This window comes from Rhinichthys klamathensis, unplaced genomic scaffold (genome assembly GCF_029890125.1).
Source record: "Rhinichthys klamathensis goyatoka isolate OS25496 unplaced genomic scaffold, OSU_Roscu_1.1 h1tg001290l_1, whole genome shotgun sequence".
NCBI classification, from domain to species: domain Eukaryota; kingdom Metazoa; phylum Chordata; class Actinopteri; order Cypriniformes; family Leuciscidae; genus Rhinichthys; species Rhinichthys klamathensis.
Window position 1 is genome coordinate 22,501 of NW_026607417.1, and position 57,250 is coordinate 79,750.

Below are 57,250 nucleotides of genomic sequence, written 5' to 3' on the forward strand. Positions count from 1 at the left end.
AGGGAGGCCTCGACGGGACGAGACTCGGGAAGGGAGGCCTCGACGGGACGACACTCTGGAAGGGAGGCCTCGACGGGACGACACTCTGGAAGGGAGGTCTCGACGGGACGAGACTCGGGAAGGGAGGCCTCGACGGGACGAGACTCTGGAAGGGCGGCCTCGACGGGACGAAACTCTGGAAGGGAGGCCTCTACGGGACGAGACTCTGGAAGGGCGGCCTCGACGGGACGAGACTCGGGAAGGGCGGCCTCGACGGGACGAAACTCTGGAAGGGACGCCTTGACGGGACGAGACTCTGGAAAGGAGGCCTCTACGGGACGAGACTCTGGAAGGGCGGCCTCGACGGGACGAGACTCTGGAAAGGAGGCCTCTACGGGACGACACTCTGGAAGGGCGGCCTCAACGGGACGAGACTCGGGAAGGGAGGCCTCGACGGGACGAGACTCTGGAAGGAAGGCCTTGACGGGACGAGACTCTGGAAGAGCGGCCTCGACGGGACGAGACTCTGGAAGGGCGGCCTCGACGGGACGAGACTCTGGAAGGGCGGCCTCGACGGGACGAGACTCTGGAAGGGCGGCCTCGACGGGACGAGACTCTGGAAGGGAGGCCTCGACGGGGCGAGACTCTGGAAGGGAGGCCTCTACGGGACGAGACTCTGGAAGGGAGGCCTTGACGGGACGGAAGGGCGGCCTCGACGGGACGAGACTCTGGAAGGGAGGCCTCGACGGGACGACACTCTGGAAGGGCGGCCTCGACGGGACGAGACTCGGGAAGGGAGGCCTCGACGGGACGACACTCTGGAAGGGCGGCCTCGACGGGACGAGACTCTGGAAAGGCGGCCTCGACGGGACGAGACTCGGGAAGGGAGGCCTCGACGGGACGAGACTCTGGAAGGGAGGCCTCGACGGGACGAGACTCGGAAAGGGAGGCCTCGACGGGACGAGACTCTGGAAGGGAGGCCTTGACGGGACGAGACTCTGGAAGGGAGGCCTCTACGGGACGAGACTCTGGAAGGGAGGCCTTGACAGGACGGAAGGGCGGCCTCGACGGGACGAGACTCTGGAAGGGAGGCCTCGACGGGACGAGACTCTGGAAGGGAGGCCTCTACGGGACGAGACTCTGGAAGGGAGGCCTCGACGGGACGAGACGTGACCATTGAAAATGGTAATACCTGGAGATCCATATTTAGTTTTGATTGGTTATTCTGTTACGAATGGTGGTGCTAAGAAATACGCACGATGAGGAATAACTTTGGAATGAAGACTTTACTGAATAAACACATTGGAACTAGGAGAAACTCTAGAGGAAAACACAACCAAACATCAACGAGAACCGACAAAGACTGAGGGAGAACACAGGGAATATATACATGGGACAGACAAAGGACCTTAACAAGATAATTAACTACTCACAGCTGAACCAAATGAACTAATGATGACGGTGATGACGGAAACAAGGAGTGGCGGGAAACTGAACAAAATGAACATAGAAGGAAGTCCAAAAACAAACAGACATGTAACAAGAATAGAATAGAATAGAATAGAATAGAATAGAAAATAGAAAAAAATAGAATAATAGAATAGAATAATAGAAATAGAATTGAATCGAATTGAATAGATTAGAATAGAAACAAACAGCCAAACGGCCTCGACGGGACGAGACTCTGGAAGGGAGGCCTCGACGGGACGAGACTCGGGAAGGAAGGCCTCGACGGGACGAAACTCTGGAAGGGAGGCCTCGACGGGACGAGACTCTGGAAGGGAGGCCTCTACGGGACGAGACTCTGGAAGGGAGGCCTCGACGGGACGAGACTCTGGAAGGGAGGCCTCGACGGGACGACACTCGGGAAGGGAGGCCTCGACGGGACGACACTCTGGAAGGGCGGCCTCGACGGGATGAGACTCTGGAAGGGTGGCCTCGACGGGACGAGACTCGGGTAGGGAGGCCTCGACGGGACGAGACTCGGGAAGGGAGGCCTTGACGGGACGAGACTCTGGAAAGGAGGCCTCTACGGGACGAGACTCTGGAAGGGCGGCCTCGATGGGACGACACTCTGGAAGGGCGGCCTCGACGGGACGAGACTCTGGAAGGGCGGCCTCGACGGGACAAGACTTGGGAAGGGAGGCCTCGACGGGACGAGACTCTGGAAGGGAGGCCTTGACGGGACGAGACTCTGGAAGAGCGGCCTCGACGGGACGAGACTCTGGAAGGGCGGCCTCGACGGGACGAGACTCTGGAAGGGCGGCCTCGACGGGACGAGACTCTGGAAGGGAGGCCTCTACGGGACGAGACTCGGGAAGGGAGGCCTTGACGGGACGAGACTCTGGAAGGGAGGCCTCTACGGGACGAGACTCTGGAAGGGTGGCCTTGACGGGACGGAAGGGCGGCCTCGACGGGACGAGACTCTGGAAGGGAGGCCTCGACGGGACGACACTCTGGAAGGGCGGCCTCGACGGGACGACACTCTGGAAGGGTGGCCTCGACGGGACGACACTCTGAAAGGGCGGCCTCGACGGGGCGAGACTCTGGAAGGGCGGCCTCTACGGGACGAGACTCTGGAAGGGCGGCCTCTACGGGACGAGACTCTGGAAGGCAGGCCTTGACGGGACGGAAGGGCGGCCTCGACGGGACGAGACTCTGGAAGGGAGGCCTCGACGGGACGACACTCTGGAAGGGCGACCTCGACGGGACGACACTCTGGAAGGGCGGCCTCGACGGGACGAGACTCTGGAAGGGAGGCCTCTACGGGACGAGACTCTGGAAGGGAGGCCTTGACGGGACGGAAGGGCGGCCTTCACGGGACGAGACTCTGGAAGGGCGGCCTCGACGGGACGAGACTCTGGAAGGGCGGCCTCGACGGGACGAGACTCTGGAAGGGAGGCCTCGACGGGGCGAGACTCTGGAAGGGAGGCCTCTACGGGACGAGACTCTGGAAGGGAGGCCTTGACGGGACGGAAGGGCGGCCTCGACGGGACGAGACTCTGGAAGGGAGGCCTCGACGGGACGACACTCTGGAAGGGCGGCCTCGACGGGACGAGACTCGGGAAGGGAGGCCTCGACGGGACGACACTCTGGAAGGGCGGCCTCGACGGGACGAGACTCTGGAAAGGCGGCCTCGACGGGACGAGACTCGGGAAGGGAGGCCTCGACGGGACGAGACTCTGGAAGGGAGGCCTCGACGGGACGAGACTCGGAAAGGGAGGCCTCGACGGGACGAGACTCTGGAAGGGAGGCCTTGACGGGACGAGACTCTGGAAGGGAGGCCTCTACGGGACGAGACTCTGGAAGGGAGGCCTTGACAGGACGGAAGGGCGGCCTCGACGGGACGAGACTCTGGAAGGGAGGCCTCGACGGGACGAGACTCTGGAAGGGAGGCCTCTACGGGACGAGACTCTGGAAGGGAGGCCTCGACGGGACGAGACGTGACCATTGAAAATGGTAATACCTGGAGATCCATATTTAGTTTTGATTGGTTATTCTGTTACGAATGGTGGTGCTAAGAAATACGCACGATGAGGAATAACTTTGGAATGAAGACTTTACTGAATAAACACATTGGAACTAGGAGAAACTCTAGAGGAAAACACAACCAAACATCAACGAGAACCGACAAAGACTGAGGGAGAACACAGGGAATATATACATGGGACAGACAAAGGACCTTAACAAGATAATTAACTACTCACAGCTGAACCAAATGAACTAATGATGACGGTGATGACGGAAACAAGGAGTGGCGGGAAACTGAACAAAATGAACATAGAAGGAAGTCCAAAAACAAACAGACATGTAACAAGAATAGAATAGAATAGAATAGAAAATAGAAAAAAATAGAATAATAGAATAGAATAATAGAAATAGAATTGAATCGAATTGAATAGATTAGAATAGAAACAAACAGAAATAGAATAGAATAATAGAAACAGATTTGAATAGAATTGAATAGATTAGAAGAATAGAAACAAACAGAAATAGAAAAGAATAGAATAAAAAACAGAAAAAGAATAGAATAGAAACAGAAATATAATCGAAACAGAAGTAGAATAGAATATAATAGAATAGAGGAGGCGACAGAGACTTTGTCACTTTGACAGCTCAATGACTGCTGCTTATTTACGCCTGAGGTGATGATTGACAGGACTGAATGATAGGCTCCTCCCCAACCTACGTTTATGATTTTACCGTGACATTTCCATACAGTATGTGGCTTAAATAACCAGATCCATTAAACACCTGCTGAAGTGCTTTGCCTGATCGGATCTGTCTCGAATGCATTTCAGACGCATTCAAACCTGTTTTTTTTTCTGTCAGGGTCAGTTTTTTTTATCCAATCAGTGATAATGTATTAAACGACCGAATGTAAATCGACCCGATGTCGAGCACTTGCAAATCACTCTTAGAAAACTGGCAGCCCATTAAACTCTTAATATTCTGCCTGAAGGTACACATTCACATTCAATGTCACCTCTTCAGCACTGCGAGCAGACGAGATTATGCCTGTCCTGTTTTATGGAGACAGCACTAATACATAATTACAGACTATTGTCATTATGACAGAGAGAAAAGGGAAACATATAATCTGCATATTGTTCCAGAAGGAGCCGCCGTCTGACCCTCGTGAGTCCAGGATCTGAATCAGGCCGTTTAGAAGAGAGGAAATAAACGCCTGTCAGACGACAAACGATCAACAAGAGTTTGACTTTTCTGAGTTTTTTCATCTACTGATCCATCCATATTAAACGACAGCATGTCATTCTCGTCTAATTGTTATGAAGTTTCTCTCAGCCGAAGACAGCGCTATCGTTCTCCATTATGGAAACTAGGTCAGGGAGATCGAGATCTGGTCTTGGGAATGGAGAGGGGCGGTGGGGTGGACGAGGGCTTTGGGGCAGTAATTATTTTTATCTTCATTAAGTTCTACCTCAAGGTTGTAACAGAGCCTTTGACATCTGCAGTCTCAGTTCAATCCCTTAGCCCGAGTTCTGCTGCCATCTCTCTCTCTTCTGCTGCCAAACATCGTCTCAGTCAGGAGGAAAAGAGTTTGGAGGGAAACAGAGAGAAATGATTGTCAAGGACGTGCAGTTACACACACACACTCACACTCACACACACACACACACACACACTTCATTTACGCCCTTGGAGCGACAGGCCCTGCATACATGCTTGTGAGTTGTTACGTTTACATTTAATCATTTAGTAGACGCTTTTATCCAAAGTGACTTACACGTGAGGAGAACAATAGAAGCAGTGAAACCAACAACAACAGGGAAACAATATGCAAGCGCTGTGACGAGTTAGCTAGACTATTGCAGGACACTTAGCAAGGTTTTTTTAAATAGATATATAGAATAGTAAATATTAGTATTAATGGCTCAAATGTTGAGGAAAAAGAAGCGTCTTCATCAGTTTCTCTAAGGACTCAGCAGCTCAGGTTGAGTTCGGCAGGTCGTTCCTCCGTGACCGATACCGTCGGATCCTCCGGCGGGAGTGAGAGGATGTGTGTGTCATCAGTGGAGCGGTGATGGGAAAAGCCATGTTTCTGAATGACAGATCCCTGTGATGACATGTAGGTGTGGAAGAGAAGCGGTCCCAGCACTGAGCCCTGAGGCACTCCAGTAGACAGATGTTGGGTCTTCGGCTACGTTCGGCTAAGTCCAAATCAGATTGTTTTGCATATCCGATTGAAATTGCTCAGAATTAGCAAATGTGAACAGTTACATCCATATGTGGTTTGAAATCCTATTTAAATCGCATTTCTGGAAATCCGTTTGAGTCTGAATGCTCTGATCGGATTTTGCGTGGTTTATGTGACTTTCTCACGCCACGTAAAACGCAAATGTCAGATGTTGTTGTAGGAAATATGCGTAAAGTCGCTGCCGAAACAATGCTGTGTTGTTGCAAATATAACAGGGATGTGTTTTGAAACCGGTGGAGACGACAGCGCGGGAAAAAGCCGCTCATCCCAGCCTCCGGTTCTGCCGCGACGCATAGTCCAGCGCGCGGATACACATTTCCATGTTGTAAAATGTAAATAAGACAACGTCTCTATTGCAAACTCCTCCATGTTGTTTTTGGCGTATTCCTACCAACGCAACGCCATTGCCATAGAAACCAATGCAGATATTCGGGAAACCGAAAGAGCGTCATGAACACAATTTTATATTGGTTAAACACCACTCGTTCAAGTAGTAATGAATATTGATTATATTAATATTAAGTAATTAATTAACATGGTTTTGTCATTTAATTATGAAATTGCAATTCAGTGTTAATGAATTGTTTACTGATATTACTGTTACTGTGTCTTCCAGATATTATTATTAGCAATTTGCAATGTAAAAACAAAATTAACCTGCAATACAAACTCAAAGTATAGATCTTAGCAGGTTCAGCCGATATGCAGTAACCAAGCAACACAAAACTGTGGCAAAAATGAATTAATAAACAGGTTTGACATGGTTGCTGAGGGCAACCGAACATGTTTAGCCTTGATTTCACGAGTCTGAGAAGATAAAGAGTCTGAGGAAAGGTTAAATGGGTATTTGTAGACAGGTGTGGAAGCATTAATTCACTGTCCTGAACTGTGGCTCCGGTTCTGAAGGGTCAAAGCAGAGTTTATCCTCATATCCCGAACAGAAAACCTTTCAGGAGGACGTTTTTATCTGTCTTTTTCTTTTTACATCAATGACATTGTAGAATATGTCATGTTCAGTACAGTTTCAATCAACAGCATAAATGTGGATGATCACATGTAAATATAAGATCCAAAGCTCTTTAAAACATCGTTTTCACAATTTCATTGTTTTTGGGATTAAATTGTCAAAGTTGTAAAATTAGATATAACTTTACTTTTTTCATATTTGAATCATGTTAACACACATATTGTTGACTTGCGGATGAACTGTTGGATCAGTGAATGTTGACACATTATAGGATCATTTGATGGATTTAGTTTTGATTCAATTTGTTTTAATTCATTTTTATTTTTAAGAAAATGTTATGAATGAAGAAGCTCATAAACATCCTATAAGTAAGTTAACGTGGATCTGCTGACTGATAGGACATACTGTTCTACACAAGGACAGAATGGGTGAATTATAAATGTATAAATGTGACTGATGACATCAAGCTTCTTTATTGGCAACATCGATGTTCAATGAAGAATCTGTAGCATCCACAGAACTGACGGATCTTTATAGTGGGAAAGCTTGTTTAGATTATTAAAATGTTCTTCACATTAAGACAAATGGAAATATCTGAAAGATCTAATCATTCTAGATAGATAGATAGATAGATAGATAGATAGATAGATAGATAGATAGATAGATAGATAGATAGATAGATAGATAGATAGATAGATAGATAGATAGATAGATAGATAGATAGATAGATAGATAGATAGATAGATAGATAGATAGATAGATAGATGACTGTAATATACACAGGAGAAGAGAGAGACTCGCGCCATCTAGTGGCCACTGAAGACACTGCAGTTTAACTCCACAGATGAATATAGAATATGCTTTAACTTGCATGTAATTGCAGGATAATAACATGAAGGAAGTGAGAAAATTCATTGTGTGTCTGAGTCTGGAAGGGATATTTGCTTTAAATTACCCTAAACGTTTGATTATATAAGGAAAATATCTGATTTAAAAAAAACAACATTTTAAATATGGGGGAAGAATTAAAAACTAAACTTGGTTAAGGTATTTATCTGACAAAATTATTTGTTGTCAAAAAAGGCAAACAACAGATACAGGTTTTATTTTTACTATGCAAAAACAAAAAGCTGAGAGGAAAAAGCAAACATTGCATTCAACATAATCAGTTATTAATATTTTTTTTATCTCTCTTGTTTTTGCATGTTTTTTTCATGTTTAATTGCATTATTATCCGACTCTAAGCACAACTACACAATATGACTATTTAATCTTTAATACTATTTGAATGAAGGGTGAAGATGCCAGTTTTCATGACTTTTGCCCCTGCTGTGTGTGTGTGTGTGTGTGTGTGTGTGTGTTTCCACTTTATTATTGAAGCTCACTCTGGTCAAACACACACTGATGGAAGTGACGAACGGTCACTGGCTCTGGTTTCCTCTCATCACAGAAGGTACGAGCCGATTGAGAGCCGCTGACACACATCTACTGATGACACACACCTGATGTGCACGAGCCGATGATGACACTCATCTGATAATGACACACACCTGATGTGCACGAGCCGATGATGACACACATCTGTCCGCATCTGGAGCGGTGAGCGTGAAGGTCAGGAGGTCAGAAGCTCCTGCGCAGGAATCGATACATGATTAGAGCCTCAATCCCGAGCCACAGGACGGCCAGCGATGCTTCATGAAGATAAAGAAGCTTCTCCATCGACCTTATGGTTATAAATGTTCCCCGATAGTATAAACCAACCAGCCATTCTTCATAGTTTTATTCCCATATGACAGGACATCATTTCAGAGTCACAAAGAATACACTGTATTCATGTAAAAATGGCAGATTTGAGGATGTTGTGATGAAGCAAAGACTCGTCCTCAGAGGGTTATGATGATGATGAAGATGATGATGATGATGATGATGACGGCTCCGTCCTGATCAAACACGGACTGTTCTACGTTCTAGTCAATTTGTTAACATATAAAAACATATTACATATATTTCAGCATATATTGACAGTCTTTAGGATGTATATATGTACATAACATATACAATAGTGTTCAGAAGTGACGCCCGGCCTGGGGAACGGACATCTTCACCCTTTATTTAAATATTATTATAAATCTGTTAAAGATTTTGTAGTCATATTGCGTAGTTGTGCTTGGTGTTGATTGTTTAATTTGTCATAAAAATGCAATAAAACATCATGTGCAACATCATGGCCAGGCTGTCATACAGAGAAATTATGAACACATGCAAAAAGAAGAGAGAACCAGCAAAATATTAATAACTGATTGTGTTGTGGTCAATGCTTTTTCCTCTCAGCTTTTTGTTTTTCTATGCATTTTTTTTTTTTGCACAGTAAAATAAAACTGTAGTTTGTGTTTCTTGGCAAGTAATTTTATCAGATAAATACCTCAACCAATTTTAGTATTTAATTCTTCCCTCATATTTAAAATATTTTAAAAAATGTATTTTCCTCATATTTAGAGCTTTTAATTATTTAACTTGTAGGGTCATTGTAAACTTACATCTCCTCTGTACGGCACGTTTGGACACGACTGTATGTCTATAATAAAGCATATAAGTATAAATGCATAAGCAACTTACACAGCACAGTTTTTGTAGGTCTATGATCAATAGAAAACAAAATGTATATTAGGAACGAGAGTTACGTATGTAACTGCGGTTCTATGAGTTCTTCCTGACCGCCAGAGGCAGTGCTTCACACTGGATACTGTCTCTCGTTGCAAATGCATAGGTCGAGTTTAATACCAACATGACATCATGACTTTGCGTAAACATACACGCCACTTTCAAGTCAAGTGGCGTGTTATCTATACGCATTTTGAGCTATCCGCGTGTATGTGCACGCCGAAACGAACCGTCATCTTTTGCGTGTATGTCTACGCCGTTAAATGTCCGAGCGAAACGAAGCAAAATCTATATCTACATCTGGGGAGCGATATTTTTTTTCCTAGGATGGTAGGGGAAGACTCATAAATGGTATTAACCCCAGTGACAGGTAGGTTTAGGAACGGGGTTGGGGTAGGTCATATATTTATATATACAGTAATATAACGTTAAGTCAACGGCGTTGATAAACACGCTGAAAAGCGATTATGCGTGTTGATAGCACGCCAAAAATGGAAATACGAATTGGCGTGTCATACATACGCCATTTCATGAGATCAGTCTATTAATACAAACAATGTCCCTCGTGACCAGGATGACTCGGGGTGCTCCCCTATTTAACCCTGTGACTTCCTGCAGACAGAAAGCTCTGGCGGTCATCCAGAACTCATAGAACCGCAATTACATACGTAACTCTCGTTCTATTTCGTTCTTCCTGACCGCCAGAGGCAGTGCTTCACACTGGATGACTTATAACAGCAAGGTCACGAGGAGGTCCTACTCACCGGAAGCAGCCACATTGACCCTGTAGTATCTGGCAAAGGTATTTGTTGATGACCACGTAGCTGCTGCACATATGTCACTTAGAGGGACACCATTTAGTGCAGCCCAAGACGTTGAGATGCCTCTTGTCGAATGGCATTTCACCCCCAAAGGCACTGGATATTTGTTAGATTTGCAAGCGTGGGTGATAACCTCAACTACCCAGTGCGACAATCTCTGCTTTGAGAGGGGCTGACCTCTTTTTGGGCCCCCGTAACAGAGAAAAAGTTGGTCTGATTGCCGAAAAACTTCTGTGGCCTTCAGATAGCCGCGGAGAGCTCTTACTGGGAACAGCAGTCTGCTCCCACTTCCTTCCAGTGTGTTCGCCATCGGAGGATTAAACACTGCCAGCTCAATAGCCTGGTTTCTAAAAAGGGCAGAAAGCCTCTTGGGGAGAAACGCTGGGTTCGCCCATAACGTCACAACTGAGCCATCTGCACTCCAACGCATACAGGATGTGTTAACTGATAACGCGTGGAGTTCACAGCCATGGCCAAGAGAAGCGCTGCCTTCAGTGAGATACACTTCAGGTCGCTCTGCTCTAGAGGTCCGAACGGGGGCAATGTAAGAGACTTTAAGACTAGGCCCAGGCCCATAAGGAGACCCTAGTGGACTGAGGGGGGAGCAGTCGCTGAGCACCTCTAAGAAACTGAGTAAAGGTATGAGCACCCAATTGCTGACCATCTATTCGAACATGATGTGCTGAAATTGCAGCCACATAAACTCTTAAAGCTGCTCTATTATTTTCTAACAGTGACTGCAGAAAACGTAAAACCAGAGGAACAGGGCAGTGCTCTGGGACATCTACTTGCTCCCTGCTCCAATCAGAGAAGAGCTTCCATCGACAGGCATAAGCTATCCTGGTGGAAGGTGCTCTAGAGTTCAATATGGTGTTCTGCACCTCTTGATCGCAGACTCTAAAGAGTGGTTCAGGCCCTTCAGAGGCCAAACACAGAGCTGCAGACGGTCTGGATTTGGGTGCCAAATCTGACCCTCCAACTGCTGGAGGAGATCCCTTCTCCTGGGAAGGGTCCAAGGATCCCCGTCTAGGAGCCTGTACATCACTGGAAACCAAGGTCTCCCCGGCCAGTTTGGCGCCACTAGCAGCAGCCTGTGGTGTTCTTGAAGAACCCTGTGAACAGTCACCCAGATCAACGGTATCGGGGGAAAGGCATAGAGTAACTGATCTGGCCAGGCGTGGGCTAGAGCATCCTGCCCCAGCGGACTGGATTCCTCCGCTAGTGAGAACCAAAGACGGCAGTGGGTCGTTGTCACCGAGGCAAAGAGGTCCACCTCCGCCCTGCCAAACCGCTGCCATATCACTACCACCTCTGGGTTGAGCCTCCACTCCGACAGTGGAATTTTCTGGCGCGACAAGAAATCTGCAACCACGTTTGACACCCCTGGGATGTGCATTGCTCTGATGCTTGCAAACCGAGGGAAGGCCCAAGTCAGCAGTTCCTGTGATACCTGAAGGGGCTGGCTGGACCTTGTGCCCCCTTGATGGTTGATGTGATAAACCACTGATGTGTTGTCTGACCTGACGAGAATATGCCTCCCCTTCAAAAATGGTGCAAGGTGCTTCAGAGCCAGCAGAACTAAAACGAAGTTCCAGGATATTTATATTCTCCCCCTTTTCCCAGGGATCCCATTGTCCTCTAACTGCTCTGTGTTGCCAGACTGCCCCCCAGCCAGTAAGGGACGCATCGGTCTGGACTATCTCCATTCGAGAGGGAATAACGCCCAGAGCCACCCCCTTGGTTAGATACAATCTGCTCCTCCAAGACTTCAGGGCAAGAAGGCATCGCTGTGTTACCTTGATCACCCTGTTCTTGTGCCAACTGGGATTCAAGTGAATGAGGCATTTATATAGCGCTTTCATATGTACTACTGTACACTCAAAGCGCTTTACAATCATATCAGGGGTTCTCTCCTCAACCAGCACCAGTGTGCAGCATCCACTTGGATGATGCAACGGCAGCCACAGTACAACGGTGCCAGTGCGCTCCCCACACACCAGCTATAGTTAGAGGGAAGAGAGAGTGATAGAGCCAATTCAGTGGATGGGGATTATTAGGAGGCCATGATTGGCAGGGGCCAATGGGTGGAATGTGGCCAGGACACCGGGGTTACACCCCTACTCTTTACGAGAAGTGCCATGGGATTTTTAATGACCACAGAGAGTCAGGGCCTCGGTTTAACGTCTCATCCGAAGGACGGTGCTCTTTGTGGAGACTGTTCACCCTGTTCACCCAGACTGTTCACCCATCTTTGAAAGGGACGTAGTGAAAGGAGGCCCAATGGTATGACTGCCGCTGCCAACATACCCATGAGCCTGAGGAAGCACCTGAATGGAAGTCTGGCCTGCCTTCGAAACCGTTGGAGGAGGAGCAGTATATTGTCCACCCGCTGGGTTGATGGCGAGGCTTTCATTAAACGTGAGTCCAGAATGACACCTATGAACCCCACAGACTGACTTGGAATTAGCTGGCTCTTGCTGAAATTCACAGAAAGGCCCAGACGGGTAATATGTGACAGCAGCTGTGTGATTTCCAGCACTGCCTGCTCCTGAGAGTGGGAGCAGAGGAGCCAGTCGTCCAAGTACGGAAGCACCTGTAGCCCTGTGGCTTGGATTGGAGCCAGTGCTGCCGCCATGCACCTGGTGAAGACTCGTGGGGATAGGGAAAGGCCGAATGGGAGGACACGGAATTGATAGACCTGGTCCTGGAATGCAAAGCGGAGGAACGGCCTGTGTAGAGGAGCAATTGGAATATGGAAGTAAGCATCTTTTAAGTCTACTGTGGTGAACCAGTGCTGCTGCTTGACCGCCTGGAGAACATCGGTTATGCGTAACATACGAAATGGTAAGATCTTCAGGAACTTGTTGAGGCCGCGAAGGTCGAGTATGGGCCTTACACCTCCGTCTTTCTTTGGAATGATGAAATATATTGAGAAGAACCCACCAAGCCGTTCTGACCATTTTACTGGTTCGATGGCACCCTTCTCTAGAAGTTGTGCTATTTCTTGTTTTAAGGCAAGTGAACTGTTGGGGTCTGAGACTGCGGTCATCTTGACCCCCTTGAAAGCGGGCGGCCGCCGTCAGAACTGCAGCTTGTACCCTTGAGTTAGTGTTGCTATAACCCATGGGTCGGAAGTTGTTGTTTCCCAGTAACTGAGCTGCTGATAAGAAAAACGTCCGACGGCCGGCCGCAGACCTTCAGGACCTACGTCCATGGCCTCTAACATCCCTGGTGGGCCGTTGGCCAGGTGCTCTGCCCCTTGGGGCCTGAAATACTTGCTGTCCCCGAGCCCGGGGCTGCTGAGCAGAACGCTCTACTCGCTGAGATCGGTCAAAGCGCTGAGGCTGGCCCCTGTGAACATCACCTTGGCGTGTTAAAAAATGAGAGCGTGGTAGTTCATACCCCCTAGAAGGTTGTCGGTAATTTAAGTGAGACGGTGGAACTCTCCTCAGGTCAGCAAACTGCTGCCTGGTCTGATTCACCTGGACACAGCTGGCCCAAAGAGTTGTCCTGGAACTACTGGAAGGTCCCTTAGTGTTCTCCTACATGCCTCAGACAGAGGTGACTGTGCAAGCCAGACTTGGCGACGTGCTTGTGTAAGCGTTGATATAAGCCTTCCCAGCTCTCTTGTCATTAATGCGATTGCCTGAAGCGAGGCATCACTTCAGTTTTGGTTTAAGGGATCACTTCCTGATGATTGAAGGGACTGAGACAGGGCCAACATGAGATGGGAGAGAGAGTTGCCAATGCGACCCATTCGTGCTGCAGTGTTATATACCTGGATGAGATGATCATCTGTAATCCTGCATTGAGGCCGGGGGCAACGAACATTAGACCTCAAGACCTCCTCTGGGGAAAGAACAAAAGAGGCAATAATTGGATCAACCTTAGGCATCTGACCAAAGCCATATGTGTCTGCATCCTTCATCGCAGCCAATGCTCTGCTTGTACTTGTGGGGTGCGTAAGAGATCTAGGGTTAGCCCAGCATCTTTGCAACTCCTCGATATAATCCTTTGATGGTGGAATTGTAAGAGGAGAGGGTTGCGCAGAACCCTTGAAAAAAGCACTAGAAGTGGTTGCCACCGCAGGGGCTGTGTCAAGACTCAAGCGAGCCATTGCAGCCTGAAGAGCTTGCTTCGCCAACTCTTGCTCTGACTGTGGACCTTCTGCAGATCCATGACCAGCGTCCTGGGAGCCATCATGGGGACAATGGGATTGATGATCAGATATAACCTCCACTGCATCATTATCATAGAACTGGCTGTGAGAAGCCGCAATTGAAAGGACATCCTCCTGCACAATGGGCAACTCCATTGCGGGGGCTTCGACCGAAGATACTAGTCTCTCGCTCGGTTGCAAATTCATAAGCAAAGACTTAATCTGAGCAAACTCAGCAGTCAGCACATCCACCTTCTTACCTAAGGGGTCTACCTTGGGTCTCTTACCAGCAGAAGCACTGGTTGATTCAGTATTTCTACGCTTACTTGATGCTTTATGTGGTGGAGGTGGTGGTAGCGACTCTCCCAAAAGTCCTTCCACCATAGTTATCCTCGAAGTCCTCCTCTCCCAAGACATGACGCTGCAGTTCATGCAGGCGTCTTCAATGAGGCCCTGTGTAAGGTGTTCTAGGCCTAAACAGGAAGGGCAGCAGTCATGCCCATCATCCGTCTGGAGAATGGCCATGCACAATGTGCAAGTATGAGATAACCTTTCCATCCTGGGTTCGGAAGATATTTCGTAGGTCGAGCGGAATCACTCTGACCGTCACTGTCCTCAGCAAGCCTTGCTACGAGAATATCTACTATAGAGATACAATATATATATATATAATGTAATATATTACACAAACACCCTTATTGCAGTGTATATGTAAATATACTATAACAAATTATATACTATAATTTATTATGCGTGTATATTGTTATATATGTTTATATATAATATATGTATATATATATATTACTTATATATATCCTATTTACCCAACATGTATAAAAAGAACAAGCTTAATGTTTTTTTTTTTTTTCCAATATAAGTGTGTTACCTGAAAGAGAGCTTTGCAGAGTATTGTACTTATTGTAGCACAGATACCGATCGCTATACAGAGCGCACACACTCCTAGCGCGGTCTTGACTACTGCTGCAAGTTATTATGGCCCTTCCACCAAGCGAAAACACTCTGTCTAGCGACCAACACCATGCCAGGGAAACGAGAACGAACCCCCACATATATGTAAACAACTCACCAGCAAAGCCGTTGTTTCCCGATTGTCAGCTGTTACTTTCTTCAATGAAATTCCAAATGAATCCGCTGCAGCCTCTGGAGGACGCGCAGTCGCGAAACACCAACAAATGTTTTTTGTTGCGAAGCTGTGAAGAACGGATTCCAAAGTCTTTTCTTTTTTAATAATCTACTACCTGCAATACATGCAAGCGAGAAGATTATAGGGACAGTCTGCAGGAAGTCACGGGGTTAAATAGGGGAGCACCCCGAGTCATCCTGGTCACGAGGGACATATGCTGCGTCCCAATTCGCATACTATCCGTCCTAAATAGTATTCGAAAATAGAATTAGTACGTCCCAAATCGTAGTATGTTGAAATGAGTGTCCCAAAGAGACCCGGATGGTCTACTATATCCGGTCAGAATCCGAAGTGCAGATCGATGCGCACTCTAACGGCTGATATTGCCCACAACCCATCGCGCGCTGGACGAGGATTCGGTTAGAACTACAAACTGAAAGTGAAAAGTGTTCAAAAACTACAGACATGGAGGACGCGCGAGTCCGACGGTTATGTAGAGAGGTTTAGATACAGGGGTTTGAGTGATTAATTATCAGTATCTAACCTGACGAAAATGTATTTATTCAATGTTGTCCACATTATATTGCATCTGCAGCAGCATTGTGAACTTTTGCAAAGATACATTTAGCCATTAACTTTTAAATTAGGCTTATTATATATATTCAAATTCCAAACACATGAGGAGAGTCTCGGCATGAAAGACCCATGACTGGCAGATGAACGTGCGACAACATTTCTCTCCGAAATGGTAAGAAGTTATATTAGATTGAATGGAGGATTTTAACTGTGACGAGATGATTGACAGGGCAGTTTACGGTGACAGATGCACGCGACAGATCTGTCCGTTAAAGATGACGAAGTAGTATGTCCCAAAGCTTGCCTACTCTTTTGCTACACACTCAAAAGTATGTACTTTCTCTTCACAAAAAGAGTACATACTTTTAGGGCGTAGTATAAGTAGGCGAATTGGGACGCAGCAATTGTTTGTATTAGACTCGACCTATGAATTTGCAACGAGAGATAGTATCCAGTGTGAAGCACTGCCTCTGGCGGTCAGGAAGAACGAAATAGAATGTCATTTATGGTTCCATGTGGAAGGAAACATTGATCATTGGGAAATATCTACACATTAAAACTCATTTCAGTTTATGTGGCGTTTGTTCACCGTTATGATGATGTTCTGATGATGCGATGTGCAACGGTGGAGGTTTCAGGCTAATGAAGATGCTAGCAGATTAACATTACGGAAACTTTTTAATAGATATATAAAAAAAAATTTTTTTAAATAAACATTTTCATGTATAAATAGACACAGCAGAGTGGACATGTTCTCTTTCACACTATTAAGACTCTAAAAACGAGGAAAAGAGGAAAGAAAAGTGTACGAGTGATTCTTACCTTGCTCTGAGATGCTTTCCCGCCAAGGAAATGATGTCACTTCTAGCAAGTCATACACTTAAGATTGTACTTAAAGCACCAATGTAACAGGGTGGAGTTTGAGACAAACTCATTACACTTTTCTTTTTTTTTTTAAAGCATATAAAAATAATGAAAAGTATTTTGTCAAAGAGAAAAAGTCAGAGTACTCACTATACTCAAAATTGCAAGTTTAGAAATATAACCATAGTCATCAAAGTGAAGTTGAGAAAACATGATTGGGAACATGAGAAATTTCCTTGGGTATCCATCATTATGAATTTAGGGACTACTTTATTTCAATAATCCACTTCAGACACTCTACTGACTATGAGTAACTGTGCAACTGCATGTCATCGGCTCTCATCAGAGTATCCGTGGACCGGCAGGCTCAGGTTAGTGGAGTAAGCTGACCTGTAGTTGTAAAGTTATTACAGTCAGTAGAATATCTGTCGAGGAGCATCAGAATCAAGTGTTATCAGAGATTAACATCAGTCTACTAATACTCTAATCACTGACAGCTGACATGGAGTTGCAGTTACTCAGAGTTAGAGGATCTGACCTGTTGAAAAAGTGATACTGAATTGGTTTTAAACACCGGATGAAAACCGTGGCATGAAACTGGATTAATTTTATAATTTTAAAGGTATAGTTTCACAAGGACATAAATCCAGCAAACTGTAGAAATGAGCCTCGTTTGCGTCCAGAGACTGAGGAGAGAGCATGAGAAACTGAGCACTGAAACACACACGGGTGACAGTTTAAAATCAACACAAATTTAATGAAGCTCAGATAAAATAAAAGTGAACATTTAAAGAATTTCACACAGCTTTTAAAGTCTCATTAGCAGATGAGTGCCGTGTTTCGTCCATGTCTCTTCAGATCATCATCATCATCGCCATCATCATGTCCATCCCGCACACACACTCACAGCGATAGCAGTCACTGCGAGCAGAGCCGGGTCGCGCGCAATGCGCGGGCCCGAGTTACAGTAGCGTGAACCACAGCACGAGTACGCGAAGGTGACGTTGTTCCCGCGGAACACAGATGTTTTCGGTCGCGCGCAGTCGCTCGGGCTCGCACAGCCCTTGGAGAAGAGCAGGGTCGCGCCCCCGAAGCGGCCACGCGCAGTGAAGCACAGCTCCCGCGGCGCGCACTCGGACAGCACGTGCTTACAGGTTCTGTTGCGTGACGTCAGAGGACAGAAGTAACAGACGAGGCTTTCACAGAGGACTCCAGGCTGGAGACACACGACCAGGAACACCAGGCATGAGATGCACTGAAGACCAGCTTTAGACGGCATTCTGTCCCAGAGAGAACACACAAGTGCACCGCAGAAAACAGCTTTCAAACCAGAGCTCGTGCATGTGTGTTAAATACTTAACACACCTCCATGAACAGGTGTGAGCTGTTGCCTTCATTACCTTAATCACCTCAATTAGACACTGTCACCTGACCTGGTGGAGGCTCTCATCTCCAGAACATCTCAGTTCATCTCCAGAACATCTCAGTTCATCTCCAGAACATCTCAGTTAATCTCCAGAACATCTCAGTTCATCTCCAGAACACCTCAGTTCATCTCCAGAACATCTCAGTTCATCTCCAGAACACCTCAGTTCATCTCCAGAACATCTCAGTTCATCTCCAGAACATCTCAGTTCATCTCAGTTCATCTCCAGAACATCTCAGTTCATCTCCAGAACATCTCCAGAACATCTCAGTTCATCTCAGTTCATCTCCAGAACATCTCAGTTCATCTCAGTTCATCTCCAGAACATCTCAGTTCATCTCAGTTCATCTCCAGAACATTTGAGTTCATCTCCAGAAAATTTCAGTTCATCTCCAGAACGTTTCAGTTTATCTCCAGAACATTTCAGTTAATCTCAAGAATATCTCAACGCACAACAAAACATGATGTTTCCTTCTTGGCAAAATAAACTTTATATATATATATATATATATATATATATATATATATATATATACCTAGAGCTCTTAGGTATATATAACTTTATATATATATATATATATATATATATATATATATATATATATATATATATATATATATATATATATATATACCTAGAACTCTTAGGTCTGCGAACCTAGGCCTTCTGGTGGCTCCGAGAACTAAACTTAAGACTAGAGGAGACTGGGCTTTCTCTAGTGCTGCTCCTAGACTCTGGAACAGCCTCTCTCCAGAAATCAGAGCTGCACCAACCCTGCTTATCTTTAAAGGGAGATTAAAGACATTTTTATTTGACCTGTCGAATGCAAACTAAATGTTGAAGCAATTGCCCTATGGTTGTTTTTATTTTTAATTTACTATTTTCTGTGTACAGCACTTTGGTCAACGGAAGTTGTGTTTATGTGTGCTTTATAAATAAATTGAATTGAAATTATATATATATATATATATGGGAGTGATTATATAGCATCTGTTCTATAAGCTCTTGGAAGGGGAAGCATATTTTCTCTCGTGGATCCAGTCGCTTAAAAGAAGCAGCAATGTGCAAATATATGCAAACCCACGTGAACTAGAAGAGTTTTGCTCAAGCGTTTATTGATCATAAAACTAAAGGGTCCTAATTTTGAAAATGGAAGACAATGGACAAAATCAAGACTTCTGATAAAGGTTTATATCTTATAGCTGAAAGGGGCAAAGTGAAATTGTAGACAATTTTATCTGATGTGATGCAGTTCAAAGTGAAATAAATCTTTAAAATGTCTCTCTCAATTCGGTTAAATTTTTATTTTTGTTCAATTCAAAGTAAAATGCTGGGATTGGAATCAGCAGAACCTCCTGTGCAAGATATTAAAATTTACCCAGAACTTCTTAAAAGATATCATGTGGGAGACCGTGGGATTGGAGCACAGCTTTACATTTACTTTACCAGACCTGTAAAGATGGAACACACTGTTGTGGCAATTATAGGCCAATTATTCTACATTTTGGTGAATTGTTGGCCAGTTCCTCTCTGCTGAAACCCACGGTCAGGTTCAGTGCTGGACCTTCATGCTGGAGCTTTAAGAAGAAAGAGAACAATGTTTCAGCATACATCACATTGTACAAATATGAAAATCCCCATCTCTAGAAGACTCAGATCATCATGAGATCAGGTTTATGAAATTGGTCAGAGCAAAAGTGAGGAACATGCACTCGGTTTTTAAAATTACACGTTTAATTTTTCCAACCTTTTTTGTATAAAACGATTTACCCACACAATTTAAATGCTTAAAAGGAGATGGAGGCTGGTGCAGAAATTAGTCAATTTGTTTAACAAAGCAAATTAAAGGATATTTAAACTGATGTCTGTGGTTTAGTGTCCCACTTTTTCTGATTACACAAAGATTTGGTTTACATATATTTAATCCAGTGTATCATATGCACACACAAATCATTTCTGCGTATAAATAGCCCGAAAGATACAATGTGTGCTATAGATACAGCGCCAGAGATCGGGTTGATGTATTACATATTAGGCCTACTTATAGTTTACATACAGTAGTTTCGGGATTTGAGGGGAAACTGTCAAAACTTGAATATAAATAGTGCAAAGACAGGCTGCGGTAGTTCAACAGACAGAACAACTGATATATTACAAAATAATCTTTATTCCAAAATAATTTTCCACATAACGGTGTAGTTTGAGCATCTCACTGAACCACAGTAACATGAGGACTCAAACATGCTTTACTCGTCACAGGTTCATCAGTTCCCTGACTGTAAACCCGCTGATAATGGCAGTCCGTTCAGCTTTACTAATAAAATCGTAAAAGTATTAATACAAGCCATCATGTGCGCTCGTGTCACCCGCTCAATACGGTATGACGGCAACTTCCGGTAACCGCGACCCGCTCCTGGAGACGGTTCCCCTGTGCATGAGCTTCATTGCACAGGTCGCGAGCGCAGCACGTGTAGCTGATCTGATACTCGACGCCCATGAGTGTGTGTGTGTGGTTGGACCCGCACAGCTCCGGGGACGCGCAGCCCTGGCCGGCGAGCACGAGCACCGGACCGTAGTGACGCCAGCCGGTGAAGCAGCGCTCGCTCGGCGCGCACTCGGTGGTGATGTTCCTGCAGCGGCCTCTGGCCTGTAGGGGGCAGTAATGACACACCAGGACCCCGCCGCAGCGAACACACACGCACACACACACCACACACAGGAGAGTCTGGAAGAAGCCGGGCCTGGACGGGACACACACAAAACATGTTCAATCGATGGTTTCTTTTAGTGCATTACAATAAAAGTTAGTGAAGAACAAGGACTGGGACACTGGATGGATGTGCAACACTGTCATTTAATCAGAGGTGGACAAAGTACATTTACTTGAGTACTGTAAATAAGTACACTTTATGAGTATCTGTAGGCCTGCTTTACCTCAGTATTACTTTTGCTGGAAACTTTTTACTCCACTACATTTCTGTCCAGGTCCTTGAGTAGAAAGTAGTGACGTCAGTCAAGGGATGATTTTAGTTGGAAATGAAAGTCGGGTTGACGTCAGAACTCGACTGATGTTGGACACTGACTGATGTTTCTGACGTTAACCCGATTTTCGTTTTCAAACACAACCCGTCTGTCCAACGTTGGAGATTAATGTCAATCTGGCGTTGGATTCTGACATTTTCAACATTGGGTTTGCTCTTCTGAATGCAAATTTTGTCATTGTTTTGTAGCACACTTATAGATAACAGTAAGACTAACATATAATAAAAGCCCAAAAAACTTTAAATAGGGCACTATTTGAGGGATCAGCCATTTGTGTGTCGGAAACCATGTGGACGTTATTGAGTGCACTCGTTCAGTCACACACTCGTTCCCACTACTGGAGCTGTGCTCTAGACATACATGTGATATTGATATGAGGCAGGCATAGATCAGAGGAATACGGTACTGTAATGATTACACAAAACTATAACAATAATAAAACAATGCACTGACATTTACTTGTATTACTTATGATACTTAAGTAGGCCTACTTTTAAAAACAAGTAGCCTACTTCTGTACTTTTCCTTCAGTAAAAATCGGTCTTTACAACGGTTACTTGTAAAGGAGTAATATTTGACCAGTATCTGTACTTTCACTCAAGTGAGGAAGTTGCGCTCCTCTTCTCTCTCCTATAATGATTTCGAACAAGAACACATGTGGGCGGGCCTTGATTGTGTCTGTGGGGAATTGATTGGCTGGTTGTGGTTTGCTATTGGCTGATCTCATGTGAGTGACAGGTTAAAGCCCCGCCCTCGTCATCAAAGAAGAGAAGAGATGCTGCTGTTATTCTGATTCAAGATTATTAACACAATAATGATGTGAACCGATAAATCATTTACAATAAACACCGCAATATTCCATAAAAACAAGAAATGTCCATTTTGATCACATGGGCACTTTAAACCTCTACTGTCAGCACTGTAGCTAAAGTGTCTGAGGACAAACACCACATGGAATAAAAAACCCATTTGGCTTCTGGATCGCATTACAGCTGTAAAGAGTTTTAGTTATTCACGGCATCTTCATTTCTACAGCAGGAAGTGAATGGAAACACAGAATGTAGATGAAATGATGCATAACTCTACTAAACTGGTGAAGTTTGATGAACACAGAGAGTTTGAGAGTGATTTACCCGTGTGTCTCCATCGCTGCTGTGGATCTGATCATCAGAGCATCTCGAGCTTCTCGGAGAGTCTTTAACGAGTTTAATTAATCATCCGGAAAACAGGTGAGGTGAATTCGCCTAACAGCGGAAATTGTCTTTATTTTATAATGGCATGTTAATTTGCTGTCAAGGTCATGTTTCACCAGATTATGTGTTAGTTTTAACAGAAGTGAGTGTATGTGGTGCATAATTAAGAGGAATAATATGAACCGGTTCTGGGTTACATTCAAACTGTTTAAAATGGGATAGCAATGCGAAAATACACTGAACATACATCTAATTAAAATGAACGAGTTAACAAACTGATAACAAATAATAGTTTGTAATTCATACCTCATGTCAGGATAAATGAGCCGTTTTAACCTGAAACAATTGAACTGAACTGCAGTAAGTCAAGTGTTTAATATCAGGAATAAATGTATTATTTTCATGATAGTTTCATCTGATTTTGCATAACTTTAATCAAATATATTTATGAATTTCGACGGTCAGTGGAACAGAAGTTGGTCATAAGCTTCATGTTTGGATCTGGATCTCCACTGGTTCTGTTCCTCCTCCATCAGAAACCAGTCCATCTGAGGCTGAGATTAAGAGGATCCTCCACTATAGTCAGACTCTCAGTGATGAGCGGATCCTGATCTCGAACTGTTTGTCTGTGGCAACGAATTTATATTGAAATAATGGAAACAGGAAGTGAGTAATAACTTCTGATCTTGATGAACCTTCAGCTGTGTGTTTGCTGTAAGAGGCCGGTCACATGGATGTGACTGAGTCAGTTATAGCGCCACCAACTGGCAGCAGGAAGTGTGTCACTTTCGGAATGCTTTGAAATCACACTCTTATTTTTACCTGATTTGCTTCAAACTTCGTCAGAATAATGTGAAGACACCGCAGATGTAGACCTGTGAAAGCATTTGTGATATCTTGAATACTGTTGTCAAGGCAACGCGTCAAACTTTAATCAAATTCTTTTTGAGACTCTTATCATGCTTCAAATTGCATGAAACTCGACACACACCAGAGATGTCGGCCAGTGGACAGACATGGGCAAAGGCTCGGACACGGGCATGGAGAGGGAGCTCTGTAGCGCCACCTTTAGACAAAAGTGTTAGGTTAGTTTTACCTACAGTCACCAAACTCATGTAGTTCTCATCGAGCCGGACAACTTTCTAATTTACAGTCATTAGCTCCGACAAACGGGAAGTCAGATATTTGTGTTTGGATGTGAATTTTCTAACTACTGCCCCAAAGGGCTTCATGTGGTCCACACCTAACTCTCTCAACATGACGCCAGTATATTAGATGCTGAACTGGAAGAGTCTCATTTCTTCTAAATAATAAATTATACACCATTTATTTATTTAAAAAAAACATTTGATTCTTTTTTAGAATTAATGCATTATGTGCATGTGAATCTGGTTGCTCTGGTTGAAATAAATAAAATCAAATGTAATGCATATTATTATAGCATAGGCCTATTTTTAAACAAGGTTGAGAAAAGCCTTGTTGCTGAGAACAGTTTTCAGACATTACTTTTATTAGCGGTTGCACTTGGATATATATTTAGACATTATCAAAGAGCACTTTGTCACAGTTTAGAGTTTTCTCTTCATGCTGACAGTCGTGGCCCGACGCTTCTCTCCCTGTAGGCCTGTCCTGTGGTTAACATTTACTACTGGTGTTTGAAACCGCTAACTTACTGAAAGCGGGCAGAGAAGCGCTCTGAGGACAGACCGGTATCGTTTAGCATAGATTCGGTATAACACATACTATCCATCCATCTTCTTCCACTTATCCGGTGCCAGGTCGCGGGGGCAGCAGTCTAAGCAGAGATGCCCAGACTTCCCTCTCTCTAGACACTTCCTCCAGCTCTTCCGGGGGGACACCGAGGCGTTCCCAGGCCAGCCGGGAGACATGGTCCTTCCAGCGTGTCCTAGGTCTTCCCCGGGGTCTCCTCCCGCTGGGAAGGCATCCAGGAGGCATCCGGAACAGATGCCCGAGCCACCGCAGCTGACCCCTCTCGATGTGGAGGAGCAGCGGCTCTTCACTGAGCTCCTCCCGAGCTCCTCACCCTATCTCTAAGGGATCGCCCAGCCACCCTGCGGAGAAAGCTCATTTCGGCCGCCTGTAACCATGACCCAAAGCTCATGACCATAGGTGAGAGTAGGAACGTAGATTGACCGGTAAATCGAGAGCTTAGCCTTGCAGCTCAGCTCCTTCTTCTTCACCAGGACAGACCGGTACATCGACCGCATTACTGCAGAAGCTGCACCGATCCGTCTGTCAATCTCCCGTTCCATCCTTCCCTCACTCGTGAACAAAACTCCAAGATATTTGAACTCCTCCACTTGAGGCAGGGTCTCTCCACCAACCTGAAGTGGGCAAGCCACCCTTTTCCGACTGAGGACCATGGCCTCAGATTTGGAGGTGCTGGTTCTCATCCCGGCCGCTTTACACTCGGCTGCAAACTGTCCCAGTGCATGCTGAAGGTCCTGGTCTGAAGGGGCCAACGCGACAACATCATCCGCAGAGACTAAATCGTGTGGTCCCCAAACCGGACACCCTCCGGCCCCTGGCTGCACCTACAAATTCTGTCCATAAAAATTATGAACAGAACCACAAAGGGCAGCCCTGCCAGAGTCCAACATGCACCGGGAACAAGTCTGACTTACTGCCGGCAATGCGAACCAAGCTCCTGCTCCGGTCATACAGGGACCGGACAGCCCTTAGCAAAGGGCCCCGGACCCCACAGTCCAGGAGCACCCCGACCGCCACGCGATGCTCCAGAGGCGTGTCAGCCAAGACAGCCCCACAACATCTAGAGACTTGAGGTACTCAGGGCTGATCTCATCCACCCCCGGAGCCTTGCCACCGAGACTACCTTGTCTACCTCTTGACTACCTCGTGACTTCAGCTTGGGTGATGGACGAGTCCCCCTCTGAGCCCTCGGCCTCTGCTTCCTCAATGGACATATACTACTGTAAACTAAATGTTAATATTATTCATTTAGCGGATGCTTTTTATACTGCATGTATAGAATGATAGTTTATCACCTTGTGCATTAGCTGAACCCATGGGCAGAAATGGATATAACAAGAATTCGGAGAGCAAATAAGAAAAGATTCAGGAAAAATCATCTGTTCATAAAGACTTATTTTTATTGGCAGTGGAAAATAAGTTTCAGTATTTTATTGAAATGAAAGAAATAAATAATACTGTGATAAAAATAGTTCATAAGTACTTAGACTGTACATTATTTCTATTACAGGACCAGAAGATTTATTTAAATAAAGGACAATAAAAAGATAGTAACATGACTTTAATTGTACACAAGTGACTAAGAACGTAAAATTACAAAATCAAGAAGACTGGGATATGAGTCCAGCCTGGGCCTTTGATATCATCCAAAAATGACAATTCCTACATAAAGGCGGATGCACACGATATCAAAAAGGGTCGTTGAAAACAGGAGGAGTGGCTACAAATGTAAGGCTTGATTACAGTGGTGAGAATCACAGGGTTAGAGCAGAGAGAGAGAGAGAGAGAGAGAAGAGAGAGAGAGAGAGAGAGAGAGAGAGAGAGAGAGAGAGAGAGAGAGAGAGAGAGAGAGAGAGAGAGAGAGAGAGGAGAGAGAAAGAGAGAGAAGAGAGAAAGAGAGAGAAAAAGAGAGAGAGGCCACTGGAGGATTGGTCCGTCTGAGAAACACACACACTCAATCGTACATGTGCGCGCACGCACACACACGCACACGCACACACACACACACACACACACTCGTAAATGCACCCATACTCACTCTCATTCACTCTTACACTCACGTAAATGCACGCATACACACACTTACACTCACTCACGTAAATGCACACATACACACTTTCACTCACTCACTCAAATGCACGCATACACACACTTACACTCACTCACTCTTACACACACACACACACACACACACGTAATGCAGCACAAAGGGAATGGATAAACAGTGACTTTCAGCCAAAAAGATGCTAGAGAATCCCGGCATCAATATCTCATCTGTAGAAAGATGTTTTCAAAATAGCCCTCATAATTATTACAAAGTATGGCTTATCCACGGGTCTGATTTTGGTATCACAGGATATAAAACACGAACCGACCCCGATATTCACACAATGCCATTGACGCGGGTCACTTTCTCAGAATCAACAGGGAGACAAAAGAAGATTAAGAGTTTAGATCAAACACACAAAGTACTTTTAGCTGGAAGATTAAAAACAAAATCAATGAGTAGCCGATACGATAAAAATACTCATATAGAATGATAAAAATGAGATTATGCCTACAAACATAAATGTACATACTCTGGACTCGTGATATATAAATTACATCTAGAAGAGTTGAACTGGATTAGGACGCGTGAATTAAAAGGTGACGAGATAAAATCAAGCAGAAGTTGATATGAAACACTGAGTTAGAGAGACTGGAGGAATAAATAGAAGTATAAACCCGCAGGACTCTGGGATTATGGGTCTGGAACCGGGAAAAACCCAAAGGAATGATGTGGAACTCCAGCCTGACGGGGATCGTGCTCTTCAGCTGCGTCACCTGCGGGAGCAACGACATCATCATCATCATCATCATCATCATCAAAGCTGTGATTAAGAACAATATTGTGTTTTTTAAAAATGAATATGAACTTATTTTCTTTCCATTATTCGAGGTCTGACAACACTGCATCTTTTGTGTTATTTTGACCAGTTGTCATTTTCTGCAAATAAATGCTCTAAATGACAATATTTTTATGTGGAATTTGGAAGAAATGTTGTCAGCAGTTTATAGAATAAACCATTTTGTTAATTTTACTCAAACACATCTCTAAATAGTAAAACCAGAGAAACTGATAATTTTGCAGTGGTCTCTTAATCCTTTCCAGAGCTGTGTGTAAGGAAACCGGCTTCAGTGGGGTTCAGTGGTGTTCAGTGGGGTTCAGTGGGGTTCAGTGGTGTTCAGTGGGCTTCAGTGGTGTTCAGTGGGGTTCAGGGGTGTTCAGTGGGCTTCAGTGGTGTTCAGTGGTGTTCGTGGTGTTCAGTGGGCTTCAGTGGGCTTCAGTGGGGTTCAGTGGGGTTCAGTGGGCTGCAGTGGGGTTCAGTGGTGTTCAGTGGGGTTCAGTGGGGTTCAGTGGGGTTCAGTGGGCTGCAGTGGGGTTCAGTGGGCTTCGGTGGGGTTCAGTGGTGTTCAGTGGTGTTCAGTGGGGTTCAGTGGTGTTCAGTGGGCGTTCAGTGGTGTTCAGTGGGCTTCAGTGGTGTTCAGTGGGCTTCAGTGGTGTTCAGTGGGCTTCAGTGGTGTTCAGTGGGGTTCATTGGTGTTCAGTGAGGTTCAGTGGTGTTCAGTGGTGTTCAGTGGGGTTCAGGGGTGTTCAGTGGGCTTCAGTGGTGTTCAGGGGGCTTCAGTGGTGTTCAGTGGGCTTCAGTGGTGTTCAGTGGTGTTCAGTGGTGTTCAGGGGGCTTCAGTTGGTGTTCAGGGGGCTTCAGTGGTGTTCAGTGGGCTTCAGTGGTGTTCAGTGGGGTTTAGTGGTGTTCAGTGGGCTTCAGTGGTGTTCAGTGGTGTTCAAGGGGCTTCAGTGGTGTTCAGTGGTGTTCAGTGGGGTTCAGTGGTGTTCAGTGGGCTTCAGTGGGGTTCAGTGGGGTTCAGTGGGCTTCAGTGGGCTTCAGTGGTGTTCAGTGGGCTTCAGTGGTGTTCAGTGGTGTTCAGTGGTGTTCAGTGGGCTTCAGTGGTGTTCAGGGGGCTTCAGTGGGGTTCAGTGGTGTTCAGTGGGCTTCAGTGGGGTTCAGTGGTGTTCAGTGGGGTTCAGTGGGGTTCAGTGGGCTTCAGTGGTGTTCAGTAGGCTTCAGTGGTGTTCAGTGGTGTTTAATGGTGTTCAGTGGGGTTCAGTGGGCTTCAGTGGTGTTCAGTGGGGTTTAGTGGGCTTCAGTGGGCGTTCAGTGGGCTTCAGTGGTGTTCAGTGGGCTTCAGTGGTGTTCAGTGGGCTTCAGTGGTGTTCAGTGGGCTTCAGTGGTGTTCAGTGGTGTTCTGTGGGCTTCAGTGGTGTTCTGTGGGCTTCAGTGGTGTTCTGTGGGCTACAGTGGGCTTCAGTGGGCGTTCAGTGGTGTTCAGTGGGCTTCAGTGGGGTTCAGGGGGCTTCAGTGGGCGTTCAGTGGTGTTCAGTGGTGTTCAGTGGGGTGCAGTGGTGTTCAGTGGGCTTCAGTGGTGTTCAGTGGTCTTCAGTGGTGTTCAGTGGTGTTCAGTGGGGTTCAGGGGGCTTCAGTGGGGTTCAGTGGGCTTCAGTGGGGTTCAGGGGGGTTCAGTGGGGTTCAGTGGGGCTTCAGGGGGCTTCAGTGGGCTTCAGTGGGGTTCAGGGGGGTTAGTGGGCTTCAGTGGTGTTCAGTGGGGTTCGGTGGGCTTCAGTGGTGTTCAGTGGGGTTTAGTGGGGTTTAGTGGGCTTCAGTGGTGTTCAGTGGGCTTCAGTTGTGTTCAGTGGGCTTCAGTTGTGTTCAGTGGGCTTCAGGGGGGTTCAGTGGGCTTCAGTGGGGTTTAGTGGGGTTCAGTGGGCTTCAGTGGTGTTCAGTTGTTTTCAGTGGGGTTCAGGGGTGTTCAGTGGGCTTCGGTGGGCTTCAGGGGGGTTCGGTGGTGTTCGGTGGGCTTCAGTGGGGTTCGGTGGTGTTCAGTAGGCTTCAGTGGGGTTCAGGGGGGTTAGTGGGCTTCAGTGGGGTTCAGTGGGGTTCGGTGGGCTTCAGTGGGGTTCAGTGGTGTTCAGTGGGCTTCAGTGGTGTTCAGTGGGCTTCAGTTGTGTTCAGTGGGCTTCAGTTGTGTTCAGTGGGCTTCAGGGGGGTTAGTGGGCTTCAGTGGTGTTCAGTGGGGTTCGGTGGTGTTCGGTGGGCTTTGGTGGTGTTCAGTGGGCTTCAGCGGTGTTCAGGGGGGTTAGTGGGCTTCAGTGGGGTTCAGTGGTGTTCGTGGTGTTCGGTGGGCTTCAGTGGTGTTCAGTGGGCTTCAGTTGTGTTCAGTGGGCTTCAGTGGTGTTCAGTGGGCTTCAGTGGTGTTCAGTGGGCTTCAGTGGTGTTCAGTGGGGTTCAGTGGGCTTCAGGGGGGTTAGTGGGCTTCAGTGGTGTTCAGTGGGGTTCGGTGGTGTTCAGTGGGCTTCAGTGGTGTTCAGTGGGGTTCAGTGGGCTTCAGGGGGGTTAGTGGGCTTCAGTGGGCTTCAGTGGGCTTCAGTGGTGTTCAGTGGGGTTCGGTGGTGTTCGGTGGGCTTTGGTGGTATTCAGTGGGGTTCAGCGGGGTTCAGGGGGGTTAGTGGGCTTCAGTGGGGTTCAGTGGTGTTCGTGGTGTTCAGTGGGGTTCAGTGGGCTTCAGGGGGGTTAGTGGGCTTCAGTGGGCTTCAGTGGTGTTCAGTGGGGTTCGGTGGTGTTCGGTGGGCTTTGGTGGTATTCAGTGGGGTTCAGCTGGGTTCAGGGGGGTTAGTGGGCTTCAGTGGGGTTCAGTGGTGTTCGTGGTGTTCGGTGGGCTTCAGTGGGGTTCAGTGGTGTTCAGTGGGCTTCAGTGGTGTTCAGTGGGCTTCAGTTGTGTTCAGTGGGGTTCAGTGGGCTTCAGGGGGGTTAGTGGGCTTCAGTGGGCTTCAGTGGTGTTCGGTGGGCTTCGGTGGTGTTCAGTGGGCTTCAGTGGGGTTCAGTGGTGTTCAGTGGGCTTCAGTGGTGTTCAGTGGGCTTCAGTTGTGTTCAGTGGGGTTCAGTGGGCTTCAGGGGGGTTAGTGGGCTTCAGTGGGCTTCAGTGGTGTTCGGTGGGGTTCAGTGGTGTTCAGTGGGCTTCAGTGCGGTTCAGTGGGCTTCAGTGGTGTTCAGTGGGCTTCAGTGGTGTTCAGTGGTGTTCGGTGGGCTTCAGTGGGGTTCAGTGGGGTTCAGTGGGGTTCAGTGGGCTTCAGTGGTGTTCAGTTGTGTTCAGTGGGGTTCAGTGGTGTTCAGTGGGGTTCAGTGGGCTTCAGTGGTGTTCAGTGGGGTTCAGTGGCCTTCAGTGGGGTTCAGTGGGCTTCAGTGGTGTACAGTGGGCTTCAGTGGTGTTCAGTGGGGTTCAGTGGTGTTCAGTGGGGTTCAGTGGGCTTCAGTTGTGTTCAGTGGGGTTTAGTGGGCTTCAGGGGGGTTAGTGGGCTTCGGTGGGGTTCAGTGGTGATCAGTGGGGTTCGGTGGTGTTCGTGGTGTTCGATGGGCTTTGGTGGTGTTCAGTGGGCTTCAGTGCGGTTCAGTGGGCTTCAGGGGGCGTTCAGTGGTGTTCATTGGTGTTCATTGGGGTTCAGTGGGGTTCATTGGTGTTCAGTGGGCGTTCAGTGGGCTTCAGTGGTGTTCAGTGGGGTTCAGTGGTGTTCAGGGGTGTTCAGGGGGCGTTCAGTGGTGTTCATTGGTGTTCAGTGGGGTTCAGGGGGCGTTCAGTGGTGTTCATTGGTGTTCAGTGGGGTTCATTGGTGTTCAGTGGGCTTCAGTGGTGTTCAGTGGGCGTTCAGTGGTGTTCAGTGGGCTTCAGTGGTGTTCAGTGGGCTTCAGTGGTGTTCAGGGGGGTTCAATGGTGTTCAGGGGGGTTCAATGGGCTTCAGTGGTGTTCAGTGGGCTTCAGTGGGCTTCAGGGGGGTTCAGTGGGGTTATCTGGCCGGCTCTCGTCGAGGTGCTCTCATATGTGTTGAATACAGTTTTATAATTCAAATAAAAAACAAGGGCCCTATTTTTGTAGAGTTCTTACTGCATTCTGAATTAATCAAAGTCAGGTCACATATAATCATGGCTGATCATTATTTACATTATCGATCATTGGTGTCACTTCAGAGTATTCGTGCACATCTCTAGTAATAGTATTAGAGCTGCGCCAATAATCGGTAAAAGATCGCGGTCTGGATTCAAACACACAATCTTATTCCTAAATGTCAGCGATTATCCTGTGTCTATTAAACCTTTGACAAGTGCGATTGCGGCATCTGGATTAGTACCCGAAGACAGGAGCAGAGCATGTTTGGCCACAGCCCCGCCGAGCACGCGCTACACGCCGCTCGAGTCTGCAGCGATAGAGCTGCAACGGGGTTGGAGAGATTCCAAACACACCGGCGGGAGTTACGTTATATCCTAATAAACATAACTCATGTTTAGATATTTCTCATGAAAAACTTTATTAGCCATTTGTTAGTTGTGCTAAACTCAAGCTAAAAACTTCTGTTTTATGCCTTTTCCTTCAGCAAGAGTAACCATCGTGGGTTTCTTGTGAATGTGGCATGTTTGAACATTTTTGTTTGAGAAAAACTTAGCAAAGCTGAACTTGTGCTAAAAGCTAACGCCTTAGTTTCTACAAGAATCACCACCATGGGCTTTTCTTCTTGAGAAAATGTGGCGTGATGGTGTTCTAACCAAGAGCAAAAGGAATGTGCCTTTCAGGTGTGAATAAAGGTGTCTTCAGCAGATGCGCTAGAGCGCGATTCCCACATTCATACGTTTACCGAGTTTACCGACTGAATGGGAACATGTTTTTGTCATTGAATCAATTATTCAAAAACACTTGATTCATCCAGTAATAAAACAAGTGAAGTCTTAATGAGAGTTATTGAATCATTCACTCAAACCGATTCAAAATGATTAAAAATTTAAAAAATCAAATATTCAAATTAATTAAATATTAAATAGATTGCAGTAATTAACATGTTGTCAGATCCTCTAGTAAATCATGTTATTGTGTGCGGTGCAGAAAGCGAATGCAGCTGGAGTGAGTGTAGAGTGTGTAAAGAGTGTGTGCTGATGCTGAACAGAGTTCGGCCCATTCACAAAGCAGCATTTCCGGGCCACAAAAGCAACAACATTCATTAGTGATGGCAACTTTATTCAAATGAGCACCAACGAGACCAATGAGAGCTAACGTATGCAGACTTTAAATAATAATAAAAAGAGTTCTAGTTACTAGGGATGAAATCCGAGAGGTTTCTGAAGCACACATAGGCCACAGCGTAACTCTTTCAAGACCCAGAAAGTTAGTAAAGACTAACCGCTGCTCGCTAAACCGGGCAGCGGCTCCGGGTTCCAGAGCGCCGGCTTATGGACGGCTCCAACGAGGTCGTACTGCCTTTCTGGCCCGTGGAAGTTCAGTGACGTTGCTCCTATGGCTGGTTCAGAAACCTCTTCGATTTCACTTCATTCAAAGTATCGTGTTCCGAAGATGAGCGGAGGTCTTACTGGTGTGGAAGGTCATCTAAAGGCGCTCTCAGCAGTGTTGCTGCGTGGGACGCTCACTAATGAAAGATCTGGGCCGTGAGTACATGGTCCTCATGCTCAGATCCTGAGAGTAATGAAGGCTCACCTGGTCAGATCAGCAGGAGTATGTTCTGACTGCGGCCGAGTCCAGACGCTGAACTCCACTCACACCTGTAGCGCCACACACACGCATTAGTCACACACACACACGCCAGCATGTTAAACGCACACAAGCGCTGAGATTAGCTACACACACACGTTCAGTGTTGGGGAAAGATACTTATTACAATATTGCGTTACTTAGTTACTTTTTTTGAAAAGTAATCTGTTACATTACTTTTGCATTACTTTTAGTAATAGTAATCTGTTACATTACTTTTGCATTACTTTTCCTCACCTGGGCTTGCTTGTTTTTTAAAAAACAATAAAAAAAAATTTTTGGGCAAATGTTAAGGCCCTTTCACACCAGAAGTGAAGTTAATAATTCTCAGGCTGAAGGAAATGCATATTTACTCCTGTACAGTAGAGGTAGAGTACAGTAAAGGTAGAGTACAGTAGAGATAGAGCACAGTAGAGATAGAGTACAGTAGAGGTAGAGTACAGTAGAGGTAGAGTATAGTAGAGTACAGTAGAGATAGAGTACAGTAGAGGTAGAGTACAGTGGAGTACAGTAGAGGTAGAGCACAGTATAGACAGAGTACAGTATAGACAGAGTACAGTAGAGGCAGAGTACAGTAGAGTACAGTAAAGGTAGAGTACAGTAGAGATAGAGCACAGTAGAGGTAGAGTACAGTAGAGGTAGAGTATAGTAGAGTACAGTAGAGCACAGTAGAGATAGAGTACAGTAGAGGTAGAGCACAGTATAGACAGAGTACAGTATAGACAGAGTACAGTAGAGGCAGAGTACAGTAGAGTACAGTAAAGGCAAGGTACAGTAGAGGTAGAGTACAGTAGAGATAGAGTACAGTAGAGATAGAGTACAGTAAAGGCAGAGTACAGTAGAGGTAGAGTACAGTAGAGGTAGTGTACAGTAGAGGTAGAGTACAGTAGAGATAGAGTACAGTAGAGGTAGAGTACAGTAGAGCAGAGTAGAGGCAGAGCACAGTAGAGGCAGAGTACAGTAGAGGCAGAGTACAGTAGAGATAGAGTACAGTAGAGGTAGAGTACAGTAAAGGCAGAGTACAGTAGAAGTAGAGTAGAGTAGAGATAGAGTACAGTAGAGGTAGAGTACAGTAGAGGTAGAGTACAGCAGAGATAGAGTACAGTAGAGTTAGAGTACAGTAGAGGTAGAGTACAGTAGAGTACAGTAGAGGTAGAGTACAGTAGAGGTAGAGTACAGTAGAGGTAGAGTACAGCAGAGATAGAGTACAGTAGAGGCAGAGTACAGTAGAAGCAGAGTACAGTAGAGATAGAGTACAGTAGAGGTAGAGTACAGTAGAGATAGAGCACAGTAGAGGTAGAGTACAGTAGAGGTAGAGTACAGTAGAGGTAGAGCACAGTAGAGGTAGAGTACAGTAAAGGCAGAGTACAGTAGAGGCAGAGTACAGTAGAAGCAGAGTACAGTAGAGGTAGAGTACAGTAGAGATAGAGTACAGTAGAGATAGAGTACAGTAGAGGTAGAGTACAGTAGAGATAGAGTACAGTAGAGGTAGAGTACAGTAGAGGTAGAGTACAGCAGAGGTAGAGTACAGTAGAGGCAGAGCACAGTAGAGTACAGTAAAGGCAGAGTACAGTAGAGGTAGAGTACAGTAGAGTACAGTAAAGGCAGAGTACAGTAGAGGTAGAGCACAGTAGAGGTAGAGTACAGTAGAGTACAGTAGAGGTAGAGTACAGTAGAGGTAGAGTACAGTAGAGATAGAGTACAGTAGAGGTAGAGTACAGTAGAGTACAGTAGAGGTAGAGTACAGTAGAGGTAGAGTACAGTAGAGGTAGAGTACAGTGGAGTACAGTAGAGGTAGAGCACAGTATAGGCAGAGCACAGCAGAGGTAGAGTACAGTAGAGGTAGAGTACAGTGGAGTACAGTAGAGGTGGAGTACAGTATAGGTAGAGAACAGTAGAGGCAGAGTACAGTAGAGGTAGAGAACAGTAGAGGCAGAGTACAGTAGAGGTAGAGTACAGTATAGGTAGAGAACAGTAGAGGCAGAGTACAGAAGAGGTAGAGTACAGTAGAGGCAGAGTACAGTAGAGGTAGAGTACAGTAGAGATGCTTGTTTTTTAACAACAATAAAAAAGTTTTTGGGCAAATGTTAAGGCCCTTTCACACCAGAAGTGAAGTTAATAATTCTCAGGCTGAAGGAAATGCATATTTACTCCTGTACAGTGGAGGTAGAGTACAGTAGAGGTAGAGTACAGTAGAGGTAGAGTACAGTAGAGGTAGAGTACAGTAGAGATAGAGTACAGTAGAGATAGAGTACAATAGAGGTAGAGTACAGTAGAGGTAGAGTACAGTAGAGGTAGAGTACAGTAGAGGTAGAGTACAGTAGAGGTAGAGTACAGTAGAGGTAGAGTACAGTAGAGGTAGAGTAAGAATACAGTAGAGGTAGAGTACAGTAGAGGTAGAGTACAGTAGAGGTAGAGTACAGTAGAGATAGAGCACAGTAGAGGTAGAGTACAGTAGAGGTAGAGTACAGTAGAGTACAGTAGAGGTAGAGCACAGTAGAGATAGAGTACAGTAGAGGTAGAGTACAGTAGAGATAGAGCACAGTAGAGGTAGAGTACAGTAGAGGTAGAGTACAGTAGAGTATAGTAGAGGTAGAGTACAGTAGAGGTAGAGTACAGTAGAGATAGAGTACAGTAGAGGTAGAGTACAGTAGAGATAGAGTACAGTAGAGGTAGAGTACAGTAGAGGTAGAGTACAGTAGAGGTAGAGTACAGTAGAGTACAGTAGAGGTAGAGTACAGTAGAGGTAGAGTAAAGTAGAGGTAGAGTACAGTAGAGGCAGAGTACAGTAGAGGTAGAGTACAGTAGAGGGCGCCACTCAAACAAACCTTTCAGGAATTCTGGATTAAAGAACAATAGGATACAGGAGAAGGAAGTTCAGCACGCTTATTTATAAATCTAATCTAAAGTTATTTTTGCTTAGTATGGTTGAATTAGATAATTGAAAGTCAGCAGCAGAGACATTCGTTAATAAAGTGAGATTAAAAACGAAATATATTTGTGTAATTTAATATAGTTAAGTATAAAAGTTTTGCGTAAAATTCTGATTGCATTTTACTGTTTTTATTTAAAAAAATTGTGCAAGTGAGATGAGTAAATGCATGTTCACATTTAACTACAATAACCATCATGTTAACACAGCGAATACAGCACCTCACCTTATTCCCTCAACATGGGGACAGGAGAGCTGTCAGTCAATACATGTGGAAAAGTAACTTAGATATTTTGTTGTAAATTTTAAAGTAATGCATTTACTAGTTACTTGAAAAAGTAATCTGATTACGTAACTCGGGTTACTTGTAATGAGTTCCCCAACACTGCACACGTGTGACGCGCTCACAGGCGGAGCCGCTCGCTCACGTACCGTCCAGCTGCGGCTTCCTGGCCATCAGAGCGGCGTCGCCGGCGCTCACCCGGAAGCTAGCCGGCAGCGTGTCCGAGGCGCTCACGCTCATCCCGCGCACGTCTTTGGGCCGGAACTTCTTCCTCCAGGACGGCGCGCGCCGGAAGTTCTTGTCGTCGTCCTGCGGAGGAACAGCTGTGATGAAGCGCTCAGATCTGATAGGGTTAGACTGAGGAACCGGACTCACCTCGTCCAGTCTGCGCTCGGTGCCGGCGCCGATCAGGTGACCGTACTCGTGCTCCAGTAGCGCTCGCGCCTGCGGGACACGGCACAGTCAGCCGACAATATATCCAACGCAACCAGTCAAAGATTATATTTCTATTTGCACAGAACCGTCAAAGTAGAGCGAAACGGATGAGTTCAATGATCTGGAATCTGACTGATTCAAACACTGCTGTTCAAGTGAAATCTGATGGGATTGGACCAAGTATGGAAAAAGAATTCTGAAATCTGATTAGAAATGCAATAAAACAAAAAATTTGCCAAATACTACAATGTTTGTATCATGTGCTATATATACATATTCACATTTTGCACTTGATTTGTTTAAGCATTAGTAGAAGACTATCTATTAAGTGAACTGCAGTTTATCGTGTCCGACTCCAAACGCAGAAGGAACACACTGTGTCTGACCTCTGACCTGTGTGTGTGACCTCTGACCTGTGTCTGACCTCTGTGTGACATCTGAACTGTGTGTGACCTCTGACCTGTGTGTGTGACCTCTGACCTGTGTGTGTGACCTCTGACCTGTGTGTGACATCTGACCTGTGTCTGATTTGTTTAAGCATTAGTAGAAGACTATCTATTAAGTGAACTGCAGTTTATCGTGTCCGACTCCAAACGCAGAAGGAACGGTGCGTGTCTGACCTATGACCTGTGTGTGACCTATGACCTGTCTGACCTCTGTGACCTGTGTGTGACCTATGACCTGTGTGTGTGACCTCTGACCTGTGTCTGACCTCTGACCTGTGTGTGACCTCTGACCTGTGTCTGACCTGTGTGTGTGTGTGACCTCTGACCTGTGTCTGACCTCTGACCTGTCTGACCTCTGTGACGTGTGTGACCTTTGACCTGTGTCTGACCTCTGTGTGACATCTGAACTGTGTGACCTCTGACCTGTGTGTGTGACCTCTGACCTGTGTCTGACCTCTGTGTGACATCTGAACTGTGTGTGACCTCTGACCTGTGTGTGACCTCTGACCTGTGTGTGACCTCTGACCTGTGTGCACTGCGTCGGGATCTGCAGAAGCAAAGCCAGGGCGTTGTGGTCGAAGGACTCGTCCAGGGCGATGAGCGCTCCATGAACACCGCTCTCCAGAAGATTGTTGGCGTAATCCTTCAACCCGATGGCCTGAACCCAGCTGACCACGCGCTCGTTCGACCACACCAGCACATCTGAGCACACACACACGTTAAAGGACACAACACGACCACACAGAAGTGAAAATAAAGGAGAAACCACGAAGCGCTCACCTTTGACTTCCACCTGTGACTCCTCACGCCTTCGCTCAAGGTCTTTCCGGTCATAGTTCAGGCGTCTCAAACACATCACACCGCTCTGAAAACTGTTCCTACAGAGAGAGAGAGCGCCACAAACACACCGTGAGGAGGAATCAGCCCGCAATACACCGGCAGGGTTCAGCAGGCAAATGCCATTCAATTTATGTATGCATGTATGTGTGTATGTATGTGTGTATGTATGGATGGATGTATGGATGCATGTGTGTGTGTGTGTGTGTTTGTTTGTATTTGTGTGAGTGTTTGTGTGTGTGTGCATTCACACATGAAACAGCTTCAGTTCTTTTTACCGTTAAGACACTCTTCGTAAAGCAGCACTGGTAATACTGGTAAACCCCTGGAAATGAACTTCATTTCTCCTAGTTGTGTTATCAGTAGTGTAATAGTCAGGTTAGCAGTAGTGTAATAGTCAGGTTAGCAGTCAGGTTAGCAGTAGTGTAATAGTCAGGTTAGCAGTCAGGTTAGCAGTAGTGTAATAGTCAGGTTATCAGTAGTGTAATAGTCAGGTTAGCAGTAGTGTAATAGTCAGGTTATCAGTAGTGTAATAGTCAGGTTAGCAGTCAGGTTAGCAGTAGTGTAATAGTCAGGTTAGCAGTAGTGTAATAGTCAGGTTATCAGTAGTGTAATAGTCAGGTTATCAGTAGTGTAATAGTCAGGTTAGCAGTAGTGTAATAGTCAGGTTATCAGTAGTGTAATAGTCAGGTTAGCAGTCAGGTTAGCGTGTAATAGTCAGGTTATCAGTAGTGTAATAGTCAGGTTATCAGTAGTGTAATAGTCAGGTTAGCAGTAGTGTAATAGTCAGGTTAGCAGTAGTGTAATAGTCAGGTTATCAGTAGTGTAATAGTCAGGTTAGCAGTCAGGTTAGCGTGTAATAGTCAGGTTATCAGTAGTGTAATAGTCAGGTTATCAGTAGTGTAATAGTCAGGTTAGCAGTAGTGTAATAGTCAGGTTAGCAGTAGTGTAATAGTCAGGTTAGCAGTAGTGTAATAGTCAGGTTATCAGTAGTGTAACAGTCAGGTTAGCAGTAGTGTAATAGTCAGGTTAGCAGTAGTGTAATAGTCAGGTTAGCAGTAGTGTAATAGTCAGGTTAGCAGTAGTGTAATAGTCAGGTTAGCAGTCAGGTTAGCAGTAGTGTAATAGTCAGGTTAGCAGTAGTGTAACAGTCAGGTTAGCAGTAGTGTAATAGTCAGGTTATCAGTAGTGTAATAGTCAGGTTATCAGTAGTGTAATAGTCAGGTTAGCACTAGTGTAATAGTCAGGTTAGCAGTAGTGTAATAGTCAGGTTATCAGTAGTGTAATAGTCAGGTTATCAGTAGTGTAATAGTCAGGTTAGCAGTAGTGTAATAGTCAGGTTAGCAGTAGTGTAATAGTCAGGTTAGCAGTCAGGTTAGCAGTAGTGTAATAGTCAGGTTATCAGTAGTGTAATAGTCAGGTTAGCACTAGTGTAATAGTCAGGTTAGCAGTAGTGTAATAGTCAGGTTATCAGTAGTGTAATAGTCAGGTTATCAGTAGTGTAATAGTCAGGTTAGCACTAGTGTAATAGTCAGGTTAGCAGTAGTGTAATAGTCAGGTTATCAGTAGTGTAATAGTCAGGTTATCAGTAGTGTAATAGTCAGGTTAGCAGTAGTGTAATAGTCAGGTTAGCAGTAGTGTAATAGTCAGGTTAGCAGTCAGGTTAGCAGTAGTGTAATAGTCAGGTTAGCAGTAGTGTAATAGTCAGGTTAGCAGTCAGGTTAGCAGTAGTGTAATAGTCAGGTTAGCAGTAGTGTAATAGTCAGGTTAGCAGTAGTGTAATAGTCAGGTTAGCAGTCAGGTTAGCAGTAGTGTAATAGTCAGGTTATCAGTAGTGTAATAGTCAGGTTATCAGTAGTGTAATAGTCAGGTTATCAGTAGTGTAATAGTCAGGTTAGCAGTAGTGTAATAGTCAGGTTAGCAGTCAGGTTAGCAGTAGTGTAATAGTCAGGTTAGCAGTAGTGTAATAGTCAGGTTATCAGTAGTGTAATAGTCAGGTTAGCAGTAGTGTAATAGTCAGGTTAGCAGTCAGGTTAGCAGTAGTGTAATAGTCAGGTTAGCAGTAGTGTAATAGTCAGGTTAGCAGTAGTGTAATAGTCAGGTTATCAGTAGTGTAATAGTCAGGTTAGCACTAGTGTAATAGTCAGGTTAGCAGTAGTGTAATAGTCAGGTTAGCAGTAGTGTAATAGTCAGGTTAGCACTAGTGTAATAGTCAGGTTAGCAGTAGTGTAATAGTCAGGTTAGCAGTAGTGTAATAGTCAGGTTATCAGTAGTGTAATAGTCAGGTTAGCAGTAGTGTAATAGTCAGGTTAGCACTAGTGTAATAGTCAGGTTAGCAGTAGTGTAATAGTCAGGTTCGCAGTAGTGTAATAGTCAGGTTAGCAGTAGTGTAATAGTCAGGTTAGCAGTAGTGTAATAGTCAGGTTAGCACTAGTGTAATAGTCAGGTTAGCACTAGTGTAATAGTCAGGTTAGCAGTAGTGTAATAGTCAGGTTAGCAGTAGTGTAATAGTCAGGTTAGCACTAGTGTAATAGTCAGGTTAGCAGTAGTGTAATAGTCAGGTTAGCAGTAGTGTAATAGTCAGGTTAGCAGTAGTGTAATAGTCAGGTTCGCAGTAGTGTAATAGTCAGGTTAGCAGTAGTGTAATAGTCAGGTTAGCAGTAGTGTAATAGTCAGGTTATCAGTAGTGTAATAGTCAGGTTATCAGTAGTGTAATAGTCAGGTTAGCACTAGTGTAATAGTCAGGTTAGCAGTAGTGTAATAGTCAGGTTAGCAGTAGTGTAATAGTCAGGTTAGCACTAGTGTAATAGTCAGGTTATCAGTAGTGTAATAGTCAGGTTAGCAGTAGTGTAATAGTCAGGTTATCAGTAGTGTAATAGTCAGGTTAGCACTAGTGTAATAGTCAGGTTATCAGTAGTGTAATAGTCAGGTTAGCAGTAGTGTAATAGTCAGGTTATCAGTAGTGTAATAGTCAGGTTAGCAGTAGTGTAATAGTCAGGTTATCAGTAGTGTAATAGTCAGGTTAGCACTAGTGTAATAGTCAGGTTATCAGTAGTGTAATAGTCAGGTTAGCAGTAGTGTAATAGTCAGGTTATCAGTAGTGTAATAGTCAGGTTAGCAGTAGTGTAATAGTCAGGTTAGCACTAGTGTAATAGTCAGGTTAGCAGTAGTGTAATAGTCAGGTTATCAGTAGTGTAATAGTCAGGTTAGCAGTAGTGTAATAGTCAGGTTAGCAGTAGTGTAATAGTCAGGTTAGCAGTAGTGTAATAGTCAGGTTAGCAGTAGTGTAATAGTCAGGTTAGCAGTAGTGTAATAGTCAGGTTAGCACTAGTGTAATAGTCAGGTTAGCAGTAGTGTAATAGTCAGGTGCCACGAGTAGTTAATGCCCTCATTAAAGACGCCAAGTGAATTAAAGGTCATCTGGCTGGTTCGGCTCATGGCGTATTACAGCCCGGACTGGAGCGTGTGTAAGATGCATGAGCGCGCTCGACTGACCTGTGGAAGCTGTCCACCATCTTGAGCTGGCCGCGGAGGTCTTTCTTGGTCAGGTGATCCAGCATCCGCGCGTCCACCAGCGACTCCATGAAGTAGCTGCGGTACTGAGGCAAACCCAGGCTCGGCAGCCAGTCGTTCCCGATCCACTCGTGGTTCATGTCACCGTAGGCCAGAGTCTGAGCGCACACACACACACATTCAGTCCAATCGAGAGCACAGTGAGCTAAACCTGACGCTACGTGCCGAAAACACTTAATATTCAGTCATATTACTGATTTGACACTATCAGATGAGAAGAAAACGAAGTTGATCTGAATAATGACTGTTTTTAAAGCTGCTTTACAGCTGAATGTGAATTGGTCTCATATTTGATCAAGTTTGCATTATGGATTGTGTTATGTTCTTGTAAAGCTGCTTTTAAACGATATGTACTGTATAAAGTGCGATAGAAATAAAGCCGTAATATAGCGATACAAATTAAGAACTTCAGCACTGAGCTCATACAGAAGCAGTCGATTGATCATAATCTCATGACTTTACGAACATTAACCATCATCAGATGCTGTTTCGTAGAGCAAGACCAGCAGACGCTGCTTTAACATGAAGATGCAGTGAATCTCAGCGAACCGTCGAGAGCACGTCCACGTCACAATCCTCCACACACTCAGAGGATCCGTTCGGTCACGGCACACTCTGAGCTTGATTTTCTGAAGTGAAATATGACATGAACGTGTCCCTGACGGATCATGAGACCTGCATGTGTTGTGCAATAAGACTAAGCCATCAGAAGAAAGGCAGAGGTGTGTGTGTGGAAGAGGTTCAAACCTGCGCCCAGCCGCCCTCCTCGTCCTCCTGGGGTTAGCGTGTTAGCAGGTTAGCATGTGGAGCGAGGGGAGGCGATCAGTAGCAGAAGAGCAAATACAGTAAAACATCACACACACACACACACACATCAGCTGACTGACCGTGAGCGGTGTGGCGGCCAAACTCTCCATCTCCTCGTGTGTGAGCCAGACATTCCCAGAAGACTACAGTGAGTGAGGGAGGGAAACAAGTGAAGACAGGAGTGGAAGAGCAAGAGTGTGTTAGTGAGCAGCAGGAACACTAGTGGAAGCGCTCAAACATCCCATCAGGTGTTAATGTGTGAGGCATGCAAGAGAGAGAGAGAGCAGTGTGTGTGTGTGTGTGTGTGTGTGTGCGCTGTCGTAAAGCTGAACTCGATCTGCTCTGTGTTCTGATCATCGCTCTGAATCCCATCCGGACAAAACATGATTTTTGATCAGAATGTTTTTCGACGAGACTTACACACATTACAGTGTTGATCAAAAAGAATGCATGACGCTAGAATAAAATGTTTGTTTGTTTGTTTGAAAGCAGAGACTCTGTTCTTTTCATATATTGACTCTTCACATATTCATACAGCAAAATATTCTGGGAGACATAAAAATTGTGAATATGATCAAAAATGCTGACTGGCAACTTTTTTAGGAAACACTGTCAGGGAAGGAGTTTATTGTAGCCTTTGAGATTTGACAATCCCATATGGTGATTTCTGCTTGATGTTGATTAACCGCGCGGCTCCACATGACTCTACTGCAGTTGCTGACAGCGTGAGGCTGCTGTGAGACGGGTCATGGGTCGTGTGTTGGCGTCTGGCAGCGGAGGAATAGCAGCACATGCACCTGTAAGCCTGAGGTGTGTGTGAGTGTGTCAGATCTCAGTGTTTGAGCAGATGTATAGGCCAGGCTGTGTCCTACCGTTCTGGAGGTCGGAGGCGCCGACGGGCTCGTGAGCGACATGATCTCCTGGATCGCGAGCCGCAGTTTGAGGCGGTGGAGAGGGTTGCTGATGCCGATCTCGCGCTGGATCTCGGTGTCGGACAGGGCAGACATGATGGCTCCGCTCTTCACGTTGGCACGACAGGCGGCCACATACCATGCAGGCATCCCGACCCACAGCTGAGAAACAACACACACACACACACACACTCCATCATCGGGACACGCTGCTTTCCTCACGATCACACTCATCCCGTGCACATCACGCACTAGCCTTTGTGTCAGAGGGCTGGACTAAATTAAAGGGATAGTTCACCCAAAAATGAAAATTAGCCCATGATTTACTCACCCTAAGCCATCCTAGGTGTAAATGAGATTCTTCTTTCAGACGAATACAATCAGAGTTATCATAAAATCATTATCATGGATAGATGCACTTTTATGGACTTCAAAACAGAAACAGCCGTTCACTGCCATTATAAAGCTGGGAAGAGCCAGGACATCTTTTATTATAACTCTGATTGTATTCGTCTGAAAGAAGAATGTCATTTACACCTAGGATGGCTTAGGGTGAGTAAATCATGGGCTAATTTCATTTTTGGGTTAGGGTTAGGTGAGTGTGACTGGACAGGTGAGTGTGTGTGGACAGGTGAGGAGTGTGTGACAGGTGAGGAACAGGTGAGGAGTGTGTGACAGGTGAGGAGTGTGTGACAGGTGAGGAGTGTGTGGACAGGTGAGTGTGTGGACAGGTGAGGAGTGTGTGACAGGTGAGGAACAGGCGAGGAGTGTGTGACAGGTAAGGAGTGTGTGACAGGTGAGGAGTGTGTGGACAGGTGAGGAGTGTGTGGACAGGTGAGGAGTGTGGACAGGTGAGGAGTGTGTGACAGAGGAGTGTGTGGACAGGTGAGGAGTGTGTGACAGGTGAGGAGTGTGTGACAGGTGAGGAGTGTGTGGACAGGTGAGTGTGTGGACAGGTGAGGAGTGTGTGACAGGTGAGTGTGTGGACAGGTGAGTGTGTGGACAGGTGAGTGTGTGGACAGGTGAGGAGTGTGTGACAGGTGAGGAGTGTGTGACAGGTGAGGAGAGGAGTGTGTGACAGGTGAGCAGTGTGTGACAGGTGAGTGTGTGACAGGTGAGCAGTGTGTGGACAGGTGAGGAGTCTGTGACAGGTGAGTGTGTGACAGGTGAGTGTGTGGACAGGTGAGTGTGTGACAGGTGAGGAGTCTGTGACAGGTGAGTGTGTGACAGGTGAGGAGTGTGTGGACAGGTGAGTGTGTGACAGGTGAGGAGTGTGTGACAGGTGAGTGTGTGGACAGGTGAGTGTGTGACAGGTGAGGAGTCTGTGGACAGGTGAGTGTGTGACAGGTGAGGAGTGTGTGGACAGGTGAGTGTGTGACAGGTGAGGAGTCTGTGGACAGGTGAGTGTGTGACAGGTGAGGAGTGTGTGGACAGGTGAGTATGTGACAGGTGAGGAGTGTGGGACAGGTGAGGAGTGTGTGACAGGTGAGGAGTGTGTGGACAGGTGAGTGTGTGGACAGGTGAGGAGTGTGTGACAGGTGAGTGTGTGGACAGGTGAGTGTGTGGACAGGTGAGTGTGTGGACAGGTGAGGAGTGTGTGACAGGTGAGGAGTGTGTGACAGGTGAGGAGTGTGTGACAGGTGAGGAGTGTGTGACAGGTGAGGAGTGTGTGACAGGTGAGTGTGTGGACCGGTGAGTGTGTGGACAGGTGAGGAGTGTGTGACAGGTGAGGAGTGTGTGACAGGTGAGTGTGTGACAGGTGAGGAGTGTGTGGACAGGTGAGTGTGTGACAGGTGAGGAGTGTGTGACAGGTGAGTGTGTGGACAGGTGAGTGTGTGACAGGTGAGGAGTGTGTGAAAGGTGAGTGTGTGGACAGGTGAGTGTGTGACAGGTGAGGAGTGTGTGGACAGGTGAGTGTGTGGACAGGTGAGGAGTGTGTGACAGGTGAGTGTGTGGACAGGTGAGTGTGTGGACAGGTGAGGAGTGTGTGGACAGGTGAGGAGTGTGTGACAGGTGAGTGTGTGACAGGTGAGTGTGTGGACAGGTGAGTGTGTGACAGGTGAGGAGTGTGTGGACAGGTGAGGAGTGTGTGGACAGGTGAGGAGTGTGTGGACAGGAGAGTGTGTGACAGGTGAGGAGTGTGTGACAGGTGAGGAGTGTGTGACAGGTGAGGAGTGTGTGACAGGTGAGGAGTGTGTGACAGGTGAGGAGTGTGTGACAGGTGAGGAGTGTGTGACAGGTGAGGAGTGTGTGACAGGTGAGTGTGTGACAGGTGAGGAGTGTGTGACAGGTGAGGAGTGTGTGACAGGTAAGGAGTGTGTGACAGGTGAGGAGTGTGTGACAGGTGAGCAGTGTGTGACAGGTGAGGAGTGTGTGGACAGGTGAGTGTGTGGACAGGTGAGGAGTGTGTGGACAGGTGAGTGTATGGACAGGTGAGTGTGTGGACAGGTGAGGAGTGTGTGTGACAGGTGAGGAGTTTGTGTGACAGGTGAGTGTGTGACAGGTGAGGAGTGTGTGACAGGTGAGGAGTGTGTGACAGGTGAGTGTGTGACAGGTGAGGAGTGTGTGACAGGTGAGTGTGTGACAGGTGAGTGTGTGACAGGTGAGTGTGTGACAGGTGAGTGTGTGGACAGGTGAGGAGTGTGTGACAGGTGAGGAGTGTGTGACAGGTGAGGAGTGTGTGACAGGTGAGTGTGTGACAGGTGAGTGTGTGACAGGTGAGTGTGTGGACAGGTGAGGAGTGTGTGACAGGTGAGTGTGTGACAGGTGAGTGTGTGACAGGTGAGTGTGTGACAGGTGAGTGTGTGGACAGGTGAGGAGTGTGTGACAGGTGAGGAACAGGTGAGGAGTGTGTGACAGGTGAGGAGTGTGTGACAGGTGAGGAGTGTGTGGACAGGTGAGTGTGTGGACAGGTGAGGAGTGTGTGACAGGTGAGGAACAGGCGAGGAGTGTGTGACAGGTAAGGAGTGTGTGACAGGTGAGGAGTGTGTGGACAGGTGAGGAGTGTGTGGACAGGTGAGGAGTGTGGACAGGTGAGGAGTGTGTGACAGAGGAGTGTGTGGACAGGTGAGGAGTGTGTGACAGGTGAGGAGTGTGTGACAGGTGAGGAGTGTGTGGACAGGTGAGTGTGTGGACAGGTGAGGAGTGTGTGACAGGTGAGTGTGTGGACAGGTGAGTGTGTGGACAGGTGAGTGTGTGGACAGGTGAGGAGTGTGTGACAGGTGAGGAGTGTGTGACAGGTGAGGAGAGGAGTGTGTGACAGGTGAGCAGTGTGTGACAGGTGAGGAGTGTGTGACAGGTGAGTGTGTGACAGGTGAGCAGTGTGTGGACAGGTGAGGAGTCTGTGACAGGTGAGTGTGTGACAGGTGAGTGTGTGGACAGGTGAGTGTGTGACAGGTGAGGAGTCTGTGACAGGTGAGTGTGTGACAGGTGAGGAGTGTGTGGACAGGTGAGTGTGTGACAGGTGAGGAGTGTGTGACAGGTGAGTGTGTGGACAGGTGAGTGTGTGACAGGTGAGGAGTCTGTGGACAGGTGAGTGTGTGACAGGTGAGGAGTGTGTGGACAGGTGAGTGTGTGACAGGTGAGGAGTCTGTGGACAGGTGAGTGTGTGACAGGTGAGGAGTGTGTGGACAGGTGAGTGTGTGACAGGTGAGGAGTGTGTGGACAGGTGAGTATGTGACAGGTGAGGAGTGTGGGACAGGTGAGGAGTGTGTGACAGGTGAGGAGTGTGTGGACAGGTGAGTGTGTGGACAGGTGAGGAGTGTGTGACAGGTGAGTGTGTGGACAGGTGAGTGTGTGGACAGGTGAGTGTGTGGACAGGTGAGGAGTGTGTGACAGGTGAGGAGTGTGTGACAGGTGAGGAGTGTGTGACAGGTGAGGAGTGTGTGACAGGTGAGGAGTGTGTGACAGGTGAGGAGTGTGTGACAGGTGAGTGTGTGGACCGGTGAGTGTGTGGACAGGTGAGGAGTGTGTGACAGGTGAGGAGTGTGTGACAGGTGAGTGTGTGACAGGTGAGGAGTGTGTGGACAGGTGAGTGTGTGACAGGTGAGGAGTGTGTGACAGGTGAGTGTGTGGACAGGTGAGTGTGTGACAGGTGAGGAGTGTGTGAAAGGTGAGTGTGTGGACAGGTGAGTGTGTGACAGGTGAGGAGTGTGTGGACAGGTGAGTGTGTGGACAGGTGAGGAGTGTGTGACAGGTGAGTGTGTGGACAGGTGAGTGTGTGGACAGGTGAGGAGTGTGTGGACAGGTGAGGAGTGTGTGACAGGTGAGTGTGTGACAGGTGAGTGTGTGGACAGGTGAGTGTGTGACAGGTGAGGAGTGTGTGGACAGGTGAGGAGTGTGTGGACAGGTGAGGAGTGTGTGGACAGGAGAGTGTGTGACAGGTGAGGAGTGTGTGACAGGTGAGGAGTGTGTGACAGGTGAGGAGTGTGTGACAGGTGAGGAGTGTGTGACAGGTGAGGAGTGTGTGACAGGTGAGTGTGTGACAGGTGAGGAGTGTGTGACAGGTGAGGAGTGTGTGACAGGTAAGGAGTGTGTGACAGGTGAGGAGTGTGTGACAGGTGAGCAGTGTGTGACAGGTGAGGAGTGTGTGGACAGGTGAGTGTGTGGACAGGTGAGGAGTGTGTGGACAGGTGAGTGTATGGACAGGTGAGTGTGTGGACAGGTGAGGAGTGTGTGTGACAGGTGAGGAGTGTGTGACAGGTGAGGAGTGTGTGACAGGTGAGTGTGTGACAGGTGAGGAGTGTGTGACAGGTGAGTGTGTGACAGGTGAGTGTGTGACAGGTGAGTGTGTGACAGGTGAGTGTGTGGACAGGTGAGGAGTGTGTGACAGGTGAGGAGTGTGTGACAGGTGAGTGTGTGACAGGTGAGTGTGTGACAGGTGAGTGTGTGACAGGTGAGTGTGTGTGACAGGTGAGTGTGTGACAGGTGAGTGTGTGACAGGTGAGTGTGTGACAGGTGAGTGTGTGGACAGGTGAGGAGTGTGTGACAGGTGAGGAGTGTGTGACAGGTGAGTAGTGTGTGACAGGTGAGTGTGTGACAGGTGAGTGTGTGGACAGGTGAGGAGTGTGTGACAGGTGAGTGTGTGACAGGTGAGTGTGTGGACAGGTGAGTGTGTGACAGGTGAGTGTGTGGACAGGTGAGGAGTGTGTGACAGGTGAGTGTGTGACAGGTGAGTGTGTGGACAGGTGAGTGTGTGACAGGTGAGTGTGTGGACAGTGTGTGACAGGTGAGGAGTGTGTGACAGGTGAGTGTGTGACAGGTGAGTGTGTGACAGGTGAGGAGTGTGTGACAGGTGAGTGTGTGACAGGTGAGTGTGTGGACAGGTGAGTGTGTGGACAGGTGAGTGTGTGACAGGTGAGTGTGTGGACAGTGTGTGACAGGTGAGTGTGTGGACAGGTGAGGAGTGTGTGACAGGTGAGTGTGTGACAGGTGAGTGTGTGACAGGTGAGGAGTGTGTGACAGGTCAGTGTGTGGACAGGTGAGGAGTGTGTGACAGGTGAGTGTGTGTGACAGGAGAGTGTGTGGTACCTCGAGCCACACCACGACGGTGGGACCGTCCCACTGAGCGAAGGGAAGACCCTGCCGACACGCTTCCTCCAGCAACTCGTGTCTGGGAACACAGAAAACATTATGAACACGCATGTATGAGCAAAGAGCTCGTGTTATGGGCCAAACATATGCAAGAATGATGATATGCAGTAATATGAAGCATTCGTACGGCCAGAGAACAGCTCATGTACAGATGTGAGGAAAAAGAGTTTTTAGAAAGAACTTCCACCAACAAATCATCAAAACATCGCCAGAACAACCAGGGATTCAACCAACTCAACAATTATGATATCAAAGGTTAATACACTAATTTAACTAACTTTAATAACTACTTTATTTATTTATTTAAAGCACCCAGCCTTGACACTTTTAAATCACGACTTAAAACTCACTTTTATTCATTGGCTTTTAAACCAGCCTGAGAGTTCATTTTCTGCTTTATGTTCTGTTTTGTCTTGTCACTTGTTTAACTGTGTCTTGTGCTCTTGTCATGTGTTTATAATTTGTCTGAAATGATGTCAGTGTTCAGCACTTTGGCGAACCTCAGTTGTTTTAAATGTGCTTTACAAATAAAATTGTATTGTATTGTATATTGTATCCAATCAATTCCCCACTACACAATCAAGCCCCGCCCACATGTGTTCTTATTCCAGAAGCGTTTCTCTCGATATACGGCACAATGGAGGAGAAGAGAGCAGCGCAACCTCCCTTTCATGCACACTATTTTTTTTGTGAGACACTTTCTTCAAATTCACCCCTGCATAATAGAGATTTAGTCTCTGTAGAGCACATCAGGCAATCGCTGTTGTATTAAATCCTGCTTTATAAAGAAAGATATTCTAAATCACTAAATAAATCAATGCATAAATCTAGGAATTAACCAATACAGTTATGAAACCTTCACCATGTGGTTATCACCTCAACTCAAACCATGTGTAATGTTGTGAAGGTCAGGAGGTTAGTAGAGCTGAAGAGCATCACAGCAAGCATGAGACGTGCAGGTGGTTTTCATGCTCCACACACACACACACACACACACACACACACACACACGAGACGGACACTTACCCTGAGTTTGGGCTATGAGTGACACATGAAAGAGTGTGTGAGGAGAGAGGAGGGAAAACAACCAGAATGAGCCACTGCAAGACTGATGGGTAATGAGACATGAATCATAATGACAGCAACACTGGAACGGCTGCGATGCCTTAAACCAGAGACCCCGATATACGTCAGCATAATCACACAACACACCGATGATTACAAACATGTGTAATGTAAAGACTGGAGATCTGAATCTCAGCTCATCATCACCATGATCAGACGCTTCTGAACCGCTGTTTTCTCCCTGATGTGTTTAGTTTGTTATATTTGTTATCCGTTCGATTGCTACCGAAAAAGCACTGAGTATATCGGGGCCTGAACACTTCCCAGGTACTGGCGAGCGACCTGAAGCGGTGTGGCGGAGCGTGGACACGATGGCAGGGCAGTGTGTCGAGTGAAGATGAGGAAGCACACACTAAAGCATCAGTTTCTGCACTCACTTCTCTATGTTTTTTAAGCAGTTTCCCTTCAAAACTATTGAATATGGATATTATATATGAATGCTATTGACGTGTCACTCACTTCTTCTGCAGTTTTCTGCTCTTCTCTGCAGGGCCGCCCAGTTTGCCGAGTGTCATGGCATCCGGTGACCCGCTCCCTTCAGGCGTTCCTGCGGCTGATCCACACACACACACACACACACACACACACAGAACTCGTCACATTCACATGAGTCTTGGTGTGTTTTCTCACGACCCAGAAGGCTCCAGTGTTGATGAGTGAGCGTGATGTGATTTCTGACTGACTCTGTGTTTCCGTGATTCGATCACAGAAGCTATTAGACCTAGCCTGGGAAAACCCAGACAACTTCCGGCAAGTTTAGATTTGCTCTGAAAGTTAGTCTGCTCATTCAAGCCCATTTCCAATCCGTCGAAACCGCCGCACCAATCAGAAGCGTTGGGGCGGGTTTACACGATGACGACAGCGCTGGGGTTTTGAAGCAGATTTTGTAGCCTACATTACAGAGATGGATGCCGCCGTCGAACATCGCTCGTTCCAATCAGCTATCGCGTCTGTTTTAAGCCATTTGAGCGTTTCCTTTTGGTTAAAAACCGAGTAAAGAACAACACTCGGAGATGTGTCTCCGCCGCTCTGCATACGTCATCTCCTTCATCGATTGGGTTTAGGTCCATCCGCGACGTCCGTTGGTGACGCCCCTCTGGAAATGATTTGTCTATGACGCTTTGCCAGACCATAACTCAGTTACACCTGAGAATGCTCTGGTTTTAACCCGGCTATATTAGACCCGTTTACGCCTGTATTTACTGCTGATCACTAAACACACATGTGAACGCTATTATAATGCTGAATATAATGTATGATAATTCTCATTTATGCATTTGGTAGACGCTTTTATGCAAAGAAACTTGCATTGTATTCGAGGTATTCACATGTTTATCAGTTCTTGCTTTCCCTGGGCGTCGATCCCGTGATCGCTGCTAGTGTCACGCTCTACTGTTTGAGCCACAGGATTTATAATTCTCATTTAAATGAGAATCAGTTGCAGTGATGAGAATATGGGGCAAATGTTAACATTGCAAGAGCAACGGTGTGAAAACAGGCTGTGTTTAGTTTAAGCAGTGTGTGTGACGCAGATGAGGAGTGTGTGTGACGCAGATGAGGAGTGTGTGTGACGCAGATGAGCAGTGTGTGTGACGCAGATGAGCAGTGTGTGTGACGCAGATGAGCAGTGTGTGTGACGCAGATGAGCAGTGTGTGTGACGCAGATGAGCAGTGTGTGTGACGCAGATGAGCAGTGTGTGTGACGCAGATGAGCAGTGTGTGTGACGCAGATGAGCAGTGTGTGTGACGCAGATGAGCAGTGTGTGTGACGCAGATGAGCAGTGTGTGACGCAGATGAGCAGTGTGTGTGACGCAGATGAGAGCAGTGTGTGACGCAGATGAGCAGTGTGTGACGCAGATGAGCAGTGTGTGTGGCGCGGATAAGCAGTGTGTGTGACGCAGATGAGCAGTGTGTGTGACGCAGATGAGCAGTGTGTGTGACGCAGATGAGCAGTGTGTGTGACGCAGATGAGCAGTGTGTGTGACGCAGATGAGCAGTGTGTGTGACGCAGATGAGCAGTGTGTGTGACGCAGATGAGCAGTGTGTGTGACGCAGATGAGCAGTGTGTGACACAGATGAGCAGTGTGTGTGGCGCGGATGAGCAGTGTGTGTGACGCAGATGAGCAGTGTGTGTGACGCAGATGAGCAGTGTGTGTGACGCAGATGAGCAGTGTGTGTGACGCAGATGAGCAGTGTGTGTGACGCAAATGAGCAGTGTGTGTGACGCAGATGAGCAGTGTGTGACGCAGATGAGCAGTGTGTGTGACGCAGATGAGCAGTGTGTGACGCAGATGAGCAGTGTGTGACGCAGATGAGCAGTGTGTGTGGCGCGGATAAGCAGTGTGTGTGACGCAGATGAGCAGTGTGTGTGACGCAGATGAGCAGTGTGTGTGACGCAGATGAGCAGTGTGTGTGACGCAGATGAGCAGTGTGTGTGACGCAGATGAGCAGTGTGTGTGACGCAGATGAGCAGTGTGTGTGACGCAGATGAGCAGTGTGTGACACAGATGAGCAGTGTGTGTGGCGCGATGAGCAGTGTGTGTGACGCAGATGAGCAGTGTGTGTGACGCAGATGAGCAGTGTGTGTGACGCAGATGAGCAGTGTGTGTGACGCAGATGAGCAGTGTGTGTGACGCAGATGAGCAGTGTGTGTGACGCAGATGAGCAGTGTGTGACGCAGATGAGCAGTGTGTGACGCGATAAGCAGTGTGTGACGCAGATGAGCAGTGTGTGTGACGCAGATGAGCAGTGTGTGTGACGCAGATGAGCAGTGTGTGACGCAGATGAGCAGTGTGTGTGACGCAGATGAGCAGTGTGTGTGACGCAGATGAGCAGTGTGTGTGACGCAGATGAGCAGTGTGTGTGACGCAGATGAGCAGTGTGTGTGACGCAGATGAGCAGTGTGTGTGACGCAGATGAGCAGTGTGTGTGACGCAGATGAGCAGTGTGTGACGCAGATGAGCAGTGTGTGTGACGCAGATGAGCAGTGTGTGACGCAGATGAGCAGTGTGTGTGACGCAGATGAGCAGTGTGTGTGACGCAGATGAGCAGTGTGTGTGACGCAGATGAGCAGTGTGTGTGACGCAGATGAGCAGTGTGTGTGACGCAGATGAGCAGTGTGTGTGACGCAGATGAGCAGTGTGTGTGACGCAGATGAGCAGTGTGTGTGACGCAGATGAGCAGTGTGTGTGACGCAGATGAGCAGTGTGTGTGACGCAGATGAGCAGTGTGTGTGACGCAGATGAGCAGTGTGTGTGACGCAGATGAGCAGTGTGTGTGACGCAGATGAGCAGTGTGTGTGACGCAGATGAGCAGTGTGTGTGACGCAGATGAGCAGTGTGTGTGACGCAGATGAGCAGTGTGTGTGACGCAGATGAGCAGTGTGTGACGCAGATGAGCAGTGTGTGACGCAGATGAGCAGTGTGACGCAGATGAGCAGTGTGTGACGCAGATGAGCAGTGTGTGTGACGCAGATGAGCAGTGTGTGTGACGCAGATGAGCAGTGTGTGTGACGCAGATGAGCAGTGTGTGTGACGCAGATGAGCAGTGTGTGTGACGCAGATGAGCAGTGTGTGTGACGCAGATGAGCAGTGTGTGTGACGCAGATGAGCAGTGTGTGTGACGCAGATGAGCAGTGTGTGTGACGCAGATGAGCAGTGTGTGTGACGCAGATGAGCAGTGTGTGTGACGCAGATGAGCAGTGTGTGACGCAGATGAGCAGTGTGTGTGACGCAGATGAGCAGTGTGTGTGACGCAGATGAGCAGTGTGTGTGACGCAGATGAGCAGTGTGTGACGCAGATGAGCAGTGTGTGTGACGCAGATGAGCAGTGTGTGTGACGCAGATGAGCAGTGTGTGACGCAGATGAGCAGTGTGTGACGCAGATGAGCAGTGTGTGTGACGCAGATGAGCAGTGTGTGTGACGCAGATGAGCAGTGTGTGTGACGCAGATGAGCAGTGTGTGTGACGCAGATGAGCAGTGTGTGTGACGCAGATGAGCAGTGTGTGTGACGCAGATGAGCAGTGTGTGTGACGCAGATGAGCAGTGTGTGACGCAGATGAGCAGTGTGTGTGACGCAGATGAGCAGTGTGTGTGACGCAGATGAGCAGTGTGTGTGACGCAGATGAGCAGTGTGTGTGACGCAGATGAGCAGTGTGTGTGACGCAGATGAGCAGTGTGTGTGACGCAGATGAGCAGTGTGTGTGACGCAGATGAGCAGTGTGTGTGACGCAGATGAGCAGTGTGTGTGACGCAGATGAGCAGTGTGTGTGACGCAGATGAGCAGTTGTGTGTGACGCAGATGAGCAGTGTGGTGTGACGCAGGATGAGCAGTGTGTGTGACGCAGATGAGCAGTGTGTGTGACGCAGATGAGCAGTGTGTGACGCAGATGAGCAGTGTGTGACGCAGATGAGCAGTGTGTGACGCAGATGAGCAGTGTGTGTGACGCAGATGAGCAGTGTGTGTGACGCAGATGAGCAGGTGTGTGTGACGCAGATGAGCAGTGTGTGTGACGCAGATGAGCAGTGTGTGTGACGCAGATGAGCAGTGTGTGTGACGCAGATGAGCAGTGTGTGACGCAGATGAGCAGTGTGTGTGACGCAGATGAGCAGTGTGTGTGACGCAGATGAGCAGTGTGTGTGACGCAGATGAGCAGTGTGTGTGACGCAGATGAGCAGTGTGTGTGACGCAGATGAGCAGTGTGTGTGACGCAGATGAGCAGTGTGTGACGCAGATGAGCAGTGTGTGTGACGCAGATGAGCAGTGTGTGTGACGCAGATGAGCAGTGTGTGTGACGCAGATGAGCAGTGTGTGTGACGCAGATGAGCAGTGTGTGTGACGCAGATGAGCAGTGTGTGTGACGCAGATGAGCAGTGTGTGTGACGCAGATGAGCAGTGTGTGTGACGCAGATGAGCAGTGTGTGTGACGCAGATGAGCAGTGTGTGTGACGCAGATGAGCAGTGTGTGTGACGCAGATGAGCAGTGTGTGTGAGCAGATGAGCAGTGTGTGTGACGCAGATGAGCAGTGTGTGTGACGCAGATGAGCAGTGTGTGACGCAGATGAGCAGTGTGTGACGCAGATGAGCAGTGTGTGTGACGCAGATGAGCAGTGTGTGTGACGCAGATGAGAGTGTGTGTGACGCAGATGAGCAGTGTGTGTGACGAGATGAGCAGGTCGTGTGTGACGCAGATGAGCAGTGTGTGTGACGCAGATGAGCAGTGTGTGACGCAGATGGCAGTGTGTGTGTAGCAGATGAGCAGTGTGTGTGACGCAGATGAGCAGTGTGTGTGACGCAGATGAGCAGGTGTGTGACGCAGATGAGCAGTGGTGTGACGCAGATGAGCAGTGTGTGTGACGCAGATGAGCAGTGTGTGTGACGCAGATGAGCATGTGTGTGACGCAGATGAGCAGTTGTGTGACGCAGATGAGCAGTGTGTGTTGCGCGATGAGCAGTGTGTGTGACGCAGATGAGCAGTGTGTGTGACGCAGATGAGCAGTGTGTGTGACGCAGATGAGCAGTGTGTGTGACGCAGATGAGCAGTGTGTGGACGCAGATGAGCAGTGTGTGTGACGCAGATGAGCAGTGTGTGTGACGCAGATGAGCAGTGTGTGTGACGCAGATGAGCAGTGTGTGTGTGACGCGGATGAGGAGTGTGTGTGACGCAGATGAGCAGTGTGTGTGGCCGGATGAGCAGTGTGTGACGCAGATGAGCAGTGTGTGACGCAGATGAGCAGTGTGTGACGCAGATGAGCAGTGTAGTGTGACGCAGATGAGCAGTGTGTTGTGACGCAGATGAGCAGTGTGTGTGACGCAGATGAGCAGTGTGTGTGACGCAGATGAGCAGTGTGTTGTGACGCAGATGAGCAGTGTGTGTGACGCGAGATGAGCAGTGTGTGACGCAGATGAGCAGTGTGTGACGCAGATGAGCAGTGTGTGGTGACGCAGATGAGCAGTGTGTGTGACGCAGATGAGCAGTGTGTGTGACGCAGATGAGCAGTGTGTGACGCAGATGAGCAGTGTGTGTGACGCAGATGAGCAGTGTGTGTGACGCAGATGAGCAGTGTGTGACGCAGATGAGCAGTGGTCGAGGTGTGTGACGCAGATGAGCAGTGTGTGACGCAGATGAGCAGTGTGTGTGACGCAGATGAGCAGTTGTGTGTGACGCAGATGAGCAGTGTGTGTGACGCAGATGAGCAGTGTGTGTGACGCAGATGAGCAGTGTGATGAGTGTGACGCCAGATGAGCAGTGTGTGTGACGCAGATGAGCAGTGTGTGTGACGCAGATGAGCAGTGTGTGTGACGCAGATGAGCAGTGTGTGTGACGCAGATGAGCAGTGTGTGTGACGCAGATGAGCAGTGTGTGTGACGCAGATGAGCAGTGTGTGTGACGCAGATGAGCAGTGTGTGTGACGCAGATGAGCAGTGTGTGTGACGCAGATGAGCAGTGTGTGTGACGCAGATGAGCAGTGTGTGTGACGCAGATGAGCAGTGTGTGTGACGCAGATGAGCAGTGTGTGTGACGCAGATGAGCAGTGTGTGTGACGCAGATGAGCAGTGTGTGACGCAGATGAGCAGTGTGTGTGACGCAGATGAGCAGTGTGTGTGACGCAGATGAGCAGTGTGTGTGACGCAGATGAGCAGTGTGTGTGACGCAGATGAGCAGTGTGTGTGACGCAGATGAGCAGTGTGTGTGACGCAGATGAGCAGTGTGTGTGACGCAGATGAGCAGTGTGTGTGACGCAGATGAGCAGTGTGTGTGACGCAGATGAGCAGTGTGTGTGACGCAGATGAGCAGTGTGTGACGCAGATGAGCAGTGTGTGACGCAGATGAGCAGTGTGTGACGCAGATGAGCAGTGTGTGACGCAGATGAGCAGTGTGTGTGACGCAGATGAGCAGTGTGTGACGCAGATGAGCAGTGTGTGTGACGCAGATGAGCAGTGTGTGTGACGCAGATGAGCAGTGTGTGTGACGCAGCATGAGAATGAGCAGTGTGTGACGCAGATGAGCAGTGTGTGACGCAGATGAGCAGTGTGTGACGCAGATGAGCAGTGTTGTGTGTGGACGCGGATGAGCAGTGTGTGTGACGCAGATGGAGCAGTGTGTGTGACGCAGATGAGCAGTGTGTGTGACGCAGATGAGCAGTGTGTGGGACGCAGATGAGCAGTGGTGTGAACGCAGATGAGCAGTGGTCGTGTGGACGCAGATGAGCAGTGTGTGTGACGCAGATGAGGCAGTGTCGTTTGACGCAGATGAGCAGTGTGTGTGACGCAGATGGAGCATGTGTGACGCAGATGATCAGTGTGGGACGGCAGATGAGCATCTGGTGTGTGGACGCAGATGAGAGTGTGTGTGACGCAGATGAGCAGTGTGTGTGACGCAGATGAGTCAGTGTGTGAC

General features: G+C 47.2%; 3 protein-coding genes across 6 annotated transcripts; all 3 read right to left on the minus strand.

The window, feature by feature from the left end:
* Positions 1-17,520: 17,520 nt before the first annotated feature.
* Positions 17,521-18,169, minus strand: bncr (bouncer). Its single transcript, XM_056245073.1, has 2 exons — positions 17,798-18,169; positions 17,521-17,604 (listed from the first exon to the last, which is right to left on the minus strand). The coding sequence occupies exons 1-2, from the start codon at positions 18,167-18,169 to the stop codon at positions 17,521-17,523; spliced, it is 456 nt and encodes a 151-aa protein (XP_056101048.1).
* Positions 18,170-20,678: 2,509 nt separating this feature from the next.
* On the minus strand, positions 20,679-22,596 carry LOC130079712 (protein Bouncer-like). The gene is made up of 2 exons (XM_056245074.1): positions 22,493-22,596; positions 20,679-21,058 (listed from the first exon to the last, which is right to left on the minus strand). Exons 1-2 carry the CDS (start codon positions 22,525-22,527, stop codon positions 20,680-20,682), a joined length of 414 nt encoding a protein of 137 aa, XP_056101049.1. The 5' UTR covers positions 22,528-22,596; the 3' UTR covers position 20,679.
* A 3,793-nt stretch (positions 22,597-26,389) lies between these two features.
* On the minus strand, positions 26,390-50,422 carry LOC130079710 (liprin-alpha-1-like). Of its 4 annotated transcripts, XR_008806485.1 has the most exons (14): positions 50,309-50,406; positions 49,751-49,762; positions 48,662-48,743; positions 43,094-43,294; positions 42,302-42,364; positions 42,162-42,188; positions 41,337-41,512; positions 37,785-37,882; positions 37,531-37,706; positions 36,499-36,567; positions 36,273-36,432; positions 32,855-32,919; positions 26,468-27,106; positions 26,390-26,434 (listed from the first exon to the last, which is right to left on the minus strand). XR_008806485.1 is itself a non-coding variant. In XM_056245069.1 (13 exons), exons 1-12 carry the CDS (start codon positions 50,362-50,364, stop codon positions 32,864-32,866), a joined length of 1,176 nt encoding a protein of 391 aa, XP_056101044.1. In that variant the 5' UTR covers positions 50,365-50,406; the 3' UTR covers positions 26,441-27,106; positions 32,855-32,863. The 4 variants fall into 4 exon arrangements, 3 of the variants coding, with proteins under 3 accessions (XP_056101044.1, XP_056101045.1, XP_056101047.1); XM_056245069.1 differs by lacking the exon at positions 26,390-26,434 and having other exon boundaries at positions 26,441-27,106; XM_056245070.1 differs by lacking the exons at positions 26,390-26,434; positions 49,751-49,762 and having other exon boundaries at positions 26,441-27,106; positions 50,309-50,422.
* Positions 50,423-57,250: the final 6,828 nt, after the last annotated feature.

What these genes read in the sequence shown, in the direction of transcription:
- LOC130079712 (XM_056245074.1), bottom strand. Translation starts at nt 22,527, where the DNA reads ATGATCAGATCCACAGCAGCGATGGAGACACACGG. An exon ending in GCAGCGATGGAGACACACGG is followed by an intron (nt 21,059 to 22,492) that starts GTAAATCACTCT and finishes TGTCCCGTCCAG; the next exon opens with GCCCGGCTTCTTCCAGACTC.
- bncr (XM_056245073.1), bottom strand. Translation starts at nt 18,169, where the DNA reads ATGCCGTCTAAAGCTGGTCTTCAGTGCATCTCATGCCTGGTGTTCCTG. An exon ending in TCGCAGTGACTGCTATCGCT is followed by an intron (nt 17,605 to 17,797) that starts GTGAGTGTGTGT and finishes TGTGTGTTTCAG; the next exon opens with TGCTCAGTTTCTCATGCTCT.
- LOC130079710 (XM_056245069.1), bottom strand. Translation starts at nt 50,364, where the DNA reads ATGACACTCGGCAAACTGGGCGGCCCTGCAGAGAAGAGCAGAAAACTG. An exon ending in TGGCCGCCACACCGCTCACG is followed by an intron (nt 42,189 to 42,301) that starts GTCAGTCAGCTG and finishes CGCTAACCCCAG; the next exon opens with GAGGACGAGGAGGGCGGCTG. An exon ending in AGGAGGGCGGCTGGGCGCAG is followed by an intron (nt 41,513 to 42,161) that starts GTTTGAACCTCT and finishes GTGTGCGCTCAG; the next exon opens with ACTCTGGCCTACGGTGACAT.